The sequence below is a fragment of the Brassica napus genome, unplaced genomic scaffold (genome assembly GCF_020379485.1).
Source record: "Brassica napus cultivar Da-Ae unplaced genomic scaffold, Da-Ae ScsIHWf_3070;HRSCAF=3881, whole genome shotgun sequence".
Classification (NCBI taxonomy): domain Eukaryota; kingdom Viridiplantae; phylum Streptophyta; class Magnoliopsida; order Brassicales; family Brassicaceae; genus Brassica; species Brassica napus.
Window position 1 is genome coordinate 132,174 of NW_026016306.1, and position 54,311 is coordinate 186,484.

Genomic DNA, 54,311 nt, shown 5'->3' on the forward strand with positions numbered 1-54,311 from the left:
TTATTATTATTATTTTTTTGGGAAAACAACGGGTTTTATTATTCATCCATTGATTGTCGTGGTTGGTAAAGTATTATCGATAAATTGATACATAAAATACAATTAGCAAGGAGATTCAATTATACCAAGCTACATAAGTGATTATGTTAAGTTGGTTGGTTTGATCATTATGTTTTGCGTTTGAAAACTGAAAAACAGTCGTTCGTTGATACATCATATTCCACTAAATACACCATTAATTAATTACATTTAATAATTCGTTCTTAAGTAACGGGAAACACAGATCAGTTGTGCCCATTGTTTCGTAGCACCAGATTTATGTTCTAAACTCCCAATTGTAATATGAGAGAATAAAGTAATGGATTCATGATTTTTCTGTAGAAATAGTATCGTATATATAACAGAAATATCGAAAAGGATCTTTAACAAAAAAATCTAAAGTGGAAATGAGGTTTTCAATTGAAAAGTAATCTTGAATTAAAAGATTGTGCGTCGTAAACTTAAGTAAGAGATTAGTTTACCACCTCAAGCACCAAACTGTATTGTTTAAATATTAATATATGTTAATAAATGTTAGTTATATGTTATTTTATAAATGTTAATATATGTTATTTTGAGAAAACTGGAAACAAAAAATATAATGTTCGAGTTGCATTAATAAACATAATTATTTATTTTTTTAAAAATTCATGTACACATATGAATATTTATAAAATAACTAAATCCTATTAATTGGTTAATCATTTTTTTAGAATTGTGAAGACATTGTATAATTTATATCTATTAAAATCAGGTAAAATATTATTTATAATTTTATCTTTTTCTTAACTTGGCATGTGATTTGAGAAATATGGTGTTCGATTTTCAGTTTTGTTGTTTAAAATTATTTTATTTTTAATCATTAGATCAAAAATATATTCATATATATATATATATATATAAACTTTCTTGATATTTCCTTTGTTTATTTATGTTATTTAAGGAAAATATAATGTAAGAAAAATAAAATTCGTTTTATAATACAAAATCTATAAAAGTTAGTAATGTTTTCTTTTTTTTATGTTATTTAAGGAAGATATAATGTAAGAAAAATAAAATTCGTTTTATAATACAAAATCTATAAAAGTTAGTAATGTTTTCTTTTTATTATATATGTTATTTTACAAAAAATAAAAAGGAAAATAAATAAAATCTAATTAACAAAGACTACTAAATAAAAAGAAAAATACATTTAATAATGATAATTAGATTTAATATTTTTAATTCATGAGGGTTAACTCTATAATTAACCACTATAAAAATTAACATGAACGTGACACCATAGGAAATGATTTCCAAATAATATTATAGAGATGACATTATATTTATATTCCCAAACTATTATAATTCATTCCACATACAACTGGGGAAAAAAATCACATACATTCAAAATTTTAAGTTTGAAAGTGTCAAAAGGTTTGCAGATTATGAAATCATCATATTACTTATGGTGTAAAAAAATCATATTAAACTCCAGGATTTTTACTGTCAACTGGAACAAACTTATCGGGCTGATAGTGGCCTCATATTTGACAAGACAACACTGTTCCTCAACAGGTATTTATTTCAAATCACTGCTCATAGTTTATGGAGGGAATGAAATTGCAGAAGACGTCGAGAGCCACACTCCACACAGGAAACACTTATCAGAACCATCGAGAAGACAGTCCGTAATAGGCTGAGCTCAATAAGGCTTATGGGAGGCTATCGCTACGAGGAAGGCTTACGTATAACGACTAGCTCTCATAATATTAGAATGGCTAAACTCTGAGTTACCCTTAATGAATTTTATATATATTCTATTATATAATAAAATGAATTTTATATTAAAAATCTTATATATTTTTTTAAAAAATAATTATGATGATTCTTATATATTACGTTGTTATCTTAAACTAATATCACATTTTGATCCGCGCTTTCAAAGCGCGGTTTTTTTTCTTCAATTGACAAATATTTAGTAAATGTCATATTTTCATATATTTGTGTTATTATTTTATAAAAGACTTAATCTTTTTATCTTTATTTATCGTATTTCATTTTAAATAACTATTTATGTTAAAAAAATTAAACTTTATTTCTTCAATGAATTAAGTTGGTATAACTCTGATAAATTAATTTTATTATGTGGTTAATATTTTAATAAAAAAATCATATACTTTTAATAAAGATTTATACTTTTCAATGAAAAAATTCAACTTTTTTATGAATGCTTAAATTATATTAAGAAAAGAAAAAAAAATAATAATTAGGAATAGTTGAAAAAAAATTATTTGCACTTGGACTCAATGGCCCAATGGAAAAAAAATGTGAAAATACTTAATCATGCAATGTTATTAATATTATTTGATTGCCCTTAATGAATCATGCAATGTTAGTAAAGAAAATGACAGGCTAAGGTAAAAATGACAATATGATCCTGCTTTAATAGTATAGATTTTACTATTATAAAAGTAAAAAAAAATTAAAAGAATTTAATATTATATTTTTTTTTAAAAATAAGATAATTCTTATATAGTGTGTTGTTATCTTGATGTAAATATTATTTTACTTACAATATTTACTTATAATTTTACTTATACAAATATATCTTAAAATCACTTCTTAGAAAATATCTTTATACAAATATATTTCTTCATTAATATTTACTTAGATATTATTTTTATCTTAAATTTTAACTTTCATAATAGTAAAATATTATTTTAAGATAACAACACAATATATAAGAATTATCTTATATATTTTTTTGAATATAATATTGCAAAAAATCAATTCTCTTAATTTTTTTACTTTTATAATAGTAAAATATTATTTTAAGATAACAACATAATATATAAGAATCATCATAATTACTTTTTAAAAAATATAAGATTTTTAATATAAAATTTGTTTTATTATATAATAGAATATATATATATATATATATAAATTCATTAAGAATAACATAAACTATAGTCACTCTAATTTTTAACGTGAGAGTTCCGTTGCGAAAAATTACTTCGTAAATAATAATATAGATTGAGATTAGCGTTGACTTCTAAAGACTAGGCATAAATTTCAAAATTTTGATTAGTTAAGGCAGGGCCGGCCATGGGCTAAAGCCCGTAAAGCATGGGCTTTAGACGCCAAGAAATATAGGAACATAGGGGCGCCAAAGTTTACAATATCTGCTCTGGTCTAGTGGTCTTTGTTACTGGCATCTGGTCATAAAGGTAACGGGTTCGAATCTCAAGTCTTTTATTCTTATTTTTTTTTATAACATTTTGTCCCTTTTCTAATTATAGATTTGATTCTCTTTTACGGAAGATTTAGGTAACATCATTTATTAGGAGATTTCCATTTATTAGCCCCTTTTGTTATGTATTTCTTTATAACTCTCTTTTCTATTTCTCTATATCCATAAGATAATGTTATCAAAATTGGCTCTAATCGGTAATCCTTCAACCATAACAATCTTTTTTTTTAAACAAAAAATCTAATTATTAGTTTCTCATATTACACATTTTAGTGTGATTAATCTTCTTTGTCAAAATAGTTGTATCTTTTAAGTCATTTTCTCTTTTTTTTTGGGAAAGTTCTTGTAGTATTTTATAAACTTTTGAAGTTCAATAAAATAAAACAAGTTGAAATTGATATATACATGATTGTATCATATGTTTTGTTCTACTATATATATAATAACTTTTGGATTTGTAAAAAAATACTACTATTTTTGATTATAATTAGAATTGTTGTCAAATGCAATTATAAAAACGGCTAACATCCTGTAATTTCTAAACAAATGAATGATTGTTGTCTAAACACAAAAGAAATTTCTTATAGTCAATTCTGATTTTAGTTGCTTATGTAAAAAATCAATTTTTATAGAATTTTATAAAGAATTATCTACGATAAATGATATACAACTTAACTAAAATACTTGATTATTTGAAATTAGAAAATTATTTTCAAGAAAATATTATATTTTTTTTTCAAAATAATATTTTGACGTTTTGTATTTTATTTCTTTGAAAATAATATAATGTTTAATAGTATTATTTTAATATTTTTAACTATATAAAATTCTTAGTTATAATTAAGGGCATTATTTTTTGGTATGCTTTAGGCGCCGTAATAATCCGGACCGGCACTGAGTTAAGGTATGTTTTAGCATGGAATAAAAGTTGGGGTATGTATTTTTTTATCAACCCCTAGTTTAAACATAAATTTCAAATTTTTGATTAATGAAGGTATGTTTTGACATGCAATAAAAGTTGGGGTATATATTTTTCAACGATTCCTAGTTCGGGCATGAATAATCCATTTTCCTATGACTTTTGTCTATAGCTAATGCATCAGAATTTATAGAATAAGTAATTGTTAGGCAGAAATTTAGCATGGAAGGAGCCTTTATGGGCCTTTACGTTCCTATTATGCCTTGATGGAGGAACTCCCATAGTCTAAGTATCTCCCATAGTAACTCCTTTATGGGCCTTTACGTTCCTATTATGCCTTTATAGAATAAGTAATTGTTAGGCAGAAACTCTATTACAGAAATCATGGAGGAAAAAAAATCTTGATGGAGGAACTCCCAAACTTTTTTTCTTCAATTGTTCCAATCTTGCTCAATCAATTGTTGATGAAAATTATCAGTAAATTCAGTCCCAACAAATAAAATCTTGTTTTGCAAAAATTCATGTTTCAAAACTTAAGAGCATCACTAACGCTGGTTTCTCATGATGACTATAAGTCTATAATATTGACAAACAGAAATCATGAGAGAGACATAAAACGATTCTTGTTAGAGATACTTTCAGATTTTTTATAGAAGATCATTGACTGACTTTCTTTTAGGTTAAAATATAATTTTACAAAAATAAAACTAAATTTATCAAAATATTAAATCCTCAAAACTTCGCTTCCACCAAATTGGCTCTAGGATTTGGGATTATTGAAGTTTAGCATAGCCTCCGTTGAAAAAACAAAATCTCCAAACATTATTTGACAAATGTTGTTTTTTCAGAATTTGGCTTATGTATTATTACCACATTCATTTTCTTGGAAAAAAAAGTCATGGTTTAGTGAAAATGATGACACGTCTTAATTCTTATTATGACACTTCTAATTGTATTTATGAAGTTTTACATTTTTGGTAAGATACTTTAATTATAAAAATAACGTACTTATATGTAACCATTAATAAAACATTAAAACTAATAACATAATTATAAATATATAATTATTTTACATTAACTTAGCATTGAAAAATGAAATATGTAAACATCTAAAATTTTCAAAATTAATTATGAATATATTCTTTTACTTGAGATGCTTTAATCCATTAATTGGTATGAAAAAACTAATCAAATTAGTAAAACAATTTGTATGTAATCACCATAAAATGTGTCTATTGAACGACTTTTAGTTGACTTATTGAGTTAATTAATAAATTATTTTATATAACTTAAATGTAAATATAATTCATATTTTATTAATAAATTAATTTATTATTTTAATATTTTTAACAAAAAAAACCTAAAATTTATACATTATATACGTATTAAGATAAATAAAATCATAAATAAAATATAAAATAAACAAAAAATATTTTATAGTTTAATTTTTACCAAATATAAAAATAAAAATAAAATGGATAAACCAAAGAAATATAACTTATGAAAAATTATTTATATTAATACTGAAAAAGCTAAGAAAATAATAATATTAAAATTCGAATTTTTACTTTGGAAAATAATAAATTATTTTAAATTTATTATCAATGCACACGACACAACAATTTTCGTAGTTAATCATCTTGTTTTAAGCGAATCTCTTGTTATTAACTATACTTTGATATGCGCGTCCGCGCTGATTGTTTTTCATTTTTAATGTATAACATTTATAAATGATCGAACATTTTTAATGTTTGACGTGTGTTCATTATTCATGTTGTGTTTGTTATTCATATTGTGTTTGGACGTTAAACCAATTAAGTGATATACTTTCTTTGACAAAAGTTTTATTGAGCTCATGTAGTATTTTACTAATACTTTGCATAGTTTTAACAAATTTATTTTTGTATTAAGTTTGGTTCTATTTTAAGTGATTTATTTATAGATATGAAAGTTTGAGATGTGTTATCAGTTTTATATTTTGGTATAATGTGTTATATAGTTTACTCAATTTTGACATGTTATAAACACATGATACTTTAATTTTTTTTAATTTTTTTCTACTTTGTATTGAAATATATTTGTCGAAATCAAAATTTGAGATGAATTGATAGACCCTTTTTTAGGGGTAGACAATAACATTATATACTTTAAATCAGTGTTTATTAATTGTATGTTTATATAATATGATTATTGATTATATATATATTATATATTGTACTATTTTATTTATGTAACATTTTATACCAAAATTTTATATTAGTTTAAAATAAAAAAATATTTATGAAAATAAAGTAGGTAAACTCATTATTTCATTCTTTCTTCACCAAAAATGATTTATCTAAGAAATTTTAATATCAAGTAACTATGCAATGGAAATCCTTAATTTAAATTTTAAATACTAACATCTTAATTTAAGATTGAGTCAATTCAATTTTAAATTTCTCTGTATTGTATTCTAATTTTTATTTTTAAAACCGGGTTTGCTTCAAATCTCTGGTCTAGATAATATGTGTAGAATCTAGGTATAAAATTTCTAACAACTCGCCGGGTTTACTTTAAATCCCTGGTCTAAAATTAATTAGTACTAGATATCGACTCGCGCAACCGCGCAGATTTTTGTTTTCATTTATTTTTATATAAATATTTTGTTTTTAATTCTAAATTAGTATATATTATAATATATATATATGTCTATCAATTTTTAAAACATAATAAGTTTACGGTATATTTTTTTCATTGAATAGATTGTTTCAAACTTTCACATGTATTTGTATCTTCTTCTATATATATATTTTTGGATTACTATTTTGTTATTAAAATCATAACTATATATATAAAGATTAGTAAAATATTGTTTTATTTTCATATTCAAATATATTGTAACATTTCACAAATTTAGAAAGTGTTTAAAAAATTAAACTTTTCGCTTCATAGATTTATATTATCAAGTAAATAATTAAATATTTAGTTTTTGTTTACTTTTTAAAATAAAAAATATAGTTTAAAATTTTTTTTCATTGGTTTAAGGTAGTAAAGATTAATCATTGTTAGATGATATAATTTTTGTTATTTAAAAAAAATCTTTACAATTTTAAAAGTTATCATAGACAAATATTTAAATATTTAACATATGGAGGTATAATATTACAACATTAAATTATATCTATTTAATTTATATTATCTATAAATCCAATGGATTATCTATTATTTAAATCCAATTATTGATAGCCCAATAAAAATTTCTGGTAGGTCCAAAATTTGAATGATAAAATTATAGATTAAATGTAATATGACTTTCTAGGAATATGTCCATTAGGTCCATTTTAAAAAATAAATCATACATTAATCAAGGTTGTGACTTCTGTTTTAATATATAAGATATATAATTGGAATACATTATGTATTTAAATATATACTAATTAATTTTGTGAAATTTCTATAAGGAGATACACAATGATGTTTTAGTTACATCTTAACTTACATAAAAACAAATAAATGATCAGCAACTCTGCAGAAAAATATACTCAACGAATGAACTACTTAGCAGTTCATGTTCCAAGTGTTTTGCATCTCGTCCTCTTTCATGGGCAATGAGATACGTGCTAAAAACATGACTTGACAAAAAAAAAATCTAAAAACATGACTTACAACATGTTAAACTGGAATTTCTATGACCAAATTTGCTGTGGCAATTTGTACCTTCACAAAGACATTCCCGAGGGTTTGCATAAAAGTATTCTTCCTCCATAGTTTGATGTGAGATTACTCTTCGACGTGTTGGTGCTCCTGTTCTTCTCTCACGGGCTTCCTTGACAGCTATTGCAAACTGATCCCTCGTGCTTGTTGTGATGTAAGTCCAGTAGCAGCAAGAGTCTCTTGCGGTCAAGCAGGACTGTTTTCCTAAACCCAAGATACCTTCGAACTCAATCTAGTAACTCAACAATCACATATATGTTTTTCCTAGCACTACTTTGTCGGTTTTCATAAAAATTAAATGGATTCAGTTTTAATATTACACATCTGATGGCCTTCCACTATTTTTGCCATGTTTCCATCATAAATGGGAATAAAAGTGTTGCTAGCCACAAACACAATAAAATATAGACCAGTCATTTGAGACGAATGGTTCTGAAACTGTTGCAACTCTGCCTACTCCAATAGCATTTCATTAGCTATAGTCACATCTGAGAGTAAAAAGAGAAGAACCAATTGCACATATAATGAGAGACGCGATCGACCACTCGGTAGGGAAACCAGGACTGGTACTGGTAGACTGACAATTCGGGAATGCTTCTTTTAGGACAGACAGTGTATGCTCGCACCCATAAATCTCACCAACTGCAATGTATATCAACTTTTATTGAATCCTTGTGCTTTTAGAACCGACGCCGTCTCTTTTAGCGTCAGAGGACACAACCATTTCTCCCTCCTCTCCTCTGAGACTATCTCCTTCTCTTTCCACCAGGGATATCTGTACTTAATAACTAATGAACCCATGCATTAACAACAGTAGCAACAGCAAAGGACGTGTATAAGAGACATCAGTAATCCCTTAAAGTCCTGGATCATATCAGCCCACATTTGCTTTGCTTTCTCAATATCAAATTTCCTAGCCTTCGAGAACCTCATCATCATGTGTGTTTAGAGGATAGCATCTCGTCCATGACCAAAGAGTGTCTAAACTCATCAACTACTTGAAACTCCTCAGACATCACGAACATCTTCAATGGAGACAGAACCGACTCAGCCTTTGTTTTCTAATTCACTTTTTCTTCTTGAGAGAGTGCTTGAATTTGGTAGAAGCATTGATGGTTTTCTTCTTCAAAGAACCAATTCGTTTTCTCATCTCATGAATTCTCAAAATTTGAGTTTCTTTTTTCTCGTCACTGCGCAACCAACATATTATCTGAAATTGCTGAGATTTTTATTTCCCATGATTCAATACCTAAGCAGTGAAACCCTAGAAAGAAGATTGAAGGATCGAAAGGTACACTACAAGAAAACATCGGGATACTGAGGGAAAAAATCGTCGGTATGTCGTCGGAATAACGCTATTCCGACGACATACCGACGAAAAAAGTCCTCGGAAATATCTCCTCGGAAATTCATACTTCCTCGGAATTCCGTCGGAAATTTCCGACAGAATTCCGAGGAAACAAAATTCCGAGGAAACTCCGAGAAACATATGTTCGTCGGATGGTTCCTCGGAATATACCGATGGAATTCCGATGGTCAAATCCTCGGAAGTTTCGACAAAACATTCCTCGGAATGTTTATCGGAAAATTCCGAGGAACATATGTTCCTCGGAAATTCCGAGGGACAAAACTCCCTCGGAATTTTCCGAGGACTCCATTCCCTCGGAAAATTCCGAGGGAAATATGTTCCTCGGAATTTTCCGAGGGAAGAAAGTTCCTCGGAATTTTCCGAGGAACTCCATTCCCTCGGAATTTCGAAAAAATTTATTTTTTTAAAAAAAATTTAAATTTTTTAAATTTAAATTTAAAAATTTAAAATTAAAATTAAAATTGAATAAAACATTAAATAAAACATAGTAGATAATATTCAAAGTTAAATAAAACATTCAGAGTTTTTGGTAAAAAAAAAAAAAAATACGGGTCTTGGATGTTCGGGAACACCTCGTTCGGGTACATCCTCTTCATCATCTCCATCATCTGCTCGTTGAGCCTCTTCTGGGTCTCATAGCCCGCCTGTTGAGCTGCCATCTGGGTCTCCAACGCAGATATCCGATCATCCTTGTCCTTCAGCTGAGCCGTAAGAACTTCCGGATCAACATATGGCGGTGGTGCAGAAGAAGGAGCAGCCGACCGGGAGCGACGACCCAAACCGACCATACGTCCCTTCTTCTTTGGAACCGACTGAAATATAAAAAACCAAATTTAGATAATATAAATTGATGATAAAATAAAAATCAAGAAATAAATAAATTGAACTTTAAAAAAAAAAAACTTACCGATTCAACGATTTCGTTGATTCGAACCCGGGACAAGTTGGTCGAAGCCGTCGAATCGTCATCATCGGTTTGAAGCTGAGACACTTCGTCGTACACCTGAGTTTGGACCAGGTCGACCACGTCCCTCACAAGACCATCATCAATCTGACCGGTCTTCTTGTTGGTATACGCCCTTTTCATTAGGGCGAGATCATCAACCGGCTCGCCCTCATTTTCTTCCGCCTTGAAAAAAAAATAAATTAAACAAACATTAGAAATTTGAAAAAATGCATAAAAAATAAAATTCTGAAACTTAAATAATTAAATAAAAAGCGGTTGAACTTACCATGCGATCCGCGAGAGTGGCAATAGATTGGGCACCCAAGTTATGCTTGTAGATGCCCTTCCCTTTACGGTCGCTCCTGCGGTTGTTGGAGTTGGTGGAAGAAGTTTCTTTCGTCTCTTCCTTATCCCAATGCTCACACAACTCCTTCCATACTGTGTCGTTCATCGACTTTGGGACCTTTTAATTTAAAAAAAAAAGTTTAATAATTTAAAAAATAGTTTAATAAATTAAAAATTGTTAATAAATTAAAAACTACCTTGTTTACTTCCCACTTCTTCTTCCACTCGTACATCTGCTTCCCATAGTTGTCCATAACTTTATGGACAAAATGGTTATAGATAGAGAGCGTATCATCGGAATTCCAGTTGAATTCTTGCTGAAATAGTTTTAAAATAGTTTTTAAGCACAAAAATATAAATAGTTTAATAATTACAAAAATAGTTTTAATAAATAAAAAATAGTTTAATAAATATAGAAAATAGTTTAATAATTACAAAAAAAAAAGTTTTAATAAATAAAAAATAGTTTAATAATTAAAAAAATAGTTTTTAAAATATTTAAAATGTTTAATAAATATAGAAAATAGTTTAATAATCACAAAAAATAGTTTTAATAAATTAAAAATATAAGTAAAAAATTTGAATACTTACCGCAAACTGACGAAACCACAGATGCTGCTTCTCGACGGGGAAGTGAGTGAAAGTCGGATGTCCCTTGTCGAGGGCAGAGTACATCATACGGTTGATCCATGCGCTGATCCCGTTCCCGGATCGGTTGAACCTAATAAAAAGAACAAATTATTAATAATCAATCAAATTTTAAGGAAAAAAAATAAAAGTTTAATTACCATGTTTGACCATGTCCATGTGGATACTCAGTGAGATAGGGAAGATGGTCACGACCGGGCTGTCGAACCAACTCCGCAACACTCATCACTCCCGGAGGACCCGTAGGAGCAGGAGCGGGTATAGCAGCGGGAGCGGGAGCAGCAGGAGCGGGTAATGGAGAAGGAGATGTATGGTAGGAGCTGTGGGGCGAAACGGAATCCTGAACATGGCTGGACGAACCCCGAGACTGGCTCCCCATACCACCCCGGCTACGACGCTGGCGAGGCCGGATCTGATCATCATTAGACCTGTAAATTAAAAAAAAAAATAGTTTTAATTAAAAATAATTTTTAATCACAAAAATATAAATAGTTTAATAATTAACAAAAAAAGTTTTTATATAAAAAAATAGTTTAAAAATTAAAAAAATAGTTTTAATAAACCCCAAAAACAGTTTAATAATTACAAAAAATAGTTTTAAAAATATTTAAAATGTTTAATAATTACAAAAAATAGTTTTAATAATATTAAAAATGTTAAATAAATAAAAAAATTTATATTTTATATATAAAATACATAAAACGTTTTATTACCACAAAAAAATGATTTTGAATATTATATATATATGATTTTTAATCACAAAAAAGTTTTATAGATTTTAAAAATCATTAATAAATATATAAATGATTTTAAAATGCAAAAAATAGATTTTATATACAAAAAACGTTTTGAATATATACATATATAATTACAAATTCGATTTTTATAACCACAAAATCAATAAAAACCAAAAAAAAATCCAAATCAAGTGAAATACATAATCAAACTCGATTTTACACAATCCTACCATTCAACCTAACAAAAATCTATAAATCTCATTCCAAAATCATCAAATCTACTTCAAAACCATACAAATCTACCCTAAGAGAGTGGGATAGGGTTCTTACATGATTATGGGAGTGGAAATCGCGAGGGAGAAGAGAGAAATCGCCGGAAATCGCAAGGGAGAAGAGAGGAGTCGGCGGAAATCGCAAGGGAGAGAAAGTGAGGCGGAGAGAAATGGGGAAGAAGATCGCGTTCGACCTAATAAAATGACGCGTCCGACGGAAACTATCCGTCGGAATTTCGTCGGAATTATTTAATGCATCCGTCGGAATTTCCTCGGAATTCTTTGATTCAATTTTCGCGAAATATTTGGCGGCTTGGTTTACCCGGTTAAATGAAAATATTCCGAGGAACCATGATTCCTCGGAATACCCTCGGTAATTACCGAGGAAATTCTGAGGAACCAGGGTTTGGGGTTTTAAAACATCGATTATTTTCGCCGTATTTCATTTCTTATACAATTATAATGCATACCATTGAGGATTCTTTGTATAGATGATCATAAACCATGAAATAACACAATTTCAAAAATAATTGTAAGTATTCCCTTTACCGTTTATTAAAGTGTATAAGTGTTTCTCTTATGTTGTGTGGTTTTCGTTCATGGAATCGTAAAAGTGTTTGTTATTGGATAAAACACCAAAGTTCCTAGTTCCAAACATCATAATCTGGTTAAGACACTTAATGAAGGTTATATACATGTTATTCAATCCGTAAAACGTTGTTTTCGGTTTAAAACCCCAAGTTCCTCGGAATTTCCTCGGAAAATTCCGAGGAGATTCCGAGGAAAAAGAATCTATAATCAAATGCCCATGTTCCTCGGGATTTCCTCGGAAATTTTCGAGGAAATTCCGAGGAATTCCTTACTTCGTCGGAATTTCCTCGGAAACTTCCGAGGAGATTCCGAGGAAAAGGAATCTATAATCAAGTCCCTAAATCGAGAAGATCTATTCCGAGGAAATTCCGAGGAAAACCTATCTGTCCTCGGAATTTCCTCGGTATTTATATTTAAAAAAAAAAAAAAAAAGTCGACGCTAGTCTGTTTCCGAGTCGTCATCACCAGATGAATCTGAATCTGGATCTTGGTGAAACTCTCCAATCACTGGTTCATCCTCTACGTGAACGGCGGCTTCCTCTCCGAAGTCGGTTAAATCGACTACAAGGCCAACTCCACCTAAATCTTCTGCTGCACTTAAGTTGCCGGATGTGCTTGATTGTAGTGGGTCTTCCAGCTCAGAACTTCCCTGAACTCGGCCTCTCGGGTTGAGTCTTGTAACAGTAACCCATGGATCATCTCTGTTCCTTACCCGGGGGTACTTGATATAACAAACCTGATCGGCCTGAGAAGCAAGAATGAAAGGATCATAATATTGCAGCTTCCGTCTTGAATTTACTGATGTAACACCAAATGCATCTGTTCTCACACCTCGATCTGGAGTGTTGTCGTGCCAATCACAATAGAAAACAGTACAGCGCAATCCAACCATGCCCAAATACTTGATTTCCAAAATCTCATTTATGTGTCCGTAGTATACATCATCTCCTGATGCAGAACAAACACCAGCATCGTAAGTCGTACTCGAACGTCTCCTCTTCTGAGTTGTGAATGCATATCCTCGAGTACAAAATCTCGGATATGACTTCACAACAAAGTTTGGTCCAACGACCATCTCGCGTATCCAATCGTCAAATGTTTCACCTCTTGCCAAACCATCACTCACATAAGTAAACATCCATCCACCAAATTCTCTCTGCTTCATTTCTTCTAGTTCGTCCTCTGTGGCGTATCTATATTCGAACCGCTTTTCTGCCATGAAAATCCTTTCATATTGAAGAACATCTTCGCAGTTGGTGAGTAAATATGTTTGCAAATGACTGCGCTCCTGATCAGTAAGTCGACGGTCCTTTGGTTTTCCGCTAAGTCGTCCAACGTCTGTGAAAATGTCTGGAACCTTCCAATGATATGTTGCCCGTTCGCCTCTATCATCATGCCGAGCAGGTCTTCTGTTTTTGGTCTGAACTTCTGCTGGAAAGTAGTACTCGGCAAAGTTTGAAGTTTCTTCATTGATCATCTGTGCGACTATAGACCCTTCCACCCTACTTAAATTTTTCACCATCTTCTTCAAATGGAACATATACCGCTCATACAGATACATCCATCTATACTGCACAGGACCACCAAGTTCCAATTCTCTTACCAGGTGAATAACAAGATGCTCCATAACATCAAAAAATGAGGGAGGAAATATCTTCTCAAGGTTGCACTGAATCACAGCTATGTTAGTCTTCAAATTTTCAATACCTTCAAGAGTCACTGATCTTGTGCATAAATCGCGGAAGAAACCACTTATCCCTGCAATTGCTTCATGAACATTTCGTGGTAATAGTTCCTTGAAGGCAGATCCCAAAAAATACTTTTTTTGTGCCAGTTATGTAGGTTTCCAACACCATCTACCAGATACATCCTCTGCAACCTTTCCGTCAAAGGCAAATACCACATCCTTTTATATGGTACTGGAACTCTTCCACTCGTATCTTTATAACGAGGCTTCCCACAAAATTTGCATGAAACCCGCTGTTCATCCGCCCTCCAATAAATCATGCAGTTGTCTCTGCATACATCTATTACCTGATACGATAAACCAAGACCAGCTACGAGTTTCTGAACCTCGTAGTATGAGCCAGGAGCTACATTATCTTCGGGTAGAATACCTTTTACATAATCAGCAATCGCATCCACACAGTCTTCAGCCAAATTATAATCCGTCTTAATGCCCATCAATCTTGTAGCAGATGATAAAGCTGAATGACCATCTCTGCAACCTTCGTACAATGGTTGCTTTCCAGCATCCAACATATCATAAAATCTCCTAGCTTCGGCATTGGGTAAATCTTCCCCTCTAAAATGATCATTTACCATCTGCTCAGTACCTACACCGTAATCTACATCCGTTCTAATTGGATCTTCTAATCTAACCGCTGGCTGAGGTTCGCTAGTACTACCATGTTCATAATCAGTTTCTCCATGATGATACCAAATTTTGTAACTTCGTGTAAACCCACTCAAATATAGATGAGTCCAAACATCCCATTGTTTAATAACTTTTTTATTTTTACAATTAGAGCAAGGACATCTTAACATACCTGTTTTTGCTTCCGGTTGTCGGTGAACTAACCCCATGAATTCGGTTATACCTTGTTGGTATTCTTCCGTAAGCAATCTCGTGTTCGGATCCAAATGAGGTCGATCGATCCAAGAACGAAAATAATTTGAAGAAGACATGTTTTTTATGAATCAAATTCGTGTGTAAAGAAAGTGAGAGGGAGGATGAAGATATGGAGTGAATGAAGAGGAAGAGGGGTGCTTGTATTTATAGTTGAAATCCTGCCGACAGTCCGAGGAAATTCCGACGGAATTCCGATGCAAACGGCTAGTTCGTCGGAATTTCCTCGGAATTTTTAAAATCCCCCAACGGCTCTCCAACGGCTCTCTAACGTCTATAATATTTCCTCGGAATTCATCGGTTTTTTCCGAGGAATACTAGTTTCCTCGGTATTCCGTCGGAATATTCCGACGAGATGAATTTTCCTCGGAATTCCGTCGGAATATTCCGAGGAAATTCTGAGGAAGCCAAATTTTGTGTTTCCTCGGAATTGCCTCGGAAATTCCTCGGTATATTCCGAGGAATTCATTTTCCGTCGGAACGTCCGTCAGAATACCGCTGTTTTCTTGTAGTGGTAGCATGAGATGGATTCAGACATATCTGATACACTTACATATGGCCTTGATCAACTGCAGCTGACATCTGAAGATTTCTTTCACCAAATGATTGAAGAAGCCAAAACTTTCATTCGAATCAAAGAGAATGGCTGTTAGTATAGCATGCGATGGATTCAGATAAAAACTTTGTTCTTTGTTTATTGCGAAGGAGAAGTAATATTAACACGAGTCTATATCGAAAAATAAAACAATTGAATTTAGGAGGTTTGGTTTTAGTGTTAGCATCGGTTTAGACTACTGGTGTTAGGCTATAAATATTTTAGAAAAAATCAGGGTTAATTTTAAGTTGTGGAGTAAATATTTAGATGGTGTTCTAAGATACCAAAGTTGGGATCACTTACCAAAAACATATAGGGGTTTTTGCCAAAACTAACCCACAACTTGATTTTAACCCCAAACTTATATCCAAACTTGAATCAAATGTAAAACTAACTTAAAAGCCTAGTAAAACTACAGCTCAGCCCCTTGTGACCAAACAAAAAAACAGAAGCCATTTTTACGAATATTGCCCCAGTAAATCGTCTGAGTCGTCTGAGATGTTGGAAGTCGTCTGGACGACTGAAGTTTAAGTCGCTTGGTACCAGTTTATTTTAAAAATAATTTATAAATCTTGTAAAAAAATATTTTGATGCGTGAAAAATAAAAATCAGGTGATTATAAACAGTTTTAAGTGATATAAATTAAGATATGATAAAAATGATTTGTTTTGAAGATAGATGAGTGGAAGTAGTGAATCATGATATTCTTTGGTTTAGGAGTTTGGCAAACATATGTTGTAGTATTGTATGTATTGTTAGGGTTAGATCTTGGAAAACTAAAATGTTTCTTTCAAAAATTAGTTTTCACCTATATGTGTTTATTTCTGTGTATAGTAAACACTTTTCAAATTTGATTTGATTTTATGAAGTGCTTAATTAGATAATTAAGTTTAGGGGTTATGTTTAGGGTGTGGACGACTTATATTTCAGTCGTCTGTTGAATAATTTACTCGGACGACGTATATTTCAGTCGTCCACATCGTATCGAACCTTTAATTTTACCAATGTACGTTTTAACCTAACCGGATTATTTACTGGACATATAAAAGCTATTTTTTCACTATTTCACAACTTTATGAAACCCTAGCGCTGTTTCTCTCCAACGGCGATTTCGAAGGCGATAAGACGAAAACCCTACCGTGGTTGTGTTCCGCCGTTACCTTCACCGGTAATCTCTCCGATTACGACGAAACTCGTTTCTCCTTCATGCCGTAGAGTATTTTCGTAGTTTAAACTGACTGTCCGCTTCCTTTTTTTCAGATCTGAAATCTCGTTTGCCAAACTCCGTCTACTATTGTTTGGTTAAAAAAAAACTCCAAAAAATCTAGACGACTTACATTTCAGTCGTCATAGGTTAGTTTTGCATTTGACTGGATTATTTCAGTAGTTTGACTTTTCTGGACGACTTACAATTCAGTCGTCTAGTGAAAATTAAAATTATAATATTTTTTTAAAAGTAGACGACTTACAGTTAAGTCGTCATAGGTTAGTTTTGCAATTGAAAAAAAACTTCAAGATTTAATTATATACAGACGACTTATAATTCAGTCGTCCACGAGACGACTGAAATGTAAGTCGTCCAGGATTTACGAGGTTTGACCAGAATCTCGGAAAAAAATCCTAGACGACTTACTTGTAAGTCGTCTGGTGGACGACTGAATTATAAGTCGTCTCTGTATAATTAAATCTTGAAGTTTTTTTTTCAATTGCAAAACTAACCTATGACTACTTAATTGTAAGTCGTTTACTTTTAAAAAATATTATTATTTTAATTTTCGCCAGACGACTGAAATGTAAGTCGTCTTGGGAAGTCAAACTTCTGAAATTATCCAGTCAAATGCAAAACTAATCTATGACGACTGAAATGTAAGTCGTCTAGGTTCTTTGGAATTTTTTTTGAAACTAAACAATAGTAGACGACTTAACTTTCAGTCGTCTCAAGTTACAGATTTCAAAGTCAATTGCAAAAATAACCTCTGCGTTGACCAGACGACTTCCAGGTAAGTCGTCTACAGCCAGACAACTTCCAGGTAAGTCGTCTACAGCCAGACGACTTCCCAAGTAAGTCGTCTGATGAACAGATCTGGAAAAAAACTCGATGTCATACCTTAAATTGGTGAGATAAGTTCCTTAGCATACATAAGGCTTCTCCAAGCACACATAATCACAAACGAAAGTCACCCACCTAGAATCGTTAGCTTCTATGACTCTATGAACCATAAAAATTTTAGAATCAAAATCTTGGATTTTTTTAGCTCCTTGTGGAGAGAAAGTGAGAGATATCTTGTGTTTAGTTCACAAGAATGGAAAAAGAAGAAGGGTAAATCGATTTTGGGAGCATTAAGAGCTTCAAATTGGTTGTTCATGGTGGTTGTGGTATTGATGACAATGGCAATCTTGTAATTACTTGAAGATGATGAGGGTGAGAGAGTAAAAATGTCATTTTCGAAAAAAAAAAAAATTGATGGTATTTTCGTAAATTATATGAACTTGTGGGGTGAATAAGGCAAAACCAATTTTCAAAAAAAATGGAGGTTAGTTTTGTGTTTGACTTTAAGTTGTAGGTCAATTTTGCAAAAACCCCAAACATATAAGAAAAAATTACATCTAGACATATTTTTTTATTGCCAACTTACATCTAGACATACTTTGAGCATGTCACATACTTTTTTTGGACAAAATACCTAAAAAACCCTTTGAACTCTAACCAACTAGAAAAGTGGGGGGACTTTACTCAATCAATCTCCCTTTACATTTACGATGGAACTTTAATGTCCTAACTCTCTAATTCGTTTTCTCTCTCATTCTTTTCTCCCACACATCTCCTTTGTCAAACGCCATATCTCTTTGAAAAATCTATCATTTTTTTTTCTTGTCCTTCTTTCTTCATTTGCCTCTCCTCTTTCCTTCTTCTCGTTCTCTCTTTCTTTTTTATATTTTTCAGATCTGAAAATCTTTCAAAACAACACTACCATCTTGATTTTTTACATGATTACTATCACCACAATAGTTTTTCGTTGCCATCACCACAACTCTTTTCACGGCCACCACCGCACTCGAAGAACCACCGCTGCAATTCTTTCTGAGAAAACCCTGAATACATAAACACAGAATTTTGACCACATGAACATTAATCCGACCACTGACCCTGATTCTGACCATATGAACAATAACCCTGATTCTGACCCTAACCACATCTCTACCAACAACCACGTTTCACCAAGCCAAGCTTCACCAGACAACATATCAGCCAACCATCCTTCACTCAACCACACTTCTTCCAACCACAAAAGACAACAACCACCATGTGGTGGTTTCACATAAGAGCAAATAAGTAGTCATATATTTCAATTTAAAAATATTGACCACATCATATCTGACCATACATATTTATCTGATTTGTACTTTCTTTTGTACCTGTCGTTAGATTGAGTTTATCACACTTTAATCTAACGGTTCCCATTAAAGCACACTATTCAATAAATCTACCAATTAATTGTAACAAAAAGAGACCAACTAGTATTTACTTTTCAAGACCAAAGTCTCGTTTCTATCAAGGGTACTTTGGGAACAGAAAATCAAAAAGGTAGTTCCAAAGTACACCTCCAGCTGGAAGTACCTCAATATGTTATAGATCCAAAAAAAGTAACCCATAATGTAATGCTCTCAACATATAATATAAATAGTGGAAAATATCCCAATGTATTAAATATTTGATTGAACCCAACATAAACATTGTATCATATTTGAGGTTGGTTGTGTTTGGCCTTGGATGATTGATTTTTTGGGCAGTAGCGGCTTTTAGGTGTAAAATGTATAGATTTTGGATCTGGTTGTAATGATTAAACTTCATAGATATAGCAGACTGTGGGTTGGCCTTTCCGACATAGCTCACTGTCACCAGAATTGAGATTTTGTGATACTTTATCAAAATTATTAAATGATTTAATAATTATCTAAAAGGCGATAAAATATAAAAGAAGAAAACATGCAGGGTCCGAGTATATATTTTTAGTCAAAATCTTACTCTGATTTGTTATACATATCCAAGCTTGACTTTGCCTTTGTATGTTTATGTGTATCTGAATATATATTCTGAATATTACATAAACAATAATGAATCTGTAAATCTTTTTTTTAAATGAATTTGTATATCATAATGATAATTGATTGATTACTGCCTTAATTTGTATATTCTACCCAGTGATTTCTTCATACGAAAATGACAAAATGAATAAGTCTAATAGTTTTGCCATGGTTATACATAGTTACACATAATTAGAGACATCGCAAAGGTATAGCCGTACGCATGTTTCGAAGTACTTGCAGTTTGTGAAAGATAATTTGTGGAATGAATGAATATGAGTCAACAAAACAAAGGGCAATAAATAGAGGGAAGATGGGTCCATCTTGAAGCTCTCCATGAAACATCGTCTGTAACTATCCTTGGACCTTGACTTCTTGCATCATTGTGGAATTTCTAACCTCTATTACAAAAGTATCTAAAAAGTATGATTAACTATACCCAGGGGCGGACCCAAAAAATTATAAAACATGGGGGACATAATGTAATAACCATATAAAATAAGGGCATTTACCTAAATTTTGACCAAAAATCTTATAAAAAATAGAGTGGGGCACGTGCCACACCTTCATCCTACCTCGGTTCCCCCCTGACTATACCTGTCTATCAAGTTATGAATTGATTAGCTCCAGAGACATATAACCAAAAGTTACCCCATAATAGTTTGAGTTTATTTCAATCGAGTAAAATTATACTATGTATCAATATCCACCTCATTATGTGATGTTTTCACATAGTTTTTTTTTTGTTCCAAAACAGGAAACATGGATAGTAATTTAAAGAAATTATAATCACATAACTAATTTTTCTAGAAGCATGAATATCATCAGACCAGTAAATTTTTTAAATGGCGAAATGGTGTTTGGGACGTGCAAATTCTACACCACGTGCAAACACTTTCTAAACTTTCTATATATATATATTTTCATAGGCTGCATTTAACTTGATGTGATGGGGTTTCATCAAAGAAGGTGTGCTTTGACCGCGATAAGAAAAATGTTAATATGTTTTTTTTCCGTAAATTCAATATTGTTAGATAGTAACAGTGATATGACAGTTTAATATTTGGTCCGTGAAGGCTGCTGGACTCTGTTAACGGTCAACATGTCCTAACTATAAAAAGAGTTCGTATTTACGCAAAATCGATTACCATGTGATTATGAGTGTAATCAGCAAGGATATGATGACTGTAAACAACTTTATTTAGTTTATACTGTTCAGAATAAATTAGTTTATGTATTTTGGAAAAAAATGTAGTAGTCATATCATTAGCATATAATAGTCGTATAAATATAAATGTCCAGACAAACCATCAAAGGTAAGCATTTCTAGAACTAGAGAACCATATATAATTAGTGAAATCAACGACCACTACTAAAATGACATATATCATGGCGTCAGAAAAAATAAAAAGCTAGGTCGTCATGTATATTTCATGTAGGACCATATAATAAAAAATAATATTAAAATTGACCCACTTCAGTGCCCCACAAAGATATATCATATGCTCTGTATATATACACACACAAGCAGGCATATCAAATTACAAACATCTGGGAGAGCTCTAAAACTGCATTCTAAAAGATCATTCATCATCATCGTCATCAACACTAAAACTCTCAGATTTTTTTTTTCCTTTAAACTTAGTTTAATAATGTCTGGAAGAGGGAAAGTGAAACAGGAGCCAATGAAAGTTGTGTTCATTAACACACAGTACGTTGAGACGGATGCACGTAGCTTCAAGAATGTTGTTCAAGAACTCACCGGTAAGGATGCTATCGTGGCCGCCGGTCCTTACGAGTCTCCCTCCGCTTACGCTTACGATGGAGGTAATAAAAATGGCCATGATACTAGACGGCTTTATGGTGGCGGTGGAAGAGGAGGCGTGGAGACGACGACGGAGTTTGATAGATTTTTCAAGGAGATGCCTGCCATGGAAGAGTTCTATAAGCTATGGTCAGAAAATTGAGTCATTAAATTGCATTTATGTTATTGGTTGAACATTTTCATGTTTTTTGTTGACATCGATTTAATATTTTTCTCCTTAAAAAAAATCAAATCTCGCTTTCATTTGCTTAGATAATGTTGTGATTAGTGGATTAATCATCTCCTTAAGTGGATCGTCATTCTGAGATTAGGTCAAATTACGAAGATTATATTTTGACAACTCAATAATATAAATTGCATTATAGTACGGCCCATTTCTTGAACGTTCTCAAGACCTACTTATGTTTTTTGATGGCCCATAAAGTCCAAAGAGTGTGTTACTGTTGATGTTCTATAATGAAATTTCTTAAGTTTTTGGATTTGAAAATTTTATACAAAGTACTTATATTAATGTATACTTCCATATATGTTTAGAAAGCACGGTACCATAATATTCTCTGGACAAAACTTCTACAGCTTTTTTTTTTTAAATATGTTAGTTCACAACAACCAAATCAGGATTATGTGAACTAATCTTTTTTGTGTTTATATATGAAAAGAGGTTTGTGTAAGTGCGTAAATGGCTGAAGGCACATAGCAACAAAACCCATTGTTGACCCTCTCTAACCAACCATAGCTCATTTTGTGTTGGTTGAACCAAAATTATTTTCCATCAACCAAACACATACATACGATTTTTTCCCGTCTCACATATATTTTTACTTAGCTAGCTTTCTGGCATTTATGTTCACCTTTTCTTGTTGTAATCAGTGGGGGCTGATTCAACGATTATTAGAAATTTTATACGTCAACATAAAATATCATATGTATAACAAAAATCTAGGTAGCTATTAGAATCCCGTAAGAAGTATTGTCGTCAAGAAACTTATAATTCAATAAAACGTAACACTAACGCCGACTAATCTAATTTTTAAACAATACCCCAAAGATACTTTGTGTTTTCTTCAACTTTTATGATAGTAAAGAAACTACGAATATTTAGATTAATTATGTAATACGACAAACAAAGCATACAATTAAAGAAATGGATAACGATAATCAAAAAGACATAACCCAAACTCGGTACTTAAGACAAAACCGCCTCCACAAGATTTCGTATATTCTAATCTTTTTCCGGTCAACAAACCAAAAACTGAATGACACGACATCGTTTTAAGCGTGTCAAAGAGAAAGAAGCAGAGAGTGATTCTTTGCATCACCTCTTACTCCATCGTAACCTGTGACCCTTTTGCTTCTCTCCGCCACCACCACCACCTCATCATCATCATCATCTTCTTCTTCTTCTCTCTCTCTCTCTCTCTCGAGATTTTCCGTCAAAATATTTTTTTTTAAAAAGAAAATAAAAGCAAAGAAAAAAAAAATACAATTTTCAGATACAGAACTTCATCTAATCCTCTGTTTTTATATAATACGAAACAAACACTGCATCTCTCTCTCTCTCTCTCCAGAGTAAAGTTCTGATCGTGTCTCCTATCGTTTACCTCAAAACCCATCTCGATCTCGTTTCTTGTTCTCTTCTGAACTTCTCAGGTTTTTCCCTCTTCGATTTTATCTTTTAAGTTTGCTAATTCCTTTAAAATTAATGTAAAGTTTAGGGTTTTAGCCCAACTATGTGCTGAAACTGTATTCACCTTTGTAACCTTCCTTTACCTTTAGAGTTTAGACTAGTGATAGTGACTGTAATTTGTAGAGAAGGAATTGTTTTTTTTTTTGTTAGCTGTTAATGTGAAGAAAGATTAGAACTTTGTGAGATGGGTAATAAGCTAGTGGGAAGGAGGAGACAAGCGGTGGAAGAAAAGTATACAAAGCCACAAGGTTTGTATCTGAACAAAGATGTCGACATTAAAAAGCTTAGGAAACTGATTCTTGAGTCTAAGCTTGCTCCTTGCTACCCTGGAGACGATGAAGGCTGTCATGAACTCGAAGAATGCCCCATTTGCTTTCTGGTTTGTGTTTTTTTTTTTCCAAGAATGCATAGCAATCTCATTCATTGTAGATCTAACTCTGATGTTTCTTCTTGTGTGTGTGTTTCTAGTACTATCCTAGCCTCAATAGGTCAAGATGTTGCATGAAAAGCATTTGTACAGGTGAAGTATATCTATCTCATCAGCTTTTGCTTATTAGCTTCTTGTTTCCACCGTTTTGATTTGTTTTATAATTTGTTTGCAGAGTGTTTTTTGCAAATGAAGAATCCTAATTCAGCTCGGCCTACTCAGTATCCTTAAATCTCAATCATAAACCAACGAGGAGCTGGTCTAGTGGCTAAAACTCTTAGATTATCTAGTAGGTATCTAAGGAGTCATAGGTTCATGTCCCTCCAGCACCTCCTAGTTATTGAAAAATAATTCATGAGCCTTTAGGGACTTGTTTTTTTATTAGTACTTTGATGTCCTCCTTAACATTATGAGGTGCCCCTTTTGTAAAACACCCAACTATGCTGTTGAGTACCGTGGAGTAAAGAGCAAGGAGGAGAAGGGCATTGAGCAAGTTGTAAGATTTGGAAATGATCTTTTACTGTTACCTTTTCTCAGTCAAGGTTGATGTAATGACTTTGTTTATATGTAATGTTCCTTTTTTATAAAGGAGGAGCAACTGGTTATAGAAGCCAAGATAAGGATGAGGCAGAAAGAAATGCAGGATGATGAAGAGAAAATGCAGAAACGTTTGGAATCATGTTCCTCTAGCACAAGCGCAGTGACTGGTGAAATTGAATATGGCTCAGCTTCAGGTCAGTCTTTTTTTCTTACTTCAGTGTCAAATCTTGGTATCACAAAGGTGGTAGTCTTCATTTTTGTTTGCCTTGGGTTTGCAGCTATGTCTTATAATTCTCCTATGGAAGATGCGGAAACTGCTTCATCTCAGAACACGTCAGTTAGACAGAGAGGAAACAGGTCTGTCTTTCTACTTGGCTGCTCTTTATTTTGTCTTTCTCAAGTTCTGCAATGAAGTAATGTATTAGTGGTAAAGCATGATGTGTAATGAGATCATCCAGTGTTTTGGGGGAGCTAAGTACGTAGACTTGGTTTTGTTTTGTTTTGGGGAACACTGTATCATTTAGGACTCAAGTGCACCACTGTGCTTTCTATTATAAGTGGATGTTGTGAGGTTAAAGTATGCTTCCATGTTTCCAACAACAATTGAATCTCATCAATGTGCATTGATGTAACTTTAATTTGAGGTGATTCAGTATTGGACTTTATATATGTAATTTTTTTTCTGAAAACTCTTCAGGGATGATGTTGACCTTGAAGAATTAATGGTTATGGAAGCAATATGGCTCTCCATTCAGGTAATAATTATTTGTTTATTTAATTATTTTTATACCTCTTATGAAATGAAAAAAAATATCAATTCTCCATGGCTTTTTTCACTTTGTTTCAAACAGGAAACAGAGATGGAGAGAAGTTCAGGTAATGGAGAGATTGCACCTTGTAGTCAGTATGTATCAGAAGAAGAACCAGCAATGCCGTCTTCTTGTGCAATCTCTGCACTTGCTGAACGCCAGCAAATGGTTGGTGAATCCTCCAATCACAATCACAATCACAACGTCAACGTTTCTTCATACGCTATGCTTCCTGGCAACTGCGACAGTTACTACGACGTAGAACAAGAAGTAGACGACATTGACCACCACCATAATCATTACCATAACAACACTGAGATGGGAGAAACAGGGAGCAGCAGCTATGTAAGCTCGTACATGAACGGAGAGGGCTTCCACAACTTTCCTCCTCCTCCTCCTATGGTCATTGTTCCAGAGAGTTTTGAAGAGCAGATGATGATGGCTATGGCTGTGTCTTTGGCAGAGGTTCATGCCACGACCACAAGTGCACCAACTGAAGTTAGTTGGCAATAAAATAGTGTAGTAATGGAAACTCATGGTAGTCACTTCATTCATATAATGTCTGTTTTTATAGGATGAAAGAAAAAGAAAAAAAAAACAGAATATCCTGTTTTAATAGAAAACTAGATTTTGACCCGCGCAGGCGCGCGGGTGTATATTTTGAAAAATATGTTGATATTTGTTTTTCATGTAATTATTAGGATTTGGAAAAATGAATCCGAGGAACATAACCGATACCGATCCAAAGATATAGTACCAAACCCAAACATAAATTGATTAAATATTCTAATTATTCAAAATTTTGTTATTTAGAGAACCGAATCTGATCCGAACCGAAGTATTTGGGTATCCGAATTTATCTAAAAATAGATTTATATACTTATATATATTAATTATTTTTAGATTTAACGTATATAAACATCAAAAATGATACTTTTAAATTGGTTTAAATACTTGAAAATATATGGGTATTTCTGGGTCTTCAATCTGTTGGAGCTGAAATCTTTGGCCCCAAAAACCCAAAATACAAACCGATCAGAACTAAACCCGTATGGGTATCCAAAAGCCCATCCCTAGTCATTATTATATATCGTATTTTATCATCATATAGTTAATCGTATTTTATATGTACCATCATATAAGTAATCATATAATTAAGTATTTTATACATACCATCATATAAATAATTACATATATTATATTTTTAAAACTTAATATGAAATATGAAAACCATAATTTGAGTTGGTATTTTAAATTGGGCTTTGTATTATATTTTTCTTATATATATTGACAATATTTTTTTATAATGGTTATTGAAAAATAGTTTAGTAAAAATCCATTTTTGAATATATGTATATTTTTGAATCAATTTTTGATATAAATCAAATTTGAATTATTATTTTGATTTGAAATATGTATATAAAGTTTAAATTTTGTTTTATGGTTAGTTTAGAAAAAAAAATTTTAGGGAATTAGATTGACTCATTTTGGTATATTTTAAAAGTGGCCTAGATAACTTTCAATTTTTTAAAAAAACATAAGCCCATTACTTTTTTTCTTAATACTACTATCCTTGTTTTCAAACAAAAATATTTTTTTTTAAAAGACTGCAATCCATGTTTCCAAACACTCCAAATTTTTAAAAGTCCTATTCAAGTCTCCAAACACTCCAATTTTGTACTTGAGTTTTAATAAGATAGATTGTTGGGTTGTGTTCAAAAGCTTCTTATGTTATTAAATCTCTGTGGTTCTTTCTTTTGTTAGTGAAGGATATCACATGTGTTTTGTCTCTTTGATATTAAAAGAAATGAGAAGAGAGGCTTTCAAGGATGTCCAATATCCCTTCATTTTCCAAATTATTTTACGAATACGCTTTTTCCAGAGAATGTCGAAGAAACCAGGCCGAAGGGTTTAGTAACTAACCAGTTTCTTAATATTCAACTCATGTTTGTGTTAGGTTCTTTGATTCTTAGAGCATGAGCATTGGTGAACCCCCTTTGGGGTTCACAAATTTTTTTTAATATTTTTTAGTGGGTCCATGAATAGTTATGAACCTGTATTTATTGTTTTCTGCATTGGTGAACCTCAAGAAAGAGTTCATAGGAATAAAATAATAATAATTATTTTATTTTTTAAAAATTTCAAAATATTCAGAATACATTATTAAAATATTAAAATATATTATAAATATTTTAAAAATTTTTATTCAATACATTAAGAGTAGATTACATAAATCAAGAAATTCAATAACATACAAAGCTTATTCATTTTCATCACCGAACTTTTGCTATATATTTTCCATTAAATCAGCTTTCAAACGAGCATGCTTCTCTGGATCTCGAACTTCTATGCGCATGCCTAACATATCACCGACATGAATACTTTCTCTCCTTGTCACCCTCGAACTTCTGCTTGATTCTCCTGACTCGAACTCAGAAGTATCAATTTGAGCGTATCCGTGTCGTTCGTTTTCTACTATCATATTGTGCAATATGACACAAGTTCTCATAATCTTTCCTATCTTCTCCTTGTCCCATTGTAAAGCTGGGTTTTTAACAATTGCAAACCTCGATTGCAATACTCCAAAAGCCCGTTCGACATCTTTTCTGGCGGATTCTTGCTTTTCTGCAAATTTCTCGGCTTTAGGACCTTGAGGAAGTGGGATGGATTGGATAAATGTTGACCAGTTTGGATAAATTCCGTCAGTAAGATAGTAGGCCATACGATAAGTGTGGTTGTTGACCTTGAACTTAACTTTAGGTGCTCGACCATGTAAGATGTCATCAAAAACAGGTGACCGATCAAGAACATTGATATCGTTGAGGGTACCTGGTAAGCCGAAAAATGCGTGCCATATCCAAAGATCTTGTGATGCCACGGCTTCTAAGACAATTGTCGGCTTTCCTGAACCACATGTGAACTGACCTTTCCAAGCCGTTGGGCAGTTTTTCCACTCCCAATGCATGCAGTCGATGCTGCCTATCATCCCCGGAAACCCCCGTACCTCTCCAACATCGAGTAAGCGTTGAAGATCCTCGGCTGTAGGTTTTCGTAGATACTCATTTCCAAACAATTGTATTATTGCATCAGTGAAATTTGCCAAACACAAACGTGATGTACTGTCACCAAGTCGGAGATATTCGTCATATGTATCTTCCGATTGACCATATGCCAGCATACGTATAGCTGCCGTACACTTTTGAAGTGCAGATAGCCCGTTCCTTCCGTGAGCATTTCGTCTTTGCTGAAAGTATGGAACTTCATTACTTATACGTTCGACAATGCGAAGGAACAATGGCTTGTTCATTCGAAAACGCCTCCTAAACATTTCGGTGGGTATGTAGGATTTTCCTTGAAATAATCGTTCCGTAGTTAATTGCGTTCTTGTTTCCGATCTCTGTCGATATAAGCTCGTCTTTTCGGCTTGTGGCCTTGAACCTCAACTATTGAGTCGATGTAATTATCAACTACTTGGTCGACCATTTCTTCTATAGCTTCATCAACTTCATCACTTGATGAGGAAGACATTGTTGATGTTTTCTTCCTAACATGACAAAAGGGGATTTGTATTTTCATAATCCATATTTTTTTAAGAATCCATTTTTTTACTTCATCCATATTTTATTTTAACTATAATTCTTTCTAATTTTCATAAACCATATTTTCTTACCAATTGTTTTTACTTCATCCATGTTTTATTTTAACTATAATTCTTTCTAATTTTCATAAACCATATTTTCTTACCAATCTTTTTTTTTACTTCATCCATATTTTATTTTAACTATAATTCTTTCTAATTTTCATAAACCATATTTTCTTACCAATCTTTTTTTTTACTTCATCCATATTTTATTTTAACTATAATTCTTTTTAATTTTCATAAACCATATTTTCTTACCAATCTTTTTTTTACTTCATCCATATTTTATTTTAACTATAATTCTTTCTAATTTTCATAAACCTTATTTTTTAAAGAATCCTTTTTTTTACTTCATCCATATTTTATTTTAACTATAATTCTTTCTACTTTTCATAAATCATATTTTCTTACCAATCTTTTTTTTTACTTCATCCATATTTTATTTTAACTATAATTCTTTCTAATTTTCATTATCCATTTTTCCTTAACAATAATTTTTTTTTACTTCTTACCTTGATGACTTTTTCTTGTATGTTGTTTGTTGTTGAAGGTAGTTGCTCTTGTTTGTTGTTGAAGGTAGTTGCTCTTGTATGTTGTTTGTTGGTCACGGACTTCACTCGATCAAGAACATCCTAGTTGAATTTAGTTGTAGTTTGTTGTATGTTGTTGAATGTTCGTTTTGTAGTGAGAAAAAAAAAAACAAGACAAACAAGAGCAAGAGAAACAAGAACAACACAGAGAAGAGAAACAAAAGCAAGAGAAGAAATGGAAGATAACTTTGATTAAAAAGCAGAGAGTAGAGACTTCATTTATATAGAGAGACATAGAGTTACAACATAGTACATCCGTGATCTGGTTTAGTACATCCGTGAATCAAGTTCAGAGTTACAACAAAAGCATAATACATAGAGAGACATAGTACATGAGTGACCTGCAGTGTAGAAAGAAACAAAACCTACACTTTCCCGTGAGTAAACCGCAAACAAACAAAGGTAACGACCACTAAGATTGACCTGCAACAACCTAAACTTCCAACCCGTGACCTGCAACACTGTCACCTCCAACCCGTGACCTGCAAAAGAAAAGATAACATAATCAGTAAAGCAAAGCAAGGAAATACACATCAACTACTCAAGCAAAGCAAGGAAATACACACAATAGACATCAAAGCATTTCAGAGATGACTTTATTCTTGAGAGCCACTTCATTATCAGAAAGTGTGTCTATGTTTTTGGCTAGCAAACGATCAAGGATCTTTTGTCTGGAAATGGTGTTTTTCTCAGCTAGGATGCTATGTATATGATCATAAGCTGCTTCATTTGGCTTCTTGCGTTTAGCAGCTTTGCTAGCCTTAACACCAGGAGGCCTAACCTCTTCCTCCTTAGGCACCGCCTCCGCACCAGCTTCCTTCCTTTTCTCCTTCGGCTGAGAGTGTGACCTCCACTTCTGATCAAACCGAAGTTCCCTCCAGCAATGTTCAAGCGTGAACTTGAGATTGTAGTCATTGAAATAGATGTCATGCGCAGTCTTCATGACATCATTTTCACTTTGCCCACTCGCTTGCTCCTTCAGAGCGGTTTCATGGGAACCCACAAACCTGCAGACCTCTGCATTCACCCTTCCCCACCTCTGCTTACATTGACCCCACTCTCGAGGAAGGGAGCCAATGAGCTGAGGACTAGAATTGAAATACGCCTCAATTCTCTTCCAAAAAGCCCCTAACTTCTGTTCATTACTAACTATCGGATCTTTGCTGGTGTTTAACCAAGCACTGATCAGTACAAGGTCTTCTTTGGTTGACCACTTTCTCCTTTCTGCTGGTTTAATTAACCCAGGTGAGTTAACAGCAGCCTCAGCAGAGTCAACGTCTATTGGACTACTGCTCTGCGAAGCTAATAGGTTAACAAACCCGAGAGCGTGAAGGGAAAAATGGTCCATGTTTGAGGGTTTCGTGTTTTTGTTTTGGTTTGAGGGTTTCGTGTTTTTGTTTTGGTTTGGTGTTAAGATGTTTCTGTAAATTTTAAGGATGGAGTTACTATGTTTTTAAACAAGTTTTTACGTGTGAAAAAAGATAAAATTTAACTAACTATACCAACCAAAATTCATTACAGAAGTACTACATAGTAATGAGCAGTCAATAGACATCAAATCAGGCGAAAAAACAGCAAGTTTTACGTTTCAAAAGAGAGAAAATTAAACTATCTCTACCAACCTAAGTACAATTCAACATTAATCACAGCAACCAACCAACCAACAATTAATGTGTGGATTTTATAATATCTACTTGTACTTCTAGTTCTCGTACTAGTTTAGTTTATGTCTAGTTCTAGTTCTACAAATCGTTATACTTTTGTTCTACTTCTAGTCCTACGTCTGCTTCAATCCAGAGATAACAATGACCATAGATATAGTTTAGCTGACTCTAACCTTTCATTGTCAATCGAAGCAGACCTTCTCGAGGGAATGGACCTGCACAGTGAGGTCATAGACAGCCTCATTGAGTGAATTAACCTGTTCCTGGACATGGCAAAAGTATATGACATTTGTGTTAACTGTAATACAAATACAAGGAAAAAAAATTTACAGCGATGAAAGAGCTAAAAATGTTTGACTAACCTCAAGTCTCTCAAACTGTTTACTAAGATTGGACACCTCCAGCATCACCTGCTCAGCCTCTTCCACCCGTTTAGTTAGCCTCTCCAGCTCCTCCTGCACACCTATCACCCAAGGCTGACGATAATGGAGCCCATCAGCCTTGGTTATAACATCAAGAATGATCAGATATACAACTTACAATATAGAACATAAAGAATGATCAAATTATGATATACAACTTAAAGTGAAGTTTAACAGAGGAGACTTTACCTCGTAGTTTCTGCAGGTGAAGAACCGCTTCCCAGGAAGAGTGTCGTAGTCCTCCTTCCCGCGCACCTCGTTAATGAGTCTCCCACCACACGGACATCTTTTAGGAATACCGTACTCAGAATCCGCCACGAAACTTAACATGTTGATGTGTTCGTGTTGCTTCTTTGAATGTCTTCTATCTTCTTCCAGATCCATCTGTCAAATAAATCAAGATTTTGTCAAATAATTACTCGTAAACCACAATCACGATCTACAACCCTAAACCCATCACTCGATTTAACCCATAAAACAAAACCCATCACTCAATTTATAAACCCATCACTCACCCATAAAACGAAACCCTAATTGGATTTCAAATCTCAGAAAAAAGAACCCTAAAACAAAAAACAATCACGATCTACAACCCTTGATCGAAACCCATATATCGATTTAGATCCCTTACTCGAAACCCCCAATTTTTTTTCAAAATCGAATAATTGCTTCCCACCCCAAAATCGACCCAATAAAGCTATAAACCTACAAGGTACTCACCTACGCTCGTGGATAGAAGAGCTCGTCGTCGATTACGTCGAGAAAATCGCCGGGAATCGTCGTCGCACGAAAAGTCGCCTCTCACGGTGAAACCCTAGTATTTTCAGAGAAAGAGGAAAATGAGAAGAAACACGATGTGGCCCGACTTTCCTCCTCGTCAACGCGGAACGCTTGACCAACCAGCGTACGCCGCGTGGCAAAATCTACCCCTTACGGGTTCATGCGCAAAGCCCGGTTCATCAAACTAATCGCATTTTTCTTTTTTTTTTTAAATTCACTGGGCCTAAGATTTCGAGCCCACGAACCTCTTATAAACCGCTAATGCGGATGGTCTTATGTTGAAATTTGGAAATGGTACTAAGTGGGCCTCTAATTGACCAAAGAAACTTCAAACTTTTGTATTTGTGATATGAGAAGTACTTTTATTTCAAAAATATTTATGTTTTAGAAAAATATTTTTAAAAGGCATACATTTTATATTTTCAATTTATGTAGTAATTGTAAATTGTGAACTTAAAAAAAATCAGTTGTGATTATTGATATTTGATTGTATAAAAGTAATGAGGAATATTTAATCACACAAACAATATTTTTTTAACTAAAATTTAAAATATGAATCATTTTTTTTAATATATGTAAAAATTTTGAAATATGAATCATTTTTTTCTGGATAAATATGTGAATTATCATTAAAAATGAAAGTGGATTTGTACAATCTACAAAGTGTTTATGCGGTTAAACCGATTGATGCCAAAAAAGATAAAAAAAAAACAAGAAAAGGCCTACTTGTTGGGATGAAAATAACCAACGCAAATATGCTAAGAAAATCTCAGCCAAGATTGCATTAATTTCCTGAACTTCCTTCGCCCCTTCCTAGCCAGAATGATATTTCGAATCAGCCTGTCTATGTCTTTAAAAATACGATGGGGAGATTATCAAGATTAGTCATCCACATATGGAAAGCGTGTCTAGGAACGTGACCACTAAACCAAACAGTCGAATCCCAATCCACTCTATCATCTTGTTCTCTAATTAACTCCCAAGTGTGACTAGTGGAAAAAGAAGTAACCTGAGAGTCTTCAACATACCACGAGTACGTGTCATTCTCCGTTGACGACGAAACAAAGCATAGGAGCACATGAAGCGTTTCTGCTGCCGAGGATCTAGCAGGCCTCATGATCCAACCGTTTGCGTTACAAGAGTCACTGACATTTGCAGACAAGGGAACTCTGAGCTGTCTTGGACCAGTACTGCCAAAGAATTTAATTAGGGGACGTATTGGGAGCCAGTAGTCATACCAGAAGCTTGCTGTCTGCCCATTACCCACTTCAGAACGAATAAAATTTTCAGCCAAAGGTCTTAGTTTTAGAATAGCTTTCCATATCCAAGAGCTTTGCTTAGACTCATCAAGAATCCAAATACTTGCACCTTTAAGTCTATGCTTTTTGGACCAAGAAGCCCAAAGAGATTCATTTTCTGTGTGGGGGAGCCAAATGAGTTTAAGTGAGAGGGTTTTATTCCAGGATAGCAAATCTCTCAGACCAAGACCACCTTCAGAGTATGGCACACAGACAGAGTTCCAGGAAACCCTAGCTACAGCTCTATTAGTTATGCTCCCATTCCACAGGAACCTTGAGCAGAGAGACAAAGGTTGAGAACCAGAAGTTAATGTTGCTGAAAATGACGGAAGAAAGCAGCTGTTTACGACCCGCGTAAGAAAGAGCACGGCTTGACCATGAACTAAAGCGCCATTTAAGTTGATCCAGCGGAGGTCTATAGTCAGAGATTCGCAGCTTTCGGTTCATTAGGGACAGACCAAGATATCGAACTGGAAGAGAGCCAAGAGAGAAGCCACTACTTGACAAGTTTTCGGCTTCTATGGGGGTCATTCCTGCAGTACACAGCTCAATTTTACTCCGGTTGGTTGTGAAACCAGACCAAGTAGAGAAGCTGTCTAGCGTAGCTGAAATATGAGACAGGGATCCATATTCGCCATCAAAAAACACAATAATATCATCTGCAAATGCCAGGTGAATTACTAGAGGATCCGAAGCTGCTGGGTGAAGGCCAACTCTCCCTCCCAGAAAGTCTTTATTCAAGAGTTGAGAGAGAATCTCCATCGCCAGTACGAAGAGATACGGTGACAGTGGATCACCCTGCCTTAGTCCTCGTGACCCTTTAAAGTATCCTCCTAATTCCCTGTTGATTGCTACTGAAAATCGTGTAGTAGTAATGCACTGAGCAATCAAGCTTACGAAGGATTCTGGGATCCTAAGAGCCCGAAGAATAAGGAGAATAAAATCCCAGTTTAGAGACTCAAATGTCTTCTTCAGATCCACTTTTAGAATTGACCTCTTAGAGATGTTCTTCCAGTTGTACCCCTGAACCAGTTCTGTGGCCATAAGAACATTCTTCACTAGAAGCCGTCCTGGAATAAATGCAGACTGAGTTTTAGAAATGACATTAGGCAGTATCTGTTTCAGTCGGTTTGCAATATATAGTTCAATATGAATCATTCTGTTTATATCGACGTTATATATAACATTCAGTATATAGTTCAATATGAATCATTTTGAAATAGAAAGAGTATTAGACACTCAGAGGAACACCAAATCAACGTATTGAAAGCAATGAGAACAGGACGCAGCTAAAGAAGAAGCTGGAGTATGCGGAAGAAGCAAAAGATAATTTAGAAGCAGAGACGGAGAGAAGCTGAAGGTACGAACCGAGTAGTGGAGGAACGCAGCAGATGTTCTATCTAGAGGGGTTGAAATGAATGGTCAGTTTTCAGAGCGGTGCGGGTCAATGGAGAAGCATTATGCAGGCTGGTTTGTAAAATCACTGAGAGTGGCTCATGCAGATGTTTGGTAACTTATGAAGAAAGAAAGGGGAGAAATGAAGTGTGATTGAACAAAAGGTAGCGTGTGACTCAAGAAAGCAGTGTGTGTGTTTTTTTTTACTTGGTGGGATGATTTCTCTAAGTTTTATAGTGATTGTAAATGAAAATTTTAGATAATGATTGTGCTGCTTCACCTTATCAAAGTATTGACTCGATTGCAAAAATATGTAGACGCGGCTGCAGTCTTTTGTTAGTTTGTGCATTCAGATATTTTCAAAAGCCTAGTAAGCTCTCAAGTTCCAATCCAAGTAACAGTGAAAGAACTATTCTAAATAAGTTATATTCTACTAACTTTGAGTCTTTGACCGAATCAATATTTCAAATAACACTTAGAAAAAATATCAACGAAGTTTTGTCATCTTATGATTATTATATCCAATTCGGTTCGATTCCATTACCATACAAAACATTTTTTTCTACAATCCACATTATAACTAACTTGAAGTTGGCATAGTGACTAAAATGCTTAAATTATCAAGTAAGAATCTAAAATGTCATATATTCAATTTCTGTTGGGAAGAGCCTCCTGTTCAAACAAAAATTAATTAAAAATAGTTAAGTTTTAACCTTGGAGATGCACGAGCATTCGGACCCCTCTAAACATTCAAAAAAAAAAAAATCGTATCCAATACAAAAAAATATCACGAGCTAGATGATATGATGTTTATATATAGAAAGAAAACTTTTAGTTAACAACGTTAAGAACAAAATACAACTTGTTGGAGATATATCTAAGTTGGTCCAATCCATGCATGTGAATTTGACAATACATTGACGAGTCACTTTCCTTTAAAAGAATGGCTCATCAATCTGTAAGCAAACAACGCATTTTGGTACCAAAATCAAATTCTCGGACCACATTCGACCTGCAATATTGAGATTTTCTGTTGTTATGTCTTTATCGATATCTTTATTACTGTTATAAAGTTGTTAGCCATAACATGTTGCACGTTTAATCAAACAATATAATATCATGTCGATATAAAGAAAAAAGTATTATCATGTATTTTTTTAGCTTTTTAGAGTTTTCTTTTTTCTTACACTACCTTAAATGATTCCATCGGTTATTATGTGAGCAAAATAAAATACGAAATATATGCTTGATGTAACCATAACTTATAAAAGCGATATTGATAGTAGAAAACAAAAACAGTCAAGCCCTTTGTCAAAAATAAAATAAAAATACAGTCGCATTTTTCACAATTATTGGATCAACATTAACTTCAAACACACATATACAGATATATTTTATATATATCATGCATGGCACACTTTTAGATTTGTATTCAACCTACAAATCACGAACAAAAACTCAAGAATCGTTTAGAGGTTTCTTTTTGAATTGTTGAAGCCTATTATCAGACAATCTAGAGTTGTCGGCAGAGTTTTTATACTCAGACCAAGTGAACTCTTCGTACAAACTCTCTTCTTCATTGTCTATGAGACAAGTCAACGGAGCAATTCTCTGAGTCAACGAAGGTCCAGCGAAGTAAATCATGGAAACCCTAGATTTCCTGCTGTTTGCTAAAACTCTATGCTTCACACTCTTGAACCTCCCATTTGTCAACACCTTCAAGATCAGCAAACAAACAAACAAAAAGATTAGATACTTAAAGCATCTCATGGTGGTTTATTGGTTTAAACTTGAAAGATTCATCTTGAAATTTTTTAGCAAAAAAAAAAATATATTCATCTTGAAATTGGGAGATTAGGGTTTGATTCATCATCAGTTATTCACTTGTCCAAGTAGTAGTCTGAGCTTTTGTTTAGGATCATTAAAAAAAAAAATATTTAACCAAGCGGTGATATCCTAGTGGTAAAAAGAGAATTTGAGAGAAGAGGTAGACTGCCAATTTTAGATTTGATTTCTGCCATAAATTAAGTTGCCATTTATTTGGCCAGACGACATAAAACCATGTTTTAGGCATCATTTAGAAAATCCAGAAATGGACTATTCATCGGTATCAATTCGTGGGAGTTTATTTGAGTTTCGGTCTAGACACCTACAGTTACCAAAAAAAAAAATGCTACTTGACGATTGAGACAGACCTGGAGAGAGTCACAGACGTTGAAGAAGAAGGAGGAAGGATCAGAAGGGACAGAGATCCAGGAGCTGTCAGTAAGACTGATTTGTAGACCAGAAGTGTTGTTAGATCTTAAGACAGAGATGATCTGAGGATCCGTGTGTTCGCCAAAACCGATCACATTCTTGCCACCATTGGTGTTTTTGTTGATAAGAGGGCATGGTGGATAGTGATTAAGTCTGAACATCGAATCAGTGTTTGAATCACACACAAGCTTGCTAAGTGTGTCCCTCTGTTTGATCCCTAACCCATCAGTAATCATCTCCAAAACATGGCATGTCATTTTCCTTACTGATGCTGTGTACTCTGACAATGCGTTTCTGCAAAAGGAAACAAACATGAGTATTAGTTTTAAACGGGTACACAATGGCGGAAAAGCTTACACGAGATGCTTTAAGTTCTCCTTCAGCTATGTTTTATGTTGATTTTTTCACCCGTTTGTCGGGTTTAGTGAAAATACAAAAGTAACAAACAAAGAAACGAGATGTAAAAGCAGAGAAAGAGACGGAACATGAACTACAAAACAGAACATGGAACAGGGGAAGAAACAGAGTATGATAATGAAAGGTGTTAACTAAAACAAGAGACATTTAAAAAAAGACAAACATGTTGATTCTAACCTGAAGATTCCTGGGAATGGAACCGAACCAAAGTCAAGATTAGCATTCATCAGCAAGTACTCAACCCAACCCACGTCACCATTCCGACCAATCTCTCTGCTCCCATATCCAAACGGATAACCTGCGAGTTGGGTTTTCTCGGACTTGGGCAATGAGAAGAACTTGACGGCCTCTTGTTCCAAAACAGAGACTAGTTCAGAGGAAACGCCATGGTTGATCACCTTGAAGAACCCAAAGTCTTCACAGGCTTTGACGATGGCCTGTTTGGATTCTGGGTCAGAGATATCTATAACCGGGATTGGAGAAAACCCAAATTTTGGTTCTGCTGCTGGTTTAGACAAGACTGCCATTGATGTATTTGTAGGTTTCGCAGAAATTTTATCTTTTTCTTGTAACACTTTTGATAGCTATGAAGGCTGAGACATGGAGCTATGTACTCGGAGGAGTGTGTATATATAGCAGAGGAGAGGATAAAAATCTTACAATGCCGTACGAAAACCATCAAACTGTTCAAAATCAAAACCCAAGCTACAAAATCTATTAGTATTTCTCTCTTTAATGTCCATTAAAATTGTGAAAAATGTCACTGGTTAGTTATTGCTAAATAGTAAAAGCTTTTAAATTGTTTTTTCAGTCATTATCTGTAAAATGACAGCATTTATTTTGGGTATCATCATGGAGGTATTGTATTTTTCAATGAAGTAATTCTAAAAACATAAATCATTTGAGAACAAAAGGAATATGTAGCAAAAAAACAAGGAATATGAAGCTTTAAGACTATTAGTCTGAGAGGATTATTATAATATTTCAAGTAAATCTTAATACAAAATTATATTATTCAAATTATTGATGGATTCATTTGATGGAGATTAGGGTTGCCCTGACATATATAATCGTAAAATCCATATTACTTTTTTACAAAGCTTTCTTCAATAATTTGTGTAGTTTATAATTGTTTTCTTTTTCATAAAACAAATCCAACATCTCCTAATGGCTATATTTGACTTCCAAAACTAAAAAAATATCCATATCCAAAACACCGACCTTTGTCCTCGAATCAACAGGTACGATGAATCTAATTAGACTAATTTCTAGCAGCCTTAGCCTTTCTTTTATGGTCGTCAACGTTTGTAACGAATAACTCTTAATAAAAATTTGAGACATTGTTTTGATACTTGTCACCAACTACTACAAAATAGATGCGTACGGTATGGCTTGGAATGTATCCGAGTGTTTCTCTCTGTCACCACAAATATATATATATATATAATTAAATTTTAATTTGTTTATTTGTTAAATGCTTATAAGTTGTAAAAAACATATACATCAAACTCCTGGTCCATAAATCTGAAAGACTGATGTCTAAAACTTTATAATTTTTTTTGCCACACCTGAGTCCAGAAAATATCTAAAAGACAAAAACATTTAGCAATGTCGCTGTCAACGAATCAGCAATGTCGTGTTCCATTCTAGAGTCCTTTATTGTTCCACGTCTGCTATATATCCTTTCTTACTGTTATTATTACTTAAGAGATGCTTCAAATAATATGTATAAATGAACACATAGTCATTGGCAGGGACGAGTACATCAAATATGTTGAGGCACAAAAGAGTAATGGACTATATATGCATGTTTTCATGATCGGAGCTTCTATCCTTGTAATTTGTACTAGTGCTAACATTATTTTATAGTTTGGATAGATGTTTAAGTGTTCATGTATGGAAATCATTCGTAGTATGTTCATGAACAATCGTGTCTCGTAATGCTAACTGGCCTATATTAAAAATTATAACTTTTTTGCCGGGATACCATTCGCTAAACCATTGACCGTGGAAAGAAATCTATATATATTTGGTGGTGCTCTTCCAGTTTCGATCTTCTTACAACATATAACCTATTTTTCATTTTATATTACCAAGTTTTAATTGTATTTAATTATATATAATAAAGCTTAAGAAGTATGTCGAGCATCTTTGTCTAGAAGATGATTTTTGTAGGAAGAATCCATCCTTTTATAAAGGAAAAAATATATCCTACATCATATACAGTATTGGGATATTTATCCAAATGAAATAGTTTTCTTAAGGAAAATATCTAAGACATATTTTATTGCTCTTTTTCGAAAGAAAGATATTGTAATTATCTTTGTCCAAATGTAGTAAACTTTGCTGGGAAACCCCTTCGTTCAGTAGTTTAACTGATGATTTATTAATGTTTCTACATCAATATATTTGGGGTTTGAGTTTCAGAAAGATGAATTATACAAACGAATAGAGCGATTCAAGATGGTGGAGTGGTGGAGTCAGACATGTAGAATTTAAAATAAAATTTTGAGTAATTTTCTTGGCAAATTCTCCTTTATCCTAAAGAAAAAAAATTGAAAAACTGATTCAGAACATAAAATACTAGAAGATAAATCACTCGTCAAGAAGCTAAAAGGACACCATTTAAACTATTTACTATATACCTCGTCAGAAGAAAAGATAAAAAATAGTTAACAATTTTTTTTAAAGAAACTAGGGTCGGCCCGCCCTACGGACGGGATATTAGTTAATTTGATATTCACTAAATGCTCGAGTTGAAATTTGTTTTAAGATTCAAGAATTTGGTTATCTGTTATGTCTTACTTATTAGTATGCGGTGGTATAGTTGTTTTTCGATTATTTTTGCTTTGGTATTGTATCAAATTAACTAATTGTCTAACTCATAATTATAGATGTACAAATGTGGATTTGTGATAAAGTTTGATGACAATACTGTTTTTTTTTTAATTCTTATTCATAGTGGAGTGTGCATGTGTCAGAAAGAGGTCTATAACAACTTTTATGTTTTTGTGTATGGATTTTAAATATATATCATTTTGTATAATGCATACTTGTTCTACAACATTTGCTTGTAAACTAAAAAAATTGTTTTCTATATTTTTAAAAAAGAAAATATTTAGTCTAGAATATAACATGCACATATGTATTGACTATATATAAAAGTTGAGTGTTATTTTAAAATGACATATGTATAGAGATTTTTTAACCATTACTTCACTGACACAAAACATTTATAACTGTAAATACCTTCTTTTAAAAGCAAAACTAATAAAAGCGTATACAACAAATGCATTTTGATATATATTATATGCATCAAGTTATAAAGGTTGGAAACATTGCAAAACTGTTTGGAGCAAAGTTTTTAACTTCACGATTTTCATCTTGACGTCAGTTCAGTGTCGGCCCTGGCCACAAGCAGAAGAAGCATGGGCTTCCAGCTGACATGATAATAAGTATTTTCGCGGCCACATATTTATAAAAAGTGACTTTAGCCTAGTGGTTCTAAGAGAAATTACCAGTGCTATAGGTGCTGGGTTCAATTACCTTTAACTGCATTTATTTATTTTGGCCCTAAATATAAAATGGGACACATGTCACTCCCAAAACACACGAATTGATGACGTGGCTTCACGGGAGAGAGGCGAACATTTCTTTATATATATAGATGTCAGATAGTTATTCTATTATAAATGAAAAATATTAAAAGCGATTATACCCCAAATTGAACCAAATACAAAAATAACCCAAAACATTAGTGAAATAACAACCAACCAACCCTTTATGACCAAACTAAAAATCATGTATGCACTTTTTCGAGTATGACTCCGTGAAGTCCTTTTTGTGGTTAGTGAAGTCTTCTCCTATGAGAGAATTCTCATTTATTGAATCTTAAAAATAATTTATAAATTTATAAAAAAAAAATTTGATGGGAAAAATATTGAAATCATGTAATTATAAACATTTCTACATGATGTAAATTTATATTTACTAAATTTGAATTATTTTCAACATAGATGACTGAATGTAGATTGAGTCATGATAGTCTTTGGTTTAGGGTGTGGTAACATATGTTATAGTATTATTTGTATTTTCTAAGGTTAGATTTTGGAATCTTAACTTAATTTTTTTTTACTTATATGTGTTTAGTTTTGGGTACATTAAACATTTTATAAGTTGATTTTAAGTTTAATAAAGTGTTTTTTTGTTATTTAGTTAGTAATTTGATTATAAGGTTTGGAATACTTTTTTTTGTTATTTAGTTAGTTATTTGATTATAGGATTTGGAAAACTTTCCAAGAAGTCTTCTACCATATAATGCACTAGATGACTTACTGAAGACTTCACAACAAAATCTACTATTTTCCGCTCAAATTTTAGTAGAATTTAGGTTTTCTGCCTAATCATTAATTTAGAAATTTAGGTTTCTACCTAATGTGAAATCTTCCAAAACTCTTCCATAATAAATCTTCTCATGTATTAGATCTTTAAAATAATTTATAAATTTTATTAAATTATTTCTATAGGAAACAAAAATCTAAATCATATAACTATAGATATTTTTAAACGATGTAATTTAAATTTACTAAAATAGAGTTGTTTTCAACATAGGTGAGTCACTGTAGATTGATCATGATAGTCTTCGGTCTAGGGATTGGTAACATATGTTATAGTATTGTTTGTATTCTTAGGTTTAGATTTTGGAATCTTAAATATTTTTTAGAAAAATTAAAATTGACTCATATGTGTTTAGTTTTTAGTATATTAAACACTTTATAAGTTGATCATATGTTTAATGAAGTGTTTGTTGATATTTAGTTATTTATTTGGTTTTATGGTTTTGAAAACTTCTACGGAAATCTTCTAACATGTAATGCATTAGAAGACTTATTGGAAAGTCTTTTACATAAGTTTTCTCATTAATATTAATTCTTTTTACTAGTAATTGTCAATTGCAAAACTAACATACGTAGACTTATTGCGACAGTGAGAAAACTTCATGTAACAATACAAAGGCTTCTCGAGAAGTCTTCTCTCAGGAAGTCTTCTATAAAAATTCAAATTTCTGACAAAATTCAGTCAATTGTAAAACTAACTTGTTTATTCGAGAAGAGTTCTCGAGAATTCTTCTTATTGTTTTTTTGTTAACAAAGAAAAATTAGAAGACTTCTAGAAATCTTCTATAAAAAAACGCACAAAAAGTCAATTGCAAAACTAACCAATGTATTGACCAGAAGATTCTGGAAGTTTTCTTGGCTAAATAGATCTGAAAAAAAAATCAAATATCATTTTTACATCCGGTGAGATTCATGTTTAGCTTTTAAAAGCACACAAAACTTCTTAATGGAAGTTACTCACTCATTCTTGACCATGAATTATGAATTTGAGTAACTCTAATAAGCTTATGGTTTAAAAAAAAAGGATTTTGGGATGAAATAAGAGATAAAGTGAAAGAGAAATGGTTTATGTGTGTATGAGATGAGGATATGAAGATGTATATGTTGATTTTAGATGTATTTAGAGCTTTAAATTGGTTGTTCATGGTGGTTAGTGTTTTGATTACAATGAAAATATTGTAAATAAATGAGAAAGATGACGGATGAATGAGTAAAACACTAATTTTTAAAGAAAAAGAAATAATAACATTTTCGTGAATAACTTGAACCTCTAAGATAAATAGGGCAAATGAAAGTTTAAAAAAAAAAATTAAGGGTTACTTTTTGGATTGACTCCAAATTTTGAGTCATATTTGAAAATTCTCTATGATAAATTTATGTACATTTTCTAAAACTAAAATTAATTGTTTTGGAAACTATTGGGAGTTATATAAAACTACAACGACCTAATAAAAATCAACCGAGGTTACATTAGTGAAACTTACATTTACTTGTAAACATATTATTTTCATGTTGTGTATATCTTTGTTAATGAAATCTATGTTACTAAGTCTATTTAAAATGTTCGTTATGATGCAGTTTTATTTGTATAATCATCATTTCCATGGTAATTAGCTCTCAATACATAATTGTTCAATAACATATTTACCAGTATTATTGTCATTATTCTTGCTCCAAAACTAGATATGATGTTATTATCTTTGAAAATTTAACGTTTTTGGGTTGGATTGTCCTTATTATATACTCTCTCTATTTTGTAAAGATAGATTTTTTTTAGTGTTTTCACAAATATTAAAAAACGCATTAAATCACTATAATAAATGTATCATTTTTTGTAATTTTTAATTTTCAATAATTTTTAACCAATAGTAATTCGATAAAGTCAATTAATTTTCTTGAAGATCACAAATTTTCATAGAAAATACAAAAAATATATCTTTGTGAAACAATTTTTTTAAATATCTAACTTAATAAAACATAGAGAGTATATAATTTTACTTAATGTGCGATTTAGGAATCTGATGAATTTGTCCATCTTTTTGTCAAGAAGAATTTATTCATCTACATTTTTCTTTACTGCTATATCGGCAGAACCTTATTTTATTTTGTTTTTAACGGGTTATGAGTGATCAAGTGAGAAAATGATAAAATGAAACATCAGACATTTTGTATAAAAATAATACATTAATCTTCATGAGACAGTTTTTATTTTTAAAGACATATTTCTTCCGATTTTTTTTGTATGATGTTTTAGAATATTTTTTTGTTTCAGTTTATATGATGGTTTGAATATTTTCTGTAAAATTATAAAATTAACTGATTAAAAAAGTTAATGTGTAATTTTTTTTGTCTTATTTGTTCTAAATAACAATGATTGAATGTTTTTCGGTTACTTTTTGTTGGTATCGAGCGTTTTTGATAAAATAGTTTTTTTAATATGTGTATTTATGCTAAAGCATCGTACAAAAAATAGAGATAGTATTATTAAAAAGATTGCTAGTTACTTGAAGTACTGACAACCACATGACTAACCAACAAGACTAAACTAATGTATATGTTAAACATGACAATATTCCTAAAACTTAATAATGTTATGTAGTTAATATCATGAGATTAATTTTATTAATCAAAAAGAACGTGAGAGATAGGGGTGGGCACTTTACCCGATATCCGAAGTGGCACCCGAACCCGATCCGAAAAACCCGAACCGAAATCCGAACCGAAGTAGCAAAATACCCGAACGGGTATTGAATTAGGAGAGATTGGATACCCGAACCCGAATGGATAATATCCGAACCCGAATGGATATCCGAAGATAACCGAACATATGTATAATTAACCTTATATTTCTAGTTTACATCTCTTATTTTATATAAAATATTTATATTAATACTACACATACTTTAAGTTCATATGATATACATGCAATTACGAAAAAAATGATTTAGTACTCACTTAAAAAGCATGTCAAGTTTTTTTATTTCAAAAATTAACAAAAAGTTACATCCAAAATTTTAAAACAACAACTAAATTAATGCATTTTTAGTTTTAAAATGTTATGTCCAAATCTATTAATCATTTAATCTATTAAAAATAATAAAAAAAGTTAAGTAAAATTTATATTCTTAAATACAAGAAATTTAAGAAATGAAAAATTTATTTTTTTTTCAAAATCTAAATATCCGAACCCGATCCAAAATAACCGAAACCGAACTAAAAATACCCGAACCCGATCCGAATTATAGAAATACCCGAACGGGTCCTACACCTCTATACCGAAATACCCGAAAATCCGAAATACCCGATCCGAACCCGAACGGGTACCCGAACGCCCACCCCTAGTGAGAGATATTGACTTCATTTAATTTCCCAATAGAGCAAATAAAATTCGACCCATTGGACTGTAGTTTAACTATTTTCTTTGTTTTTTCCCTTGTCGTAATAGGTCAAACTTTAACTAAACTATGGTCGAGGGATAAGACTTTAATTGATCAGAGGGAGAATTAAACAGAATTAATGTCTTTGATATCTATGTCATTTTTTGAATTGATCAAATTAAATTCATGATGTTAACTATATAATATTATTAAATTGAATAATGTTGTCATGCATATCATATATTTTATGTAGTTAGGTATACATTAATTTAGTCAGCTTAGTTATGCGGTGGTCAATAATTAGCGGAGCGATCATCTTCAGTTTTTATAAGAAAGCGTTTTAGCAAAAAAAAAAAATGTTTTTATAAGAAAGCGTTACAAATAAAAATATATGTTGAAAGGTACATGAGATGCCACGTAGGAGGCAACTAGAGGAGAAACAAGTCTTCTGTTTAAGAAGAAAAGATTCGAAACAACACCCAGCTTCGCATTGGTAGCTGCAATGGTAGGTTCCTCGCCTGTCCACCCTTTTTAAAGTTTGATGTGAACTAATAATAATGTTAGATTCTTTACCAAAAATAATAGCATTAGATTTTCCATTATTTAATAATGACTATAGTATCAATAATAATAATGATTCTATTCCGATTTAAATAGTGACATCTATGAATAGGTTAGCGATTGGATAGCCTTGCAAGGATAGCCAGAAGCAAGAACCAACATGTACGGAGCATAACAAATAACACTATATTCTAAAATCAGTATACAGCACAAATAAACTGTTTTGTCGGTTCATTTTTTTTCGAGAAATAACAAACTTACGACTAGACGATTGAAGAACAAATCAAAGTTTTATACATTGCTTGTCTTTAAAACGACTTAGGTGGTTAGAGTACAAAAAAGAAATATAACGGGCTTGCTAATTAAATGTATAGAAATACAAAGAGTTCCCAAAATAACATCATTGCTTTATAATTTATCAAGATGGTCTTTTGTCTTGTTATTCTCTAAGCATCGTAAGAAAATGGATGTCATCGAATATTGATGATAAGAACATATATGATTCTATTCCAATCTTTATTCATTTTGATTTGTTATTCCATAAACTAAACCTACAGAAGAAGAAGTATCTGGACAATATCTAGGGTGGCTTCAAGTTGTTTCGTCTTTTTTGGGTGTCTGGTTACTTCAATTATGTGAATGATGTCGGGCCAGGAATGCACTCGAGATCCCAACGATTGTTATTTTGATATTTTATGCTTTTTACGCTCTTTACTTTCTGTGTAAATAAGACACGACAACCAACGTTTGAGAAATCACATAGCATAGAAGAGAGACGATGGTCGATTTTGGGCTTAATTAGATGCAATTTTCGGGATACTTCATATTTATATTGATCTTTAAATCTTTGTTTCTGACAAAAAAAAATTTAAATTCAAAGTCCAAAAGAAACCCTATCAATATGCTACCATAGGCATAGATAATGTCTCTATGCCACGTTCCTAGATGACCTTTTACTCTTATTTTTCTTTCTTCCAAACAATTGAATTTTTAATCAGTTTTTTTAATTTTAGGAATACAACATGTCCATGGACAGATCCAGACTAATCACCATGTACGGTTCACATATCAGATGGACTCTCCTCTCTTATTTTGAATATTTAAATAAGATCTAAAATATAACCTTATGTCTGCGCGTAGCCACAGATGTTTAGTGTCGTCGAGTTGCTTCGAAGTCGGATCTTACCACTAGATCATCCCCATATGTTTTTTTATCCGTTTACTCTCTGTGATTTTGTCTCTTTACACAAACCAGTAAAATGTCACTCATTCTCATGTTAACATCAGTTCTATTGGATTTGATTACTTAAGAATTTTCCTAATCAAAGTTTTTAATATCTTTGACTAGATATATCTTTGTACAAGTTTGACCTATAATTGGAGTCAGATGGCAAGATAACTATGAATGTTTTTTTTCTGTTGAGACTTATGAAACGCTTTTGAGGGATCCGATATTTTATTTGATAAATGTTTGCAAATGTTTTCTAAGTTCAAGAGATTTGCCTAATTATTAACTATGGTTAATATATTTATTAGTCAACAATACTGCTATGCAACAAATTATTGTGACTTGCACGTATAAGGAAAAGCACAATATGAATAATTGAGTGCTGAGCAAAATTAAACAACCTGAAAAAACAATTGGTAAGTAAGAAGTATCTTAGAGCAACCTGGTGCAGATCTTCATCACAAGCAGCTCCTTCGACACTCAGGAAGCTGCTCTGTCACGGGACCATTTATCACATATGGAGACATCGTAACAACGTCCTTCATAACAGTGTGCATCTCTCCCCGCAGCAGGTGTTCAAGCTCATAGACCGAGATATCAAGAATGCCATCACTGCGAGACAGCAAAAGAGGAACTTCTTAGGACTAATGACCCTTTGGATTAGATGACCACCATCTCTAGTCCAAAATCTACTGACTTTCTTGTTTTTTATCTAATTTTTGCCAAGAAATAAGTGTGTAAAAGTCTTAACTTGTTTAGGACAAACATTTCATTAAGATTAATGATATTTACAGTTTAGCAAAAAAAGTATCTTAGAGCAACATCAACACTAAAAAAATCTGAAAATGTTTCTAAATAATAAAAAATATTAAAAATCTAATTTTATAGTTATATTTGTTTTTAACATTTATGTTACTAAAACTGACACAAAAGTTCTAGTAACTATTTAAAACGTTTTCGTATGATAACTTTTTCAGTGCTCAATATCTGATAATGGTAACAAAGGATGGACTCAACTAAAGTAATGTAGAGATTTTTTTTCAAAGTAATGTAGATATTTTGTTTGACTTATATTGTGAGAAAATATAATAAAAAATTAAACATGAATTACCTTTTGGTACTGTTTGAAAACATGAATAACAATATAAATAAGAATTATCTGAAAAACATATAGCAGTATAAAAAAAATAAAATGTCATTTTAGTAATTTCATTAATATAATTACATTAATTATTTTTCAATATTTCACTCAGTTAAATAATTACATTAATTATATTACCTTAACAATACATCGCATCATTAATTATATTACCATAATTATAATAATGCAGATTTTATTTATTAGTATAATTCACCCAGTTAAATAATTACATTAATTATATTACCTTAACACTACATTGCATCATTAATTCTATTATCATAATAATAATAATGCAGATTTTATTTATTAGTTAATCAACAATAACTTTGTGCCTATTATAAAATCAAAAATGTAAAATAACTAGATTTTGCATATGGTTAAACGTTCGGTTTAGTTTGTTTTACTAAATTTTTTATTTTAGTTTTACAGGTGAAAATTTACATAGCCAAAACATAATTCAAAGACATATTTTTGTAAATAAAATAATAATTTAAATCAAAATAAGAAAATGTATTACATTTATTGTCACTTAATTTTTCACTCAATATAATTATTTTACTAAATAAAAAAACTTTTTCTATTTTACTTAATTTAGCCAAAAAAATAGAAAGAGTCATTTTATTAGTTTATAAAATAAGTTAGACATAAACATTTGCTATCTATTTAGGTACATGATGTTCTTTTTGGGTATCGTGTGTTTTGTTTTGAGATTAGGCCCTCCTTAAATATTATAAATTTATGTGTGGGTTTTGCTGAGTCTGGATGAGTTCAGTTATAATGTATAAGAACCTAAAAATATCTAAATAACAAATGTATCTGAAACGGGTTCAGATATTTGCACCAAAAAATAACCATATTACCCTATTCCGTCGAGGTCTTTTGAATACAGTTAGTTATATTACGACCCATCTAAAATATATAACACTAATTATAAAAATAAATATCAATATATAAAAATTTAAGAATCAATACTTGCGCGGGTACACGGATCAGTCTCTAGTACTGTTTATATGTTTTCACTTTTGAGGATATCTGAATATATGTCCTGCTTGACTTATCTTGTGCGAAGTATATATGTTTTTAACAAAATAGTCTTCGTATAGTGGTAAAAGAGTTCCAGCTGAAGTTTCCGTCATGGGTTTGATTTTCTTTGGCCACCCATAGACGCTTTAAATGGTAAAAAATATCCAGATTTCTATTGGTTTTTTGGTGATTAGTCATTGGACCTAGAAAGCATTTGAGATCACATTAAAGCTATCAGAAAAAATATATATGTTTTGTTACTTAAGTTATAATACATATTTATACATGTTCTTGTATGTATAGATTAGCAATAATGCCAAGAAAGGTGGTCAGTTTTTATTTGGAGGAGTAAAACCATTTGCAAAATGTTGATTGTCACTGTAGATGGAGTATAATTTTAGCGGTTTGAATAAGGAATACAACTGAAGTGTTGGTAGACAGTGTACTGGTCATACAAAAGGTTTGATTTCGAGTGTGATTGGTATTGATGAGAGTAACTGAGCATAATAAATAAAGAGGAACTGAGAGTAACAATAAATAGATTAAATAGTGTAACATAAAAAAAGAAAAAAATAGAATCCAGCGCAACACACTTTCTCCACCTGAACCCAGAGAAAGAAAATAATCATTTTTACTCTATTTAAATAGTAACCAGCAGAAAAGTAAGTGGGAAGTTTTCAACTTGATTGGTTGAATATTGGCTTTAACTGAAAGGTATTGTTAGCGATAAAGTAGTGGAGTAAATATTTTTTTTCCGCTGAGTTACGCTAGAGTCAGCCAATCAAGTGGAAATTTTTTTCTTCCCATTTCCTCTGATTACTGTTAAAATAGAGTAAAACACACACACAACTTTACTCCAACCTAAGCAACAAAGCATTTGGTAACACCATAAACTTCACCAAGATTCACATTAAAAATCGCAAACCTAGAGGAGTCGTTCTTTTTCTTCAGTGGTTGATAAATTGGAGTTGGTGACTTATGTGGTCTCTCCGCTTATTGCACAGCTCAACCGTCAAGCTGTATATTCCAAGTTTGTGCTTTTCAAATCACTGTTGATATTGGGATCCAGACTTTTCATCTCGAATATGTCTTTCTATTTTGTTTCTCAATGAATTCGTCCATTGGTCGATTTAATGCTTCACAAAGAAAAACTCTTGGGATTTCATTTCATGTGACTCTTCATCCCAAGCAACGAAAACATTTATATGTGCAGCTTGAGGCCGTTGCCATGGAGGATGCAATGCTCGATTTGATTCGAAAGAGTGGGTAAAGGAAGACGTTAATAATTGAATTAAGTGATGATAAATGAATGTGTTAGATAGGCGTCCACCGTAATTGGCGAGAGTTATGAACCACAACGTTTGACTTTCAATCTCCATCTTTGCGTGAATGGAATAAACTTTAGTGTAAACAGAGCCTACGCAGATTAAACCAAAAAGCTTTCAAACTTAACATATGACAGCCCATTTTGTGAATGAACACAAAATGACAGAAGAAGAAGCTAAACGAAAATAAACTTTAGTGAGTTTTTCTTGTCCTGCCATATGTTGCAAAATAGAGATATGAATGCTGAGGTGGATAACAGACCGGTTTATATTTTAAAGAAAATGATAATTTTTATCAAAAAGTGCTACTAGAATTTAAAAGTCTCTTCTGTGGAACCAAAAGATTTTTTTTGGTAAACTAAAAACCCCAACGTTCAGGTCAAACTTATTTTTCTAATACCTTTAATTTTAGGGAAAATTAGAAAAAAGAGACACTTTCAACTTGAGTTTGTCACTCTAATACTTTTTCTAAATTTTTTGTCCCTTTAGAACTTTAATTTCTGTAAATACAATTATACCCTTAAATTAAATGCTAAAATATATAAAAAAGGAGATTCATCGGTTCGCTAAACACAATCCATCGGTTCATTCTAAACTCCTAAATTTTAGATGAACACAATCCACTACCCTCAGAAAATTGAGATAAACACAATCCATCTGTTTGCTAAAACAAAATGCAAGGGTTCGAGTTCAAAGAGATTCAGGAGAAGATCCCCAACAGCTTTTGTCCATGGCCACGATCCTTTCAATTCTGGGTTCGAGCTACCAATATCTAGACTGGTTACAAGGTCCCAACTGTGTCTCGACTTGAGCTCCGTCGTTGTAGCCACCGTCGCTTCACTGTGCTCTTGGTCGCCATCAACTTCTCTCACCGGAACCACCACTGCCGTGTCATCTCCGCCGCTACACGGGCTCCTCTTCTCCGTTCAAGCAGTCACAGCCCGAGAGCATTGAATCGAGCAGGCCACACCTTCACGCATCGCTCGATTGGTTCTCTCGGATGTTCAGTTCGTCGTTTGGACCAAGCCAGATGGATCGAGCATTTGTCTTCCACATCGAACGTTCCCAACCACAAAACAGACATGGCTAAATTTTAATATATTGCACACTTGGCCCCTGAGATTAGTTCCTTTCTTATTTTCCCCAGAAATTTTATTTTTGAAATTAGTCCTCGATTTCGCACCCAGTACTATTGGTTCAGGGAAATATCTTTAATGTTCGCCCCAGTACTTTTAAATTTGCGGAAATATCTTTATGATTTCGCCTTAAACTTTAAACGTTCACTTTTGACTCTATTATATGAAAATGCAATATATACAAAACTCAGAAATTAATCGTGGAGCAATCCAGGATTAGTTTTAATTTTTTTATTATACTTTCTAGTATATAAGCTAGTATACGTATCAAAGTAGCGTGAATCATATGTGGTATAGTGGTTTGTTTGTATAATTTTCTTTTGAATAACTCGGGTTCGAGTGGAGGAAAGAACAACTTTGATGATTTTTTGACTTAGGAAAGATTATACTCTGCGAGATTTAGATCAGATTTCGTGTATAATTAGGAAAGTACATCTTTAACCGAATATAGAAGTTTCCATATTTTCCGGATTTGCCTAGAATATGTATATTACCTTACGCATAATACAATAGAGTAGGTGGGAAATATATTATTCCTTTAGGCGTCACATAAGGTAAAAGGAAGAACATGTTATGACACATAATCTAGATAAGGTATATTATTGAGCTGTGGCTATGTATCGTTATCAAGCTGTATGTATTCTGAAGACATCTTTCTTGATTATAACATTTTGAAATATAGCTTGGTTAGAATATATAAGAAATGCTAGTTTACGTTGTATGCCCAAAATATATCTATGTATAAAACTTAGTTTCTGATTTCTAGACTAAGTAGATGACCAGAATGAGTATTTTAACTGTAACTAGAAGATAAAATAAAATATGATTCCACTTTAAAAAAAAAAACTTTTAAACATATATATTGTCATACTTATGTTTCCAACATTTTTTATACTCCCTCCGTTTTTTTATATAAGTCGTTTTATATCTATGCACGTAGATTAAGAAAACCATTAATTTCTTATATTTTCTAAACAAAAACATCATTAATTATTTACCTAACCACAATTCAACCAATAGAAAAATAAAAGATATATTACCATTGGTCATACAACATTAATTACTAATAAATTTTACATAGAAAACCGAAAACGACATATAATTTGGAACAAAAAAATTTCTCTACAGCGACTTATATTAAAAAACGGAGGGAGTATTTTTTAACATTTTTAAAATTCAGTTTAGTATTTTAACCATAAAAGAAGAGTAAAAATTGTACAGAATTGCCCAAAATATCAAAAGTCCTATTGTGACAAATAAAAGTTCAAAGTGTCTCATTTTTCCAATTTTCCCTTAATTTTATCACCTAACCAAAATTTATATCACTATATGTATACATCTTAAAATCACGTAGTTTTACCAATACGTACATAGATGGCAAGAAATATTTCCAATTTTTAAGTGAAAGAGAGCCAGAGAAAACATTGCAAATGAAAATAAAAAGATAATAATCATGGGGTTTAAAGTTTGACAACAACACCAGATTTTCCGTGTCTCTCTAATTAATCTTTTGTGTCTCCTCGTAATTAACTACATATAAACCTTCATATACTTATCTGAACTTTCTCTTACATACAAAAAGTCTCTCAAGACAAAAGCAGTCTTTCTCTATCTGATTCATGTCAATTTTCTTCACAAAAGAATCCATTGTCCTAGCATCCCAATCAATGGATAGATCAATACCATTATCCGACGTAGATGGAGAAATGATACATGTTGAGGTGGTCAATAGCCTTGATTGGATCAGTAAGCTCCCAAATGATCTTTTGCTTAAGGTCTTATCGAAGTTGTCCATGGAAGAAGTCCTTAGGACAAGTGTTCTATCAAAAAGATGGGTGGATGTGTGGAAGGAGACATCTCATCTATACTTGGACATGCGAAGGATCGCAAAAGCAAAAATTCTTTTGCCCGAGGTTTCACATCAAGCTGCTAGATCGGTGACAAAGGTCTATTTCTTTTTTGATATTATTCTCAGGATTTTTTAATTAGGAGAAAGAAATTACTTGAACAGATCTGGTTATAAACTGATGAACTAGATTGATGTTAATTATGTTACAACTCTAAGATCCATGAGATGATCTTGTTTCTTGATTGTTGAAGTTCAAAATGCAAACCTAGATAACTCATGATAGATTTTCTCTTGTTTGCGGTCAAATAATAACATTTGAGAAAAGACGTTCCTACTTATTGGATATCAGACATGTTTGGTGTAGTTTGTTGTACTGTACTTCTGGGATTTTACTTTGAATTTCACTGAAGATTAAGC

General features: G+C 32.4%; 4 protein-coding genes and 1 long non-coding RNA gene across 5 annotated transcripts in view; 3 read left to right on the plus strand and 2 right to left on the minus strand.

Annotated features, from left to right (window-relative positions):
* The first annotated feature begins 21,584 nt into the window (after positions 1 to 21,584).
* LOC106422829 (VQ motif-containing protein 10-like) lies at positions 21,585 to 22,299 on the plus strand. Its single transcript, XM_013863630.3, has one exon. The coding sequence runs from the start codon at positions 21,610 to 21,612 to the stop codon at positions 22,072 to 22,074; it is 465 nt and encodes a 154-aa protein (XP_013719084.2). The 5' UTR covers positions 21,585 to 21,609; the 3' UTR covers positions 22,075 to 22,299.
* A 922-nt stretch (positions 22,300 to 23,221) lies between these two features.
* LOC106397899 (E3 ubiquitin-protein ligase DA2-like) lies at positions 23,222 to 27,225 on the plus strand. The gene is made up of 9 exons (XM_048774296.1): positions 23,222 to 23,998; positions 24,088 to 24,139; positions 24,222 to 24,267; positions 24,461 to 24,542; positions 24,636 to 24,780; positions 24,865 to 24,943; positions 25,284 to 25,341; positions 25,438 to 26,017; positions 27,096 to 27,225. Exons 1-8 carry the CDS (start codon positions 23,804 to 23,806, stop codon positions 25,906 to 25,908), a joined length of 1,128 nt encoding a protein of 375 aa, XP_048630253.1. The 5' UTR covers positions 23,222 to 23,803; the 3' UTR covers positions 25,909 to 26,017; positions 27,096 to 27,225.
* A 2,636-nt stretch (positions 27,226 to 29,861) lies between these two features.
* LOC106422848 lies at positions 29,862 to 33,207 on the minus strand. Its single transcript, XR_007335176.1, has 3 exons — positions 31,652 to 33,207; positions 31,463 to 31,552; positions 29,862 to 30,107 (listed from the first exon to the last, which is right to left on the minus strand). It is a non-coding gene; the product is annotated as an uncharacterized LOC106422848 (long non-coding RNA).
* Positions 33,208 to 36,414: 3,207 nt separating this feature from the next.
* Positions 36,415 to 38,648, minus strand: LOC106422857 (gibberellin 2-beta-dioxygenase 1-like). The gene is made up of 3 exons (XM_013863649.3): positions 38,035 to 38,648; positions 37,380 to 37,734; positions 36,415 to 36,900 (listed from the first exon to the last, which is right to left on the minus strand). The coding sequence occupies exons 1-3, from the start codon at positions 38,382 to 38,384 to the stop codon at positions 36,643 to 36,645; spliced, it is 963 nt and encodes a 320-aa protein (XP_013719103.1). The 5' UTR covers positions 38,385 to 38,648; the 3' UTR covers positions 36,415 to 36,642.
* Positions 38,649 to 53,306: 14,658 nt separating this feature from the next.
* The window catches only part of LOC106444437 (putative F-box protein At1g67390), a 3,829-nt gene continuing 2,824 nt past the window's right edge, over positions 53,307 to 54,311 (plus strand). The window contains exon 1 of the mRNA XM_013885906.3: positions 53,307 to 53,991. Within this exon, the coding sequence (XP_013741360.2) occupies positions 53,665 to 53,991 (327 nt within the window). The 5' untranslated portion in view covers positions 53,307 to 53,664. The remainder of the gene's footprint in view (positions 53,992 to 54,311) is intronic.

What these genes read in the sequence shown, in the direction of transcription:
- LOC106422829 (XM_013863630.3), top strand. Translation starts at nt 21,610, where the DNA reads ATGCTCTGTATATATACACACACAAGCAGGCATATCAAATTACAAACA.
- LOC106397899 (XM_048774296.1), top strand. Translation starts at nt 23,804, where the DNA reads ATGGGTAATAAGCTAGTGGGAAGGAGGAGACAAGCGGTGGAAGAAAAG. An exon ending in AATTCAGCTCGGCCTACTCA is followed by an intron (nt 24,268 to 24,460) that starts GTATCCTTAAAT and finishes TAACATTATGAG; the next exon opens with GTGCCCCTTTTGTAAAACAC. An exon ending in CAATATGGCTCTCCATTCAG is followed by an intron (nt 25,342 to 25,437) that starts GTAATAATTATT and finishes TGTTTCAAACAG; the next exon opens with GAAACAGAGATGGAGAGAAG.
- LOC106422857 (XM_013863649.3), bottom strand. Translation starts at nt 38,384, where the DNA reads ATGGCAGTCTTGTCTAAACCAGCAGCAGAACCAAAATTTGGGTTTTCT. An exon ending in CCATTCCCAGGAATCTTCAG is followed by an intron (nt 37,735 to 38,034) that starts GTTAGAATCAAC and finishes TTCCTTTTGCAG; the next exon opens with AAACGCATTGTCAGAGTACA. An exon ending in ACGTCTGTGACTCTCTCCAG is followed by an intron (nt 36,901 to 37,379) that starts GTCTGTCTCAAT and finishes CTGATCTTGAAG; the next exon opens with GTGTTGACAAATGGGAGGTT.